Consider the following 72,089-nt stretch of genomic DNA (forward strand, 5'->3'; position numbering starts at 1 on the left):
TGATAAAACAAACTATAAGAGAAGCAGAGTATGAAGAAAGAAGAAGTTTCTCTTGCTGATATGACAAACTTGTAGGCATGTTCAACATGTACCAAAGGTAATGTTTAAATTGCCATACCAGTTTGTCTAGTAGCTTTGATTGTGATGCCAAATGTTAGTGTTTTGGCTTGAGTAATGAATGAACTAACTGTCTTCCTTGCAGGATGAAGTTGACTCCAACTCCAGTCTCAAATACAACTATAAGGAAACATGCATGTGACCAGGAGGATGATATTCCCCAAAGTCTGTCCTTTAAAAAACAAATAAAAATCAATGGATCTAAATAAAAAAGCAACAGTTCCCTACAAATTTCCCTTAAGCCACATTATCTTCACTATACAACTGCCACTAGGAAATGCAAATACTTCTTCCCCAAAAGTCCTATTAGTCTGACTACTTGTTAACTCAGTAGGGCAATGGAATGTCAAAAGGAGATTTTATAATCAAAATAGACAGTGTTTGAGATTTGTCCATATAATAAGTATCCATTCCTTTACTACTCTTTTGATGCAAATATATTCAACAATATCCACCTATATGGTATAATTAATTTCATCCTACTAAAATTAGCTGAAAATAGTCAATGGTATTGTGCCCTGGAAGCGTATATGCCTCTTTGATGAGAAAAGGGCCTCGATATTTGAATCAAAATTCAGATATCTGCAATATATATAGTAATCTAAAATTAGATTTAATAACCTCACTTTAATAATAATATTTCAGATCTAGTTTTCACTATTTCATGTAGGGATAGGAATTTGGAACTTCTAGCCAAAGTTGCATAAGCATTCAGATAGGACAAACAGTGCATACCCAAAATTAATTTCTGATATTTCATGCTATAAAGATCGTTCAATCAGCTGCACTGGAACAAGGCTACCTATTCAAGTTAAAAACCTCAGCATCTGCTGTAGTTTCAGGTGCATAGCACCTACATCTGTTATGCTGTGGCACCTAGATCTATTATCTTCTGCTGTGACAGTCACTGGATATACTCATCTTTCAGGTGAAAAAATTCTTACAATTTCCTTGTACATATCAAACAACTAGAAGAACAAAAAGGAAAGAAATTGCCCTAGGCTTGAAGTGAAGCTCTGACAGAGCTGCTGAAGTTTGCCATTCATGATGACACAGTAAAATTAGAGGGATAAATTTTCCATATTTATCAGGCAGCAAGGACATTGTGCGGCAATAGTCTGTCAGTAGGTATCAAGGAACTGTTTGTGAGACATGTTTATCATGGGAAGAAAAATTTGAACTGTCTGCAAAACATGAAGGACATGTTGCCTTTTTTCCCTTTTAGGAAATAGAAAACACTTGGTAGCCTTTTGATACCTCCCAGCACTCTTAGAGACATAGGAAGAACATAGAAACACTTCCATAGCAGTCTACCCAGGATCAAACAGTGACTTGGAGAATCTTGGTAGGTAAAAATCCTTTTATTGACATAGATGCTCTCCCATGCCTATGTTAGCTGAGCTATGTTAGCATTTCACATACTGGCATCCCAAATCTCTTCTAATAGTTCAACACTTTTCCTCTGCATTCCAAACAGAAAGGAGCTTCTGCAAGCCTCTTTATTTGTTTGAATGCTTGCTCAGTCCATGTTGTATCTGAGCTCAGGAAACAGCTGAACCATTTCTTCTGGCATGCAAAGGAAAAGACTACATTCTGCAATCCCCAGCTTCTGCAAATAGCAAGTATTTAGTTGTCCTTGTGGGCAAGCAGACAGGATTCCTCTCTTTTTCTAGGCATTGGAAAAAAATGAATAAAAGATAAATCTGCAATAAAAAGGTAGGAAACAAGCCAAAGGAGACAAATTATAATAACTTGGAGCCTAAATTAACTATAAAAATTTTACAAGAGTAATATCTGCCCCTCACCCCTTTAAGAATGGAAAGCATAGAGTTTTGGCATGAATTCTTTTCACATTAGAGTATAAGATTACAGTATAAACCATCCTCACATAAAATATATGTTTAGTAGATCTATGCTGGAATACTTCTGGTGAATAGGTTATAGGGGAGAGATTGTACAAATGCTTAAACAGGGCACTGGGAACTTGCTCTGGGACTTTCAAGAAATCAATCATGCCAATTATATATATATACATATATATATATGTAAACATCCAATCTTAATTCTGAAACTAAATTTCTGGAGCACAAGCATCCTTCATATTGAAAATTCTAATATGGAATAGGAAGAAAGAATTTATTTCACATTCCGTTTACATCAAAGATTATGTTATGGAAGCTCATTGTACTTAAGTATGATTTTATTATATTGTCTGATAAAATAAGTGCATAGTAATCTGCTCTTGATAAACCAGCAGCACTTTATTTTTACCCAAACCATCAATGTAAATTTATGCAAATTATAGAAATTACATTGTTCTGCATGAATTGGTTACATCACAGGCAGGTTTGGCATCAGAATAATAATCTGTTGACTTTAAAATTCTTAGAACCATGCTTATAGCTGACTCTGGGAACCCTTCCTGTGACCTAGGGCATCTTCTTCTGTTGGATCTCATCACTATCACTGTTTACAATTGTTTCAGCTGCTTTTGCATGATAACATTATGCAGAAAAAATAATTTGTCACCTTTCCTAGTGACTTCTGCTATAGCCTGCTTAAAATTTCTAATTTCAGCATGGTCTTCTGGAAAGTCAGAGGCAGAGTGCCTATTCTTAGCATTGTAGCAAGCCTACACTAGAAACCACTTTTGAGCTCTCTTTTTGGTTTTATCACTGACTTGAGTGAGGATGAGCAAGGTCAACATTCTCTGATTGAATAAATAGAATGTAATATACTCGTTCTCCTTTTCTCTTCCCCATCTGTCTCCCATTTTTAACTGATATCTACCATATATTAATAGAAAAATGTTTTGCTGGGGTTTGACTTGTGTGGGGTTTTTTTGTTTCTTTGTTTTTTGTTTTTAAATTTTATTTATTTATTATGGTTTTGTTTGTTTGTCTTCTATTTTATCTCTAGCATACTGGTCATTGCCAGGACAGAGTTAATTTTCTTCTAAACACCTCATATATTGCTATATTTCATATTTGTGCTGAAAAACTTTGATAACATACTGATATTTTAGTTATTGGTGAAAAGTGCTGACACAGCAACATGTCCTTTTCTGCTCCTCATGCTTCACTGCCAATGAGGAGCCTGGGAGTCCACAAAAAAATGGGAGGGGACACAGCCGGGACAACTGACCCTAGCTGACCAAAGGGGTTTCCCATACTGTACGATGTTGTGCTCGAGAATAAAAGCTGGGGGAAGAAGAAGGAAGGGGGAAGATTTCTAAGTGATGGTTTTTGTCTTCCCAAGTCACCATTATGCATCACGGAGTCTTCTTTTCCTGGACATGGCTGAACACCTGCCTACCCATGGGAAGTGGTGAGTGAATTCCTTTTCTTGCACACATGGCTTTTGCTTTACCTATTAAACTGGCTTTTGGAGTTTTCTCAATTTTAATTCTTCATCTGATTATTTTCCCCTTCACACTGAGGGAAGGGAAGGTCAGTGAATGAGTGACTGTGTGGGGCTTAGCTGCTGTTCAGGATTAAACAACAACATCTAAGAATAAGCTTAGGTGTTATTTATCTACTTCTACAGCAAAATTGTAAAAAATGTAATAGTTCAGTTGATATCTTTCAGTTCTGCATCAACAAGAGCAAAAAGATGGAAAAACGTTAAAAGTTCACAATAATTCTATAGTTACTGTAAAGAATAATCAATTGTTTTGATATCAGTAGCACCAGACCTGTGAAATTATAATGTGTTTTTTCCTATATATTGTAAATTAATCAAAATTATCATATGTTCTGAAATCCATAGTAATTTTAAAATATCAATGATATTAACGTAAAATTATCAGCTATGTTCTTAACATTTCTTCTATTCTGTGACTCTGGGCTATGAATTTTGTCTTTACTATTGCAACAGTGCCAAACTTATTCACCAAATTTCCACTCTAGACACCAGGTTGGCAGACTGCAAAATCACTTTCTCTGATTTACAGCTGATCTCACTAACCTACTAATTTCCTTAAAATTCTATACAATGGTTTCATTTGCATTTTCAAAGAGAAAACAAAAGAATCATAGGAATGTGTCTGAATGCTTTGACTAATTTTTTCTCTTCTATAGGAAGGGAGAGAGATGGTCACTGAAGCTTCAGCCTCAGAGTTAGATTTTGCACACCAATTTCACTTGTAAAATATGCGTGACTGTTTTTTGTTTTTAAATATACCTATAGCTTAAAAGGGATTCATGCTGCTCCATATGGTTATGGTCAGTTAAGGACTGATGAAGAAATCTGACAGATTAATCTACCTGCTCATTTGTTCTCGATTCCTAGTCTTTTGCAGAACTGCTGTAAATTCACACACTAAAAACATTAAGGGCTCTGTGTTCAGTACCTCAGTAGCTTCCCAGCTCCTTGAAGCTAAAAGCCAAGCTCAGACAATTGGGGTTGCAAATGAGCCAAGAAGTGCTTCTGTCTAGTTTGTAACTGAGCACTTAAGGCTGAACGTTCAGGCTGAATTTCCTATGTTAGGACCACAAGGGACGTGAGGAGAAGGTAGCTGCAGGGGAGAATGCAGTTTTTTGTTTTACAAGTGGTCCATTAAACGACTGAATCAGATAACACAGTTCCAACAGACAGCATGTCCTGAAATAGGAGGGAAATTGCAGTAGTATTGAGCAGGTTGCTCTTAAGTGCGGTACTACGGCATGTAGCAAGAGTACGCCCTCATCATATGAACTTTTCTAAACAACCTGTGCTGTGCCCTGACATAATATCTGAAAGCCTTCAATATAAAATCACAACATGTTCCATTTGAACCTATGAATTTGTTAGTATCTCCTTTTTTTTTAGTCTTATGACTCGGGCTTTGTTTCAATACACAAATCTAAGCAGAGCTTTCCCAAAACTCAGAGTTTTTCACTTGATCCCAAATCCATTAAAAGTCTATATCACTGAAGTTCAGTGATTAGGGGTTGTTCCTGCAAGGTGGTGAAAACTATGTCTGTGACTCACCAAAACACTTAAACTTGTACATACCTTTAAGCATGATTAATTACTTTGAAGATCTAGAGAAATTAGATATGTATTTAGGTAGTTTATTGAGTTATATGCATAATACTAAGATCTTGTAGAATCAAGCTCTATACTATATATATATGTACACATACACATATTAAAACATACATCATGCATTTAAAAAGTGAGAGAAAAAAATCTCATTTATTGAATTTAGAAAGATGGCACAAGTTGCAAAACAAAAGGAATAAAACGAAAAGGAAAAATTACAACATGTGTTGGGTGTCCTAGGCACGCAGGATTCCCAGGAACGCACCCTTCAATTCAAAAGTCCCCCTTTTTAAACATTCTTAAGGTTCAACCCCATTTACATCATAGAAGAGGCGTTCCCCTCTCCCTGGTTGGCTGTGTCGTGCTGGGAGGTGGAGTGTCCAGCAGCATGGCAGCTTCCAGGACCAGCCATGTGGTATAAGGGGTTTCCTTAGCAATATTCATTTACAGTTCCCTGTTCCCGTTCGCATGTTTCCCTGACACCGGTTCCAGGCTGAATCCGGCGTCTTACAACTCCGCGATACGCCCTATAGGTTAGTAAAGAAAAACTCTTATGTTAGTGATTTGCTAAATTCATTTGCTTGTAATAAAACCAATTCTTTATTTCTCACAAAAGTCAGTACCACAGTTTGATTTCAATTTACTTGTATGACATTCTTGGTATAATTGTACTGAGTGCAGAAATTACTGCTCTGCATTACACTAATGTTTGTGTATTTATAACAGAGTCCAGAAATGGTTACAGTAGTCTGCTGGCAGTTATTCACTTTTCATGAAATAACTCCAACTAAATCTACACAAAATGAATACTATATTTGAGAGACTGAATTCAATAAAATTTCCATTTCTGGATATAGGAAATGAAGTGAAATGACGTTTCTATCAAATCAAGACAATGTGTTGTACAAAGCAATCCTGAGAAACAGGTCAAACCTACTGAAAGAGGATGTGCATTATGCTGGCATCATACTAGACTACAGTTTACCTTTTGGCAATGACACACTGAGGTTTTGCAAGTATATCAAACACTACATTGCAATATTTATCTAAATCATTTTAGCTATGTATGTTTTCTGCTTCTGCAATCACAGCTTCACTGCTCAGATGCAATATTATTCAGCTTTTATAATGTCCCTTATGCCATTCATTGTTGTCTTTTTCTTACATGCTCAACCTGGCAAATGTGATTTATTTTAAAAAACCCCACAAGTGAAACAAAGTCATTTTCACCTTTCAAGGAGTTTTATATCTAATTTTATTTAACTAATTTTCTGTCTCCAACAGTCTTCCCTTTTGCTTGCAAAATCTTTCTGTTGTTGATTTATTGTCATTACTAATTGTCCATATTGATTTATATTTTAAAAAATCTACACATTCTTCTTAAACTAAAATGAACCCATCTAACATTTGACAGTGATATGAACTTTCTTGCTGTGGATATCTATTTATATATTAAACATTTCCAGAGCAACCAGATGGGGATTTAATGTGAGATTTATACGATTTTCAGTTAACTGAATTATTTGTTGTCAAATTATCCAACAAATTTAATCTGTTGTGTTCTTCTGAATTATTCATGGCCCATTCATAAGCATTTCTGTAAGCAGAATATAATTTTTATGAAATAATTTGTGCAAATAAATATTAGCTTTGCTATTATTGGATTGATTTCTCAAAGTTACTTTCACCTTAATCAAATGAGTATTCTGGAAAACGGGGGCAGAGTTAGTCCCTGAGAATCTACACCTGGTGGGGGCAGAGTATCCCTTGTTGGAGATTCTACTGGTCCTGGAGCATGGCACAGAGTGTCAAAAAACTCACATATCCTCAGAACGTAGGGTGCTCTGTCAGGGGTTTCAGGCAGAAGAACAGGCACCTCAGCATGAATCTATCTGGGCACAGGAAAGCTCACTGCTGATGCACACTGCTCTCCAATGAAAATGCCTTTATTTTCCACAGGGTATAAATAGAAAAAGAATTAGATATACATACAGGTCAGGAAGCATAAGCAAGAGTCATCTCCAAGACACATATAAAAAAAAGCTGAGAAGAGCAAATTTTTGCCCTCCAAAAATGAGATAACTATGTGTAGAGATTCTATGTCTAAAATTATTGTTTTAATGTTCCATTTTGAGACAGTCCTGGAAGAAAAGATTAGCTTTATTATCCTTAATACTTAAAATACAGTTGGAAATAAAATTGAATTTTTTGTTAAAAATAAACGTGTAGAGAAACAGAATAATGAAATAAAATTATGCTGGGAAACTTCCTAACACATCATCTTGCTACATGTAGATGTTTCAGTGCACCTAAAAATGGAATTGAACCTGAGCTTCAGTACAATGAACTTGATGGTAATTCACTTCTTCAAAAGAAACAGTAAATAGAGTGCTTTTAAAAATAATTTTTATTTTTAGCTATTTTTAAGAGCCTTTTTAGGAGTTGTTTGTTTGATTGTGTTTATTTGTTTATTTGTTTTTGTTGGGGGAGTGGGACTTTTTTTCAAGTTTCAATTTAGAGAGACTTCTATGAAAAGCTCCACCCATGGAAGACAAAAAAGCTGGCAACCTAGTTTAATAAATGACATTGCCTCCATTTATCTCAGTGAAAGTTTTTCACTACCCTTAAAGCAAACAGACCTCAAATATTAGAAAGACTTTATGGTTTAGGCAGACTTCTGTGGTGTAGCATAGATGCGTTAGACAGTTAAAATACCATCCTAATTATCTGAGAAACTATAAACATCTTTAATTTGATTCTTTGCCACTGTACATCAAACACATTTAATAGGGGAGTATCTGAAATCCATGAAATAATCTGACCTAATTTTTGAAAATAGTGTGAGTCAGTGTTAAAAGCAACTGGTCATCACAGTGTCTTTCTATTTTCTTCAATATCCCTAAGGAAGAGCTTTGTGAAAATATGTGTAGTAATCTATGAGTATACTCATGTTTGGCGAATGTGACTGTGAATAAGGCTAATCTTTTTACTTCTAAGGAACTGTACTTTGGAAAGAGTTTTTTCTTTCTGAAATGTGACAAGAAAGAGAAAGACTGTGTTTTGCAACTTTTCAAAGACTACAGAAAGGTGGGAGAAATTTTGAGGGAAAGTTTCTTTTTTTTTTTTTCTTACAACTTATTACAACCAAGCATGAGAACTAATTTGGTTCCAGTTATTTCTTTTCCTTTTTTTTTTTTTCCCTCTAAATGTATAACAAGAAAAAATATCATCTGAAACTGTTGCCTCAGAATGCAAAATTATCTGGACAAAGTTCTTTCTTTGCTTTTTATTTAGCAAATGAAATGGAGATGGATATATTAGAACACAACCATCCTATAAAACAGTGACTGCTGCTATGTGTCAGTGTGATTAACTAGTTTTAAGCTCAGTCATGTGTGATTTTGAAAACTTTTCCAGCCCTAAAGAAGACGTACGTACATTTTGCAAGCAAACAGGGAAGAATAAACATTTTGATGTTTGTGGTAAAGTGAAGTGGGAGGTCATGGTACTGATGGGCTGGGAGTAGAGTAGCAAAGGGAGTACTGGACTGCTGCTTTTTTCAACCCCACTTTTTTATGCAGTGTAAGATTGAAATTCTGTTCTATGGACCTGTTTTCTTTGAAGCCCTCTGCCTGTCTAGAACAGCAATAATGAGAATAGCCTCATTTAAAATTATAACCTATATTTTACATCATCATGTAAATCACCTCTCTATCCGTAGATTAAAAGGGGTTCCAAACTTATCTGCATATACAACATGCTCAGCTTATGACTTCTTGGTGGGATGAATTCTGCTTTAAATGGGTACTTAGGTCAGAGCTGCACACGCTGAAGCCAGAATTTCCAAGTGACCAGGGATGGATTTAGCTCCCAGGAGAACAAGGTGTTCAGCTAAAGTTATAATCTAGAAATACCTGATTCAATTCTCCATTACCTTAGTGGCAACCAAGATGTACAGTCTCTGCAACGAACATTCCAGTTCTAATATTACAGTCTCTGATCTTAACTGGTCTTTGGGATGCTATTGTAGCTATTATCTTTTCCTTATTGACTGAGCTTTGACTTTTTCACCTTGTTATTCCTAAATGTCCTTTGTTCCTGAGGAAGGGGTACTGCTGAGATGGTTCATGTCAACTCATTTTCATGTCTCAAAGCTTTCAAAGTTCTGTCTTGGAATAGTTTCACAAGATGTGTTCCTTGCCACATAGAAAGAACAACATATATTGGAAAAGAGTTTTAATTAAAATCTAGTTTAATGTTTCCATTACATTTCAGTAGCAGCCGGCATTATTTGTTACATTGACAGTGTGAGAGAAAGAGGTCAGAAAAAGAAAACTGATTTCTATTCCTTCTTAATTCGCCAGTTGAACTACTGAAAGTTTTAACATTATAAATCTCTGGCTTCTAAGTAAGAAGTAAATAAGTAGTAAACTGGGAATAGAATTGGTTTTCCACCATTGATATGGCCATTAGTGCCTATATCAAAAGCTATTCTCATAAAATGGTAGTAACTGAAACATAGGTTCTATGTGCTGAGATGTATTTATCTGGCAGCAGATTTCATAGCATCCTTTAGGACTGCTGCTTTAGAGATGTGACTGCAGAAATGAGGGACACTGCTGAGCACAGTGTAACTTGATCTAGCTGCTGTCCTTGATCTGGTTGCCTTACTACAATTTAAAAATAACCTTGGCTTTTTCAAGTAAAATATTTAAACTCTGTATGAGTTCCATATATATATATATTCCTATGAAATATATTGCTTCCATACCACCATCTTCAAAGTGCTAATCATATAGGGAGCGGATTAATCTCATTTAGTAGAAAGCACCTATTTTATGGACATCTACACCTGAGATAAGTATCTGAAGTTTTCTTCATAATTAGTAGAAAGGAGAGATCCCCTTAGAGTACTTCTCATCTGACCTCCTACCATGGGAGCAATAAGAATGAAGTATCTGAGTGCACCATGCAATGGCAGAGAGGACAATGCAAAAAGTCGGATGAGTCTTGGTATAGGCTATGGATTGGCAAGTAACAGGAGCAAAACACCTGAATCTGCTGAAAAGCTTTATCATAGTACCCTCATAGACTGATTTTATTGGCAGCCTGTGCCTATATACCCCTCCCTGCATCTTAGGAGAGACTGGGGCAAAGCAGTGTTACATGGATATCCAAGCATCATCCATAAAAAGACCCTAAGGTTAATTTTAAAAGCAAGAATCAGACATTCTGACTAGCATCTAAAAGAAATCTTATTATAAAATTTCCTGAAATGGATACATGCATCACAGTCAGACTCTCAGAGCCACATTGCTGCTGTGCGCTTATGAGGTGCCTAAAGAACAGTAAGAATCTCCTACAGGGAAAGAAGTTACCTCAGAAGCACTACAAAATATATGCAACATGATTGACTACTGATTACTGTATCAGTTTGGCCTGGCTCTCTTGCCAAGTCTAAGCTGTCCCCTTCCCCCTCCTGCTCTTTCAAGCGAGGAAAAAAAAAGAACCGCAGAAAAACTGAAAGAAGTCCGAATGAAACAGAATTATATCAAAAATATATATTTACATATATTTACAATTACATATACAATTTGAATATGTTGTACACACGATAGGGAGCTCCCGAGGGAAAAAAAGGAAAACAGAGGGGGAAACAGGGATTAAAAAAAACCACAAAAAACCCTAATATCCTCCAAATATACCCCGTTAATAGACACCTAGCAAATAAATACAAAAAACCAAATTAAATACTTCCCTGAACGAGACAGCAGAACTGTGCGAGGTACCAGCCAACTCCCCACACCTCCTGGAGGGACCGGAGATAACGGCAGGTCAGAGCAGGCGGGCCTTGGCCTTTACAAGCAAAGACCATCTGAGGAGAGACCTGTCACCTTCAGCCACCGGAAGAGAAAAGAGAGCGACCTCTCTTATCTCTGCCTTATTTATATGTTGTGTTACATTAAAGGATGATATGAAATACTTCCTTAGATTTCTGACACTGTTGCTAAGGAGGGCCTAAAAAATCCAAAAGCCAACCCACTACAATTACCTTTAAACTGCAAGGTAGGTTGGGACCCCTGGTGGCCTAGTGGTTAGCATGCAGGACTCTCACCTCTGCGACCCAGGTTCGATTCCTCGGTCCCCCCGGGCAGATGGAGCTCGTTAGCCCTGTGAGGCCATCCATCTATGAGAAGGTCACTCTAAACAAACCTACATCCTGAGGACCTCACTGCCATTGTCCAAGCTTGCTTGGCCCCGGCAGATGAACCTTAGGATTAAAGAGTGGGTTCAGTTCAGCGCATGCTGTGTCTCACCTAAAAAATCCATTGCGCAGGCTGGAAAGGTAAAAGACCTTTCCCAAAATCTTCGTTCGCGAAGACTGGCCAACAAAGGTGGGCATACAGATAAAATGGGGAAAAAGAGTGTACTATATAATGATGGCTGGGATTATACTGTCATTTCACCCTATTTACCAAAATGAAATGAAGTGATTGAAGAAATTAAGTTTTAATTGGGTTTTCTTTATACTTTGCAAAATGAAAGCAATAAAGGGGTATTAAGATTAACTGAAATGTTTTTTGTTGTATAACATGTATTTCAGTCATATTGTCTATCTAAACAAATATTTCAGGATGATATTGAATTCCCTTCTTGGAGAGGATCAGAGATGTCAAGCTGCTTCTTGTAGTTTAAATTCAAACTCCACTTGGATCAGAGGATATAATTTGGATCAGTTTGCAGTTTTTATAGCAGCTGAAAAAACTAAAAAGAAATCATCAAAGAGAATGCTAATTGCAATCAAATTAAATGACTGAGTGGATTACAATTAGGATGCAGAACTCTGGGAGAATATCTGCTCTGATGCATCCTGCTGGTGACATGTTTTATTTCTGTGTATTAAACAAACATTTCTTCAGTACTTTTTCATTATGATTAACAGCATGAGATTCACAGTGACCCAACTGTAGACTGAAAAAGAAAAAATAGTTCTTGCCAGTTGTTAAGGGAGTAGTTTAACCTAAAAATAAGACACATGAGTTTTGCAAAATCATGTGTGTGTGTGAATTCTGGAATATATGTATATTTATATATATCTCTCAAATCACCGAGTTCACCACTACTGGAATAAATGAAAAAAGAATTTTTTTTTTCTGGAGTAGTTTTATGAAGTGTATAGGAATTTTAAGTGTAGTCTTGGTACTGTCATGCAAATAAGAACTTCAAGGAATTTCTCTCAATGTATACTGGAAGCCAGACCTGTGGAATTATTTAGTTTCTTTTTCATGGTAGATTTTTCTATAAAAACTTTGAATGTTAATATAAGGAAGATTTTTCTTTCTTTAATTTACCCTTCTAATAAATTTTCATATACATCCACGTGAATATTATACTAAATGAAATGAAAAGAAACTTAACTCAAACCAGACTAGAAAACTGTTTCTGGACAGTTTCAGAGACAAACACATGCATATGCAAAAGGATTTCAGTAAATGTCAATAACAGGAAAAAAATTCTTTTCAATTGTGGACACCAAATAATGGTTTTCACCCTTTTAGTTTTTTTTCCAAGACTTGAGGCAATTATTCATGTCATTATCTTCAGACAACATTTAAATATATTTAGAAGCATAAGATGTTTATTAACATAAACCAAATATGTACACTATAGACCATATATAAACAGTATTCCTATCAAAATCTACAGACTAAATGACAAAATAAAGTTTTGACAGATAACATTTAGACTGACAATTTATTTGTAATTTTTTCTAAACATAGTCAAGAACTGAAGACATTATTAGTAAGTTGAAACATCAGCCATGGGGGGCTCTTTATTTCTCAATACAAGTCTACATTTACAACTAGCAGCTGTTTAATTTTATTATGACAATCTTATAAACTGAAATTCTTCTTCAATACTTCTCATATTAGATGCACAATTTCACTGAACAATGAACCCTCTGCTTTTTTCATAAATCAATCTTCTCATTAAAAATAGTTACACAAAATTTTATTTGTTTACACTTTCCATAAACTGGATTCAAAAGTGTTGCTTGGGGTAAGCACGAACTTGTATGATTGCTCATGAGTCTATCCTACCTTACATGTTTCAGTGAGTTTTGTAGCATCTTTTTATTTTAATTGATTTTAATATTACACAGGTCTGAAAAAAGTAAAGAAAAAAATTTGAAAAGTTACAATTTGCTATTCATATATAGTCCTTCACAAAGAGAAATCAGACTGCATTACTAGCAGCTCAAAAGTAATTTTTCGAAGGCCAGTTTTTATTGTGGTTTGTAACCTCACATAGGTACTATGTTGAAATACTTACTTCCTTATCAAACTTTATACATTAATTGCAAATATTTGCTGATTTATTCTTCTAAATTTTTTCTTAAAAAACATTGACTTGTCAGCATTGGTCTTTAAAGAAATAGATAAGCAAAGAAGCATGCCTCTCAAAGGGAGAAAAATGCAAAAAGAAAGTATTAATAATTACATAAACTTTGTGGACAGATATGAGAAAAGACTGGGGAAACAGCTCTATCAACCTTGAATGTCACCTTAATTTTATGACGATCTCCTGAAAGTTTATTGCTCATGGAAGTCTTCTTTTTGTCACATAGAGGTGAGATAGGAAAAGAAGTCAGAAATAATCCTTTATATTTGAAAAATAAATTCCCAGAAATATCTCCAAATAACCTAATTTTTTTTCAAGTCTTCACAGCTGGGGTGTCAGCAGACCTTTCCTATGTGTTTTAACTACCAGGACAAGAAGGTCAATACCCATCCAGGTATGCTTCCATCTCCCTATTTGTGTTTTTGTTTTATCATCACCTTATAATGAGGCTATAAATGATTTGGGGACAGGTTATAAATTTTTTTGTTTTTGTTTAATGCAAATTACAATTGTCATCTTGCTTTCAGGTTGCCATAGGCTGTTGAAAAAACCCCAAAACATTAAATCAGAGTAATGGAAAGGGATGTATATGAATGATGTTAAATCTGAAAGGAATTATACAACAGTGCTTATGTTGATAGATGACTACCATGGCTTCCAGCTTGCCACAGTCCGCGGGGGGAAGGGAATGGGACTGGGCACTGCAATAAGGGTTCTGACACAGTTGAGGTCTCGTGCAGCAATGCCGTTTATTTGGGGGAAACAAGGGTTTAAATAACGTAGGTTTGAGGGGTGGATTCTAAGCTGGGGAGGCGCAAGAGATTGACAACTCAGGGAAAAGTGTGATAGGGGGATACAGGAAAGGTGGGTGGAACTCCCGGGTCTGTGAGGGACTGGGCCAATGGTAGCTCTCCCTGCATGGTGGCAGGCTGTGACCAATAAGCAGCAGAGGAGCGGGAAAACTGGGGAGACAGGGTGACAAACAACTTTTGGAGGGAAAATCTGAGGGAGAAAGGGAGGCAATATGGAGATATGACAGAATTCATAAAATTTAACAATAAACTGAGGTGCATAAGAATTCATAAACACACAACAATAGACTGGGGAAAAACTGTCAGTCTGGTGGGTGAATTATCCAGTAAGTAACAGGTTCCTTTAGATCCCATTTATGCTTTTCCAGGCAACATATCTTTCCCAGTCTGCCTTCTTATCCAGCACACCAGCTCCCCTCCATTCTTGATTTTTATTCACTGTAGGATTGCATGGAGCACTGGAGACTCAGTAACAGTAAAAAGCATTATGCTTTTGATGGTTTAAAGGAGGTTGTGTTTTTGTGAGATCTCCAAAAAAGATATAATTGTGTTTTCATGTATTTTTCAGGTTACAAGAAGATGGGTGGTTGTTTTCAGCCTAACATCCTCTGAACTCTATTCAATAGTGATTTTTGTCCCATCTGTTAGTCCACCATAGATTACCTTTTAAGCACACTGCATACATATTTGAATGAAAAGCACTTCTGCATGTGCGGCTGTGATCAGTAAGAAGGATGTAGGCATATTTTTCTTTATAAATGAGTTAGCTGCTATGCTTACCTCTGAGAAAAGACCTGAACTCTGGCACACTCTTCCTTCCCGCCCTAAAAGGCTTTCCAGATACCAAATTTTCAGGGAACACTGAATTCTCTGTAAATTTTGGGAGAGAAGAGAGAATGGAAGTTTTGATTAAGTTTTATATCATGTACATTTTTATTGTGTTATTTTGCATTTATATATAAAGGTGAGGCAGTGAAGTATGGGATGGACAACTGCTTTAAATACATTTCAGTAAATCAATCAATATAACACTAAATTTTTCTTTGCTTATTATATTTTCCTAAATTTCTTAGAGAAAATTGTTTTTTCAGACTAGCCAAACTAAAAGAAAATAAATACACTATTTCAAAAAATTAATTTAATTCTCCATATATTCCTTTAGAGAATATTGTGCTGTAACAAGTTATGAAAAGCTCTGTCCATGTATATATACCACACCCTAGATATGATGACATAGTTAATAAATAATACGATATGCTTGATTATGGGGGACCACCAGCTCTCAGTGTATGTTATGGTTATGGATCTGTTCTGACCATTACACGGCAAATACACATCTGGAAACTTGGAGTTCGAAGATTATTTTTCTCATAAACCAGTATGATTCATAACAACTGGTGTTGACCTTCAATTTAACAAAGTCCTACTGATAATGTTGTATTATAAAATACAGTGTGTCCCCTTCTTTTATTTGGTTTGATTTTGATTTTGTTGAATGTTTTTATCAGCTACCATAGAGGAGGGCATTTGCAAATATCCCATCCTTGTGATTATAATGCAGAAACTTGTACAGACAGATTACTACTGTTTAATGCACCTGCGTATATTTTATCATAAAAAAGTAAAACCTTTTATGGTTGCTTAAGAAGGTCTGGCTTGTTAAATACTGCCTCCAAATTTTTTTTCCCCTTTGTCGTTGTTGTCTTTCACATTTGTCATGCTCCTCTTCGGGTGTACCACAGTTCCATCCATTCTGGGTTTATAGTGGCTGAAAGAAGACCCTATAGAAAAGTACAGTAACATAAATTAATTTTGTGTTCTAGATCACAAAATCTAGATGTCTGTGCTGTAAATAAAATTATTTCCTTAACGCTCTTGAACAGCTGTCCATTTTGTAGCTCTGGATATGTCTATCTACTCATACTACTACTTCTCTGACAAACAAATGTGGTGGGCGTTGAACACGTACCTCTATTCAATTCTCCAGGCAGCCACAAAGTTCTAGACAATATTACCCCTCCACGTACATGTGATAGGGACTGTATGCTCCCTAGGATGTGGTACAGCCCAGCAGCTATTAATATATATACATATACTGGCAGGTAATCCTGGAATGCCTAGATTCAAATACCGCCTGTTCATAAGTTTCCTCTTTTCCTCATCCTTCTGTTCAGCAGTAAATACTTGCCTGAAGTCTGACTTTAGTCGTACCATTACTCTCTTTTTTTTTAGTTTGTAGCCTTCCTAAGTGAGGAACCTGGGTAAGCAGACCTTCTCACTATTTAACAATGAGAATGGAAAATCAAGGAACATATCCATAATCACAAGACTAAGATAGAAAACTATTACTTACATAATGTCTGGTTTGAGCTAATAATGAGCTTAGGGATGACCAACTGGGAATGACCAATAAGCTTGGTTTCTCATTTTCATGTGCTCCCTTGCCTGCAGGTTGCAAATAAGCAGGAAATCCCATATTCAAGTGAGAATTATTTGGAAATGAGAACTATCATATACTCCATTTAATCCTCATTTTAATGAGGCATAGATATAATTGTGTTGACATTAGACCATTGCATTCGCTGCATGGAGAAATGATAAATCGCTAGGTCATGCTAAACTTATCCTCCTACCAAAAACAATTAAAATAAAAGGGAAAAAACAGAGGAGTTCACTAGTTAATATCTGTATTTGTTTCTTTTGAGTAGCAAGAGAGTTTTCTAAAAGTACTTTCAAAGAAAAAAATATTTTGAAATGTCAAAATGTTAAATATAAATCTACATGAGAAATGAAAACTGTTACTTTTTTTTAGGATCTGAACTTGAAATTACATTCAAAGAGCTGAACAGCATTAAGAAAAACAACCAAACCAATGTTAAAAAGTGCCTGTTGGACTGAAAGGTAGAATGACATGCTTTAACCTGTCTTTGACTTCTGTTTTACATTTTTGAAAGTCAGCTCCCTTGGAAAGAAGAGTTTAGAACTGTAGTGCTGACTTAACCTTCATTACATCTCTCTTATAACAGAAAGACAATCTCATTTAGTAAGTTTGACAGTATGATTTCAGTATGTTTTGAAACCTTTTTCTTTTGACATGTACTTTTCCTAGCTGAAAAGACATGCTATGATTAATGAACAACTGTATATTTTTTTTAAACATGTACCAGGTGTCTGTCACTTAACATTTGTCAGTCTTCCATCAGTATCTGTGAACAAATGTTCCTAATTAACTATAGCAGGAGGTGTAGGAATAACACAGGGGTGAGCTGTGTCTGGGACGCTGTCAGCTTCATTTGTGACAAAGCTAAATATCTGAGGTATTTAAGATCTGAAATTTGATATTCTTTCATGGTATCTTCTGATGGTAATCTTTTATGACCCAACCTTAGAAACTGTCATAACTAAGCACACAGGAATACTGCAGGTCTGCCATAGACATGGTAATTGTCTGAGTTATTCATGTTGGAAAGTCACATGGTAATAAACAAACATTTGTGGTGTCCTTCTTGTAAATTTATTCTTTCCCAGGTCAGCTGTGATTTAAATAGCCACTAACTATCCATTTGATTGTTTGTGTTGGAAAAAAAAAACTAGGTAGAGTCCTGTAATTCAGGGATATCCTGGTTCTGGCCAGGACAGGGTTCATTTCATTTTTGCAGTGGCCAGGAGGGACATGACCTGGACCCTGAGGTCACCACATGTCATTTTCTGGGGCTGGAGGGAATGGCTCTCTTCCAGTTGAGGGAGCCAGAGAGAGAGGTCGAGTAGTTCCCTCTGTTATTGATATTATAGCTGTTACCGTTCGTTTTCTTATTCCATTTATCTTTTAAGTAAATTGTTCTTATTGCAACACATGATCTTTACCCTTTGTGCCTCCAGTTCTCCTCTCTAGCCTGCCGCAGAGGGAGGAGGGAGTGAGCGAGCAGTGCATGGTTTAGTGTTTCAGTGGGAACACTAAATTTGGGAATACCATTCCAAAACCACAACAAGGGATTTTTAAGCATGGCAAAAGTACTGCTCCTAAAAGGTGCTAAAAATGTGGCTAAGAAAAATTATTTGTAGATATTTTATTGTAGGTGTCATTTTAGGTAGGCTTATGTTGGCAGTATTAGGGTCTGAAAGCATATGTGAAAATAGGAGTGGGAATCTACAGAATGGAAAAGACTGAAAAAAAATCACAATCTTTTACCTTACCCTAACCAAGAAATACAGCAAGAGCTGTTCATAAAATGAAAAAGAAGAATGGAAATTATGGTCCAGACCTTTCTTGGTTTATTTTTAATTTAACCCCTTTTTACCTTGGTTTGCAAGATGTTGATATTTGATACTATGTAAAAGTTTTATCTCTGTGTTAAAAAAAAGGATATCTAATGCCAAAACTATATTACTTATAAACTGTTTTCACTGTTAAGCAGATCTCTCTATGGGATCTGCTGCATATATTAATACCTTGATGTAAGCAAGTGTTAGATAACAGATTTTTTTTCCCATAATTTTGAAATATTTTCATTATGAATAAAGTAAAGACCACTTCATTTGTTATACCTCTGCAATCAAGATGCAGTCCATATTTTCCAAGCTTGAATTTTATCAGTTTAAACAACTGACTTCTCATTTACTGAATTTTCCTCAACCTTTGTCTCTCATGCTCAACCTTACTTATGAATTGATTGCTTTGTATGACTCTCAAATCATATAATCTTTTAATTTCTTTTCTTCTTCTTTGTTGTTGTTGTTGTTGTTGTTGTTGTTGTTGTTTTTAGTGCTTTTTTCCCGGGTGTCTACTTACTAATATGGAACATAAAACTTTTGAAACACAAAATATAAGGAATAGAACATCAAAGAAATTAAAGCAAATGACTTGTGGTTTCCAAGGGGAAAGAAAAATCTCTGCCGCAAGATATAGTTACAGACACACAACAAAGACAGAAAACACTTAAGAATTTGATGCTGCTCATTTTGGTTCCTTATCATCAAAATGGAAAATTCTGTCCTTGAGTGTTAGACTAGATTATCTCCAGACGTCCCTTCCAACCGTAACTATTCTGTGATTTTGTGATTTCTTCTCCTGAAGTTGATCTTAACGTGTGTGACTAATAGCAGAATTTAATTTATTGTTTTGATGCTAAACCAGTAACCCCTAAAAAACAAGTTAAATAATCATTGTTTTCCTAAATAACAAAATTTTAATGGCAGTAATTTTGAATCTTGCTTTTTTATATCATACTATTAAGGACTATATGAGATAAAGAATTGTTAAAGAAGACTTGAATGTTCCTTGAACATAAAAATTGTATTTAAGAACAAAATTAACTGGCATCTTCTATGATAAAAAGTTAAAGACATCCTTATTTCAAAAGCCAATAACTGTTTTTATGTTCACAAAATCTGTCTTTAGCATATCTAATACTGGAACCCTGATGTCAGACGGGGATAACTTTTGACAAGTGCGTGCCAAACTACAGGTGTTCCTTTTCATTATTGCCTCTGGTGAGGCAAAGAAACATTTTTTTTTCTGAGAAAGATTTTTGTGTTGGTTCTCATCCTTTGTGAGATCATCACACTATTTTTTGCAAAGTCAGTTAAATCTTGTCTTTTCAATCTTTCTACAAAACAAAACACTTATGTTCTAACCTGTGTTACCATTGACCCCTGTTTTTCTTGACAATCATTGTCAAATGCTTCCAGTGTGCTTACAGCATAAGTTTTAATATTATTCTGTTGTAGGGTTGTCAGTCTCTTGTCCTTGGACTAATTCACTCATCTGCTTGGTTTCTAGAGTGTTTCCCAAATTGACCTTTTAATCTATTTCAAGATCTTCAAAATACCTTGAGGATGCAAATGATAATGCTAATAAATAACTTCATTGTGAGATATTGAGGCTGATCTTTTCTTCAAATAAAAGAATTTACTAAGGTAAAAGCGTAATGACTTCTGTTCCCTAACTTAGATGTGACGTGAGAACTATATTTTTCTCAACTAAAGCATGTTCTAGGATATCTTTTAAAAGAAAATTTACCTACATTTGTTAAAAAATGTATCAAAATATCTTCATTGTCTGTCATCATATCTTTGATATTTACATTAACTTTTTGTTATTTAAATATTTCATATATATATAAATATCTAAAATATAATTTATCTTAGGTTTGTGGTTTGTTTTTCTTCCTCCTCTACCCCTTCAAAGGAAGGTGACTGTGAGTTGACCAAGTGTACATTTGCAAGACCTTTAAACCACTTACCAGTTTCAAGGAAATTTAAAGAAAAGCTGGAAGTGTCAGAGATTATTTGGTTTCCTCAATCTTTTGAAAAATCAGTGCAGAGTAAAAGCAAGTGAAGGGCTGAATTCAGTCATCAGGAATATTGCTCAACAACCTTTGGAGAGACAATCAGCAACTGAGTTTGGATAGTGCACACATAGCTCCAAATATCTGCACCATATAGTGTTTGCTATCTGCAGTTAAATCCCTGTGGGGATTGTGGTATTCACTGAGATTAGTTTATAACTACTCTGACATTGAGCTTTTCAAAACAGTTTGAATGTTTTCAAGAAAGTCTGTATAATTTTCTTCCCCAAGCTTGCAAACTTACTAGAAATCGTAAAGCTTGCAATCAAAAATAAGTAGAAAATGCTGCTATGAAGCCACCAAGTTATCAATCTTCTTTTAAAATCTAGGAGCTCCAAACCTGACAGGAAAGGCTGTTAAAAGATAAGAGGAAAAACATTGCTTCACGGCATGCAGTATGAGAAACTGAGGGAATGAGTAAGCAGACAAAGGATGAGTAATACAGATAAAGGAATATTATGATTAGGTAGATTTTTGTGTGTGTGTGTGTATACATATACACATTCTAATTTATTATTTTGTAGCCCACAAATACTGTCTTGGTGCTACAAACAGGGTAAAATATTTAACACCACAGAAAGTGGGAATATCAGAAACAAGAAGCTGATTTTTCAGGGTATGAGATTAATGTACGATATTTAATATATTGCCATTCTAGATATTGTGATGGATTGATTGAATTTGTTGAACTAGAAATATTGAATTCATTACACGCAATGCAAAATGTCTTTGAAAGTCACCTAGGAGTTCATGAACTACGACAAACTGCACTTCAGGGAACTAACAGGTGATTCTGTAAATAAAAAATCAGTTATTGTTTTAAACACTATGAGGAGACAACACTAGGATACTAAACAATATATTTAAAAAATTCAGGTACTGAGGATTTTTGGTATTTCTGCTCATTATTAGATTAATATGAGAGAGGGAGGAAAAAAAGCATACTGAAGTTGCCCACAATTGTCCACTCATTTTTGAGTGATAGAAAACGTGTTTATTCAGTTGGTTCTTCTGTTTTCTTATTAATATAAAATATAAGCAAGATGTTTGATTAGAACCAATATTTCCTAAAATTTTAAATGAATTTAACCTTATTTTTTATAAAATACTAGAATTCCAATGAAATTATACTGGATTTAAATGAGTAACCTGGCTTTGGGTGTTAACTTCTCTTTCTTTCCTTATTCTAATATTATCTTGAAATAACTTTTAAATCAATCCCATTTTTCCTATATTAGAGTTGCCTAGCTTTCCAGAGCTTCAACTGAAGCTTCCTTAAAGTATTAAAGCTTGAGTTTTTCTTTTAGATTGATATTTGAACCATACATTTTTTTCCAGTGCATTAGATGCTACCAGAAATCCAAGACACTATGTCATTACTTTTATTTTACAAAAAAACCCCAAGCATTTTAGAAATTTCTTAAGTAATAACATAGTGCAAACTTTTCACCATATATTTTTCAAAGCTTTAAAATTTATCAGTAAAAATCTCCTCAGATAAAACACAAAATTACACATCAATAATAACAATGAATATTGTCCTGACAGTTGGTTTTACATAAGTAATAATCCACAGAAGAAGGAGATAGTATTATGGAGCACATGCATTTTGCAGAAAGCACACACTGTGTGAGATATACAAGGAAAAACATAACTAGAAATTTTTAAGGCAATTCACTAAGAGAATACTGAATGCAAAACCTACATAAAATGCTATTAAGAACATGGCAACAGACTTAAAGAAGTTGGCCACTCTGTCTTAGTATGAGCTAGCTGGCCCTAGATATTGCTTCTTTTTTCCAAATATGTTGCTAAATATCAGCAGTGTAAAGAACTAACTCTAAAATTCTCATCCTGGGTTAGTGAATGTTTTCCCCATTTAGACTTGGACTATATGTAAAAATATGTATGTACAATTTAGAAAAAAGTGGAATTTAATGTACATAATCCATGATTTGGTCTTATTACGATGGAGAAACCAAGGTGTATTGAGGATTTAAATGAACATTTACCTCACTGTGAGAGAGGGTCAAACCTACCCACACTGCCTCTAAATTTCAGTTATCCTAAATTGTAAGAAAGTGTAGAACTCTATACATATTTGTAAGGAAACTCTTGTAATATAAATTATTCCTTCCATGCAGACAACATTTTAATACTATCTAGAGAATGGCTCAAGGACATTTATTTCCCATAATGAAGTAATAATATTTTTAAGCAAACATTTGAAATTTTTTCTATTTCTATGGATTCATAGATTTATGCTGTTTGTAGTTTCTGCGATTATTACTGGTTTCCATTAAAATGAATAGTATGAATTTATTTTCTAGTGGCATCTTATAATAGCTATGTTGAATTTCCTATGCTGTATTTTTTCCTAGGTTTTTTATTCCCTTTTGAAATTTCTATAAAAATACAGATAGCAAAAATTCACATCAGCACAAAACCTGAATGTTCCAAGGCCTTCAATAAAATGAGTGTTTCAGTTTTGACCTTGCATGTGAATCACAGATTCTTTAAGGACCTTTACAGAGAATTATTACAGTTACAGTTCTTGTGATGCATTATGAATTTTATGAACATTCTAAGGTGGTTTTGGTGACATTAGATGGTTTGTTTTGAATTAAAGCTAAGTTATTTTCATATTTTATAGGCGTTCTCAGATCATCTCTGTAATATCCTGGAGATTTGTTATTCAGATTTGCGTTGTTTTGAATTGGATCTTCTGGTTTTAGCTATTGATTTTCTCTTACATCTCAAAGAAATGACCCAATAAACACGCACATCCTGCTTAACTTCTTGGAAGACTTTATTACTTTATATTACTTAATAATTCCATTACATCTCTGGGAATTCACAGAGAGAAATACAAATGCCCCAAATTAGTTCCAGCCTTTTTCCCTTCCTTCCTTGGATTAAATGAGTCAGCATAACCAAGAACTTTCAAAAGACTTGTTGCTTTACAGTTCAATAAAATCCATTTCTACTTTTGATCATTACTCAACATCACTTCAAATTCACTGAGAAAAGAATGGAAACGTGACATGAGTTATGTCAGATATAAGAGAGATGACAGATCTCTTTTGAATGACTCACAGAAACATCACCTGTGATTGCCCATTGCTGTTCAATACCCAAAAAAGAGGGCCTGATCATAGCAAGAATTAATAGGAATTAGATCCTGACAAGAAACAAAGAACGTTTTACGTCACATTCATAGTTCTGATTATTAAGTGTGCCACTGAATCTAACCAGTACACTTTCCTAGATCTCTTTCATTTTTTCATGAATGTAGCAGTTCCCGTGAAAGGCTGGAATTTCCTCACGCTGTAAATAAAGGAACAGAACAATGACTTGATTTTGTACGTGTGTTTTTCAATTACTGTTTGTATACCTCTGGCATAAAGGCACCAAATACAGATGATAGTTTATTTAGTGAGGCATTTAGTACTTCGGTATCTATAAGTACATTCTTTATTTTTAAAGAACATACACACAATCTTGGAGACACAACACAAGATGAATCACTTTTCTAAAAGTTACCTCAAACACTAAAAGTAAAAACTTTTCCAAAGAGCAGTTGAAAACCTAGTTTTCATTTAAGGTTTAACAACCTCTAGAATGAACTTTCATCATATACTATAAGCCAGTCTGCATTACACATGGATTATGTGACCGAAATGCTTTCACATTTTGTCTTACTGTCATTGAGGTGCCATGCCTTGTATCTACTGTATTCCAAATTTATCTAAAAATGTCTATAGGAGGAGGTTACTCTGTATACAAGTCTTCACAATCTATAAAGCTTATTTTATGATGATTGCCTGTATTACTAGCTGAAGAAGAATAAATAGTTTGAATAAGTGTTCTACAGGACTGTTATTATACATGTATTTCTATTTAACACTTTAATAATAATCACAAACAAAAACTAACAAAAGTAAGGTAACAAAGAACAAAAAATGATATTTAAGTGAAACTTAGATGGAGAAAGAAGATACTACAACTTTGCTTAAAGTTTACTTTACAGAGAAATTCCTGCCTTTGATATTTTTTTTTCCTTTTTAAGGAAGGATGACTGTTCCTTAAGTACAATGGTATTGCTGGTGCAGCTGTAATGAGGAAAAACAGATGATCAAGTCTTGTGGCAGCTGTGCACTTCAGATAATATACTACAGCGGTGGATAAATTCACTCAGGATCATCGGTCCAGAGAGAAAAATATGTGCTCACCCTGGAGACATTTATGTCATAAACTTTTATAAAACAGGAAAGAGTCTAGACAGATAGTTATATGAAAGGGTCTCCTTTCAGAAAATTTACATGAAAGAAAACAAAGGCATATGATACTTTTCATGTAAATCTGGTTCATATCATGTTATTAACAGTAATAATGTTCTATATGTTGGACACACAGAGTATCATGCTTTTGCTGTGAATAGAATTTTGAGTGTGTGCCATAATCACCCAGGAAATTCACATCTGCTAGTGCTATATGAAATGCAGAAACCTATAAGATGTGCTAGTCTTTTTCTACATTCATGTTTTCAGAGCTATACAGATGATAGCATGCAGTTTGCTGTTCTTAAGACTCTCGAAAAAAGAGATATTAAATCTCCCATGTGGTAAAACTAATTGAATAAAACCAGGGAATATCAAGGGCACTATCTTCATTTTCTGAAAAGATCCTCCTTACAAAAGGTACATCAGATTTATTCCTCAAGGAAGTCCTTAATATTATAGTACATTTGATCTGTTGATTGGCCAGACAAGGAATAAACACACCCCATAAGCAAATGAAGTTGATTTACTGTGACATTTCTTCCATCTTAAAGAATAACTTCAGACATGGGTAAAACTGAAGCTCACAAGTCACTAATTGACTGCACGGATTAACTGCAGCTGCCATGGATTAACTACAGCTAATGTTTTATGTTTAGCTTTTTATTCTATTCAGAGTATATACGGTTTTACATTGTATTTGAAATTTTAAAAATAATCAGATATTTTATTTTTACAATAGAATCATAAACACATGTCAAAAAACCTCTGAAATTCTAAACTGAGCATAGTTAAACCCATGTTAAACACTTCGCATTTGCCAGCTCAAGGAATACAGTCTCTGCTAACTATAAGGTTGAAATTTGATTTCAAATGTAATAAATAATTAATATTTTAGAGCTAGAAAATACTCGGGGGATGATCTTTAGCAATACTGTGAATAGGGACATTTAATTTGTCCATTATTTTTCTCTGCATGGATGATAGAAATGAGACATAATTTTAATACTCTACATTTAATATTTCTTCCTACTAAAAATATAAATAAATAAATTCTAGCTTGGCCATTAAGCAGTTGAGAACTTAAAGGTTAATTGCAGCATGAGGTAATTTACTGTGACCTAATCTGTATTACATCTGTACCTGTTACTTTTTTCAGTCATCAACATTTGATGCTTTGCATAATTGCCATAAAAAAAAGACAAAACAACAAACCAACATAGCTCTAATCATTTTGCAGATTTTACCAGAAATGTGTGAATCAGGTTGTAAAGGCTATTTGGAATTCAGTATGTGGAGTTCATCAAGAAGAATTTCTTCTCCCGCTGTCTTAGCAAAAGAAAATCAATATACTATTTCTGTTTGAAATTTCTTGTTCAAATGATTGCAAATTTTCTGACAGAACATAGTCAGAAAACACAAATTCGGTAGCATGTTTTCAGAAACCCATTTGTTTGAACAAGTTTTTAGTCTACTAGTCCTACTGCTTCTACCAATGAACTTAGGTTCTCGGTGTCTGTAGGTATTAGATAACTTTTGTGATCTAATGGTTGTGATTCAATGGTGTATTGATTGTAGTGATTCATTGTTGTCTGATTGTCAAGTTTAGTCTACCAGAATTAAAATGAAAGCTTAGATGACTTTGGAACTCTGTATTTGTTGAAAAGTAACTGCATTCTACGGTCAAATCTGTGACAGTCTAACAATACAAGTATTTTTCTGAGATGAAGCATTGTTTCATGGAAATTGTATTTTTGTTACTTAGTAGTTCTTTTCTATCCATGGATTGAAGAGGATTATGCTATTCTACTGAGGCACTTCATAATTTGGCAGAGTGGGAATGGATTAATTCTGTAGTATCTTAAAATGAATATCCTAAAACTAGTTCAGCAAACTGAAATATTTTGTTTCAGGTACCTTTGCCTTGTTTTTTTCCCCTAGAGAATAAACATTTTCCTCAGAACTTGTAAACTTTTTAGAAAAATTCACAAGTAATTCGGATATTATAAAAAGTTACTTCCTCAAAAATATCTCAATTTTCACTGGTTGGTTGGTTGATTGATTAGTTGATTGGTTTTTGTTGGGTTTTTTTGACTATGATGGAGATAATTTCTAGAAGACATTTCACTGATGTCAATTGTCCAGTCTTAGGTTTGTACATAGAAGTGGTCTCAGTCTGTGGCAGTGACCAGAAATTCTTTCTTTTTCTGCTTTGCTGTTGTTGTTGCAATGTGCACTAACTTTACCATTTTATAGTTGAAGTGATGAGTTTGGACACTTCATCTCATAAACTATGCATACTCATCAGATACGTCTATACCATAAAGTGCAGCAATGAGTAGAACTCAGAAAGTATTCTCTCAGTGAGACAGCTGGCGGCTCTGTAACTCCATTAACACAGCATTATATTTAGGCTTTATGTTGTGAGCTGAAGTAAATAAATCCAGGTGGACCACTATATCACTGAAACCTATTCAGACTAAACATGGATACCTTTGTCTAGTTATGCACAGTCAGACAGCTATGTAGATTATTGGGAGTTGATGAACATGGAAATACCAAAAATAATTTGTCAAACTATGTATTTCAAATAGGGAGCTAGAATGTCTTTATGACAATATTTGTAGAACCTGGCACACTGAAGTAGGATGAAGGTAGCTAAAAATGTCACAACAAAGTTAACTAGATAGTTAACTAAGGAAAAAGTTACTGGTTTTGAGGACTTTAGTTAAGTTCACTGATGAATACTTGATGCTGGTTTTGGCCTGAACGATGGAGGGAAAATAAGGGTAGCAGAGTTAAGACAGGACTTTCTGGAGGACAAGATGTTGGCAAAGACAATATTACAGAATGTAAGTTGGCTTAATTTACCCTGACAAGATAAGGTTTTGAAACAGGAGGGTAAGCCCAAAAGAGTTAACTAAGAAACTTGGGCCTGCTAACAAGTTACTTACATTCAAAACGATTCGTTCTGTACTGCTAACTGGACCAAAGCTTAACAGAGTGCTAAAGGTACATGTAATGGGCCTAGAGGCAATAAATTAAGATTCAGTAAGCTAAAGTAGACATTTGAATAGGAGAAATAGGCCGGGAGCCAGGGCTTTCTCCAAGCTTGAGTGAGCGGGTCAAGAACAATGGAAAGGAAGAAAGGTCAGACTGAGGAAGATGAGAATACGCCCCCTTCCCATGGGATGAAGATGGGATCTCCCCCAAGAATTGGGGATAGAGAGAAGCGCCGCCCCAAGCTCCGCCTGAGCTCCACCTATACTCCGCCTGTTATCAATATGTATGAATAGATGTTGTAATCACTTGAATATGCATTTAATCACACCTGAAAATTGTATAAAACTGCTGATTTTGTGTGAAGCCTTTGAGCAAGTTTTTCCAGCAATAGCTGACTTGCTCCCAGCGCTGCTAATAAATACCTTTGCTGCTTAAAGATAAAAAGTCTCTGAGCAGCTTCTCAGACCGATTTTTCGGATTCAGTTTCAAGGAAGACAGACAATTAACTTTGTTTTAAAAACACAGTAAATTACCTTGCTCTGTCTTCAAAATAAATGCTACTATGGCATTAAGCAGGACTTCTGATCACAGACCATAAGTGTTCATATAAAGAAGCATATATGTCCATTCTTATTGAAGTCTGAGGTTAAATAAAATTCTGGTAGGCAGAATTTCATGATGATGAACCTACTGAAAGCTTTAGATGAACATGGAGTCTTATTGCCAGAATGTCAAAGGAATAGGACATGCCCTGAATGAGTATTTAAAAAAGATACAATAATTCTGAAACATGAAATATATGTTAGAAGTATTATGTTTGACTTTTATGCACTGGATTATTTTAGGTGTGTAACAGTGTATATATTTGTTCAATTATTGCTTAAAATAGTATAACCTGTCATGTTAAAAATAACTTTAATCCAAACTATGCATTATCTGTCTCAGCTGAACTTGTATTTAACTCAAAACCTTGGAAATGCAAACTTGACAAATAATTATGTGAAATATATGAAGACTGGGCATTTCAAAAAGTGAGTGAGAATGAATTGAATATATAATAAATGAATTGGCTTTGTACCAATTTGCAGTGCAATTTGCAGAGATCTCAATACATGAATGTTTGCTAAGATATTAAAACTCCCAGAGTACGTGGCTTCCTAAAAAAAAAAATGCATTAAATCTGAATTGTAGCTAACAAAAGTTTTGGGTTTTGTTTGGGTTCATTTTGGGGTTGTTTTTGTCTCTTTTTTTGGGAGTAGGTGGGAAGGGTGGGATTGTGGGTAGTTCTTTTTTACCCTGCAGCTCTTGGGATCAGCCTTCTAATAAAGTTGGAATTTAGATGCAATATAGATTGAAATTTAATTCAACTTGTGCAGGTTTTATGTAACAAAGGTTGATTGCTCAAACTGATCAGTAAGCAGAGGGAAGTAAAATGTCTGTTATTTTTTTAAATTAATATTAATTTGTCAGATAACACTACCCGTATGCTACCTTTCCTCAATCCAATCTTATTTGTACTTTTGGGAGAAACATTGTGAGAAGGAATTAATTAGATGATATTTTGGTACACTCAGCAAAATGTTTCAGAAATATAACTTTATTTTGTAACTTGTGAAGCTTAGCTGTGAATAGAGACCAATGTAATTGCTGAAAATAATGTTTATACTTGCACTCCATTTGACACTTCGCTAGATAACAGATCTGAGAGTCAGACTGATGCAATACTATTCAGCAAAAAAATTCTTTTCAATCTGTTTGTAAAACTGAATTTAAAGACTGATGCTTCAGTTGAGAAATTTACATGAAGAATGGTTAATTAGTATCTATTCTTACATTCTGAGAGTATTAGAATTTAGCTAATAGGACATGTGAGCAAAGTTGAGAACCTTCCTAAGTAAGTTTGAATTTAAAAACCTGAACTCTTCTGCAGTCAAATTCTACTTGATAAGGGAGACTTTCTTGTTTCCTGTCTACTTGTATTGATTTTGAACTGAGTTACTCAGTTTTAAGAGGAAACTCGGTCTTAATTCTTCTTAAGAAAGTTATATTAAAAATAAAATTAAAAAAGCTAATAAATGAGCCCATGGACTGTAATTGTTCTTTCTTTGATGTAAAGTGAAAAAAAAAAATTCTTTTGCTAGTGATACTCAAACAGAAAAGAACCAAGCTAAAATGAGGGAACATTGAGATGATCTTGGAACTGGTCCAACTAAAGAAGGAATAAGAGAAGACGACAACAAAACTGATTTCAGTTATACCTTCCAGCTATGCTTCCTTTCTGACTCAAATTTAAAAGTAGCATATAACAATTCAGTCAAAACCTAATAAACCTAAAAAACACCAGAGATTAAAATATTATTAAAAAAAAAAAAACAAAAACAACACCAAAGAGCCACTACAGTCCACTGTGTTTCCAAATACTTTATGATTTTACTGGAGTGTTTATAAAAACAGCATGCCACCTACATCATAAATGACCATAAACAATTTGTGCTTGGGTCAGGCACTGTGTCTCCAGAAAAGCTCCCTCTCTTAATATTAAAAAAGAAGAGACAGCTGTGACTGCTCAGTCTAAACTACCATGAAAAACAGAAACAGCACCATATAGAAAGAGACAGTTGATTGAATATCTTGCTGTAAATTATGTATATGGTTAGGTTAGTCCTTTATTCTCCTTGTGGCTTCTCTGTAAATAGATTGTGATTTCCTCTCATTTATTTTTCATTAGATTTCACTCTGTAAATATCATCAAAAAAGTCTTATTCAATGTATTTGCACAGATTGTTGCAAATGCAATCAATGTTGCTTCTATATTCTCCACACGACTCAAAGAGATTGTATTCCTTTCATTCTTGCTGTCTTCGTTTCAGGAATAACAACCGGTAGGTGATATAGCTTTCTATACAAGTCTTTCAATCTGTGGTTCCCTAAAAAGAAAGTTAGGTGGAAATATATTTCCTTTTTCAGTGAACTTAAGCTTACTGACCGTGGACTTGTTTTTCTTAGTTACTAAGGGAAGAAATCCACCAACCATCCAGAGATCCATGTATCATAGAATGCAAGTTACTGTTATTTTCCCCTTACTGTCTATGTTTGGTGGTCCTGCATGGCTGACCTTCATATTTATCCAGTTTCCCATTTCCTCCCTAGAGAGAAGGTAAATATTTCAAATCAAGAGGCCTTGAAACACTTGGTACCAAGTGTTTTAAAGAGTCAGCTAAGAATACATAAGACAGGTCATACTCATTTTTCTACGGTTCTGGGTGACTCCAAATTCTGCTGAACAAATATACAGCTTGTTCTTAAAGAAGCAGAATAGCTTGAGCTGGTATAAATCCCAGCCAATAAATGAAAAAGGTAATAAAATTTTCAGGTAAAAAAAAATTACGATATAGCACCATAAAGAAAAAAGTCCAACTGTGTGTGTGGTGTGTTTTTCTGGGGATCAACACTCCTTAATCATCAGTAAGACATATCCTCAGTGGATTAAGGGTGGCTTGCTGATTGATCTCAGGCGCACTTGTTGATGAAGCATTTTCATTTAACAGTACGTCTTATAGCTGTTTCCATGGAGAATTGTACTAGACTAATATTAAAATTTGCATCATTACTTGGAGTGCATATAACACTAGTCAAAAAGGGTGAGAAAAACCACTGAAAATGTAAGAACAGTATCAGGCATATATGCACAATGGTGTCAGTGGAACACAAACAAGGTAAGTAGGGATATACAAATGGAGACAAGACCATACACACCTGAATAGCCTAATGACTTTAGTCCAATCCCATAAAAGAATCTGAATTTCAAAAAAACTTTTCAGATAGTATTGGCTTTGTAAGCCTTTCCATTTTTTGGAGAAAGTCACACCAAAATCGAGAGGTAGAAATAAAGATAAATAAGGAATAATAATAAGTGCAAATAAATCTGTGCAGGACAGATATGTAATATTGGATGTAATACAATGGGAATTAAGGCAAAGATTTCCAGTAATTTCAAAGGCTTCTGAAACTGTTACTTAGAGACATAAATGGATAACTACATATCTCTGATATACCCGGATTGTATTTGCATTTATTTGAACCTGAGCAGTTTTTGGTCCAAACTGAAAAGTCTTGTTCTGTATCAACAAGTACTTTGTTTTGCAGAGCTGCGAGGGAACAGAGGTGTTCACTAAGTAATGGTGATGAATACAATTTGTGGCAATAGTTACTCTGAAGTTTAATGACTCTTGTAAAGTAAGGAACAATACCAATGTCATGTGGCACACTTTAAAAATTGACTGCCTAATAGCATTTTGATGGGAATTTAGTTCCCAAGAGGATCCTTGATTGCATTTTAGTGAGTGAGGGACATACCTCCAAAGACTTACATGTTCATTTCGTCTTAGATATGTATGAAATACATGTCTAAAGAAAAGTTAAAAGGCATTTTGAAAATCCAGTTTTATATGTAACGTTATTACATCATTTTTGCTTTAAAAAGTTATTTGCCTGTACTAAATGCAAAACTAGATAATTTTAATGAACATATTTACTTTACGTGGTTCAACTATCACTCTATTTCAGTGTTTTGTTTGAAGAACAAAAATGGAGGTGTAAAAAAAAAAGAGAAACAAGAAGATTAAGCTTATAATTTTTAGCTATAGTAGAGATATTTTTCTTATATTTTTAAATAGTATTGAGTTTTGTTTGCTTGTTTAAAGTCATTACACAATTTAAGACACTTTCATGAGAAATGAATATTTCAGTAATTTCAATGTAATACAGTCATCAAACTGTACGGAAAGCATTCATTTAACACATCTTCTTTCTCTCATTTTTCTTCTTTTCACGTGCCACAATTTGTCTAATACATTAACTTTTCTTATCAGATAAACACCTTACTCCTGAAAATTCTCATCTTATCAGATCTTTCATACCCGCATAATTCAATGCTATTCTTGACAAAAGAGTGGGAGATTATGAACATGCGTTTACTTACTTGTGTAATAGGCAACTGGAATATCATTAAAATGAAACTCCACAGAAGAGGTCTATTTTCTGAAAGGTTACATAATTTTACAATGTAATGCAAGTCATGCAGAGGAAAAAGGAAACAAAAACAAGACCAAAAAACCTACACTTTCTGATTTTTTTTTCATCAAGTAATATTAATTAAACAAGTTTGAAAACTGGTGATAAAAATACTGAACTGCTACAATTTTAGCTCATTAAATTTACTATCTTGGTGGCAACACATTATACCATGATGCCTAGAGTTCTGTATTTGAAATCAATCATAAGTTGCCTCTTCAAAAATATAGTAAAAGCCAAACAGAACTCGGAAATGACCCCAGGGTACCAGTGGAAGGAGAGGAAGGAGGAAAAAGTTTTATATGTCGTCCCTTGTAGTGGTCCTTGAGGAAACTGCCTCTTAAGCCTGTAGTGAGGGGAAATAGCTACTACCAACAGTGCTGGATGTTTGGATAGGATCACTCTGAGGGAAATCTACAGGTTTTAAGTAGCCATAAAGAATTGTTGTTCTCATTAGAAATAGATGTGAAAATACAGAAATGATTCATTGCTACCAGGATACAATAGGTAAGGTTCACCAGTAAATTTTTTGGAAATAGCAGAATCTTCTACACAGATTCTGGACTCCAATATGAAACAGAATTTTTCTGCATCCTGTTTAAAATGTCAAAGTTCTATTTGTTTATTTTTCCCTCTTCCCATGAAATTTCTTTCATGATTTAGTTATGAATTTTGGCATACAGTAAGAACTACTGTGAATTTGTTGATGATTGAAGATTTAGTGGGTTATTTTGCCAAGGGTTTTTTCTTGTCTTCCAAGGGCTGTTGTTTGAAAAGCAGAAGTGGAAATAAATTGAAATAATATGGAATCTATTCAAACTGTAAACTGTAGGTGTTGAGAGAAATAGCTGTAAAGTCATTAAGCAGTTCATAGAAGTTTCTTATGGCTTTTTTTGAATATCATTATTTATCTAGAAAACAGGTCATGTATTCAGACAACATTGGCAAACCTTTCATGCTGGGATGATGAGTTTTTATCTACCTTACTTTTTGTAGGAAAAGTGAAATGCAGTATATTTGAAGATGTAAGATCAAAACCAATAAATGCCTGAAGGGAAAAGTGTTATATTGTCAGCAATCATTAATAAAGCACTTGAATATCCTAATTCAAAATTATTTATGATATAACCAAATGTTGCTAAGAAATGCTCACCCTTTTTCAAAGTGATTCATAAAATCATAACGTATATGGGTTTGCGGGAAAAAAAGGAGGAAAACCACCACACAACCTAAATGAATTGTATTTTAAAACTTCAAAATGATACTTTCAGTGCCTCTATTTCAATGAGCTGTTTCTAGGAAGAGAGAGAAAAATGTATTTTTCTGTTATTTAGGTGCCTGGTACACTCCTAAAATATAAATTTGTATTTGCTTCTCAACTAGTAATTATTTAATAATTCATGCCTTACTATGAATAGAATCAAGATTATATTACCCACGATGCATTCAGCTGGATAATAGAATTTTTCAAAGTAGGTGTGTAAAGCTAGGTTTCCAAATGTTTTTTTAGACATTGACATATGGGCTTTAATACTTAGAAGTACCAAGAATTCAGCAACCGCCTGCAGGAACTTACGGATGCTGGTCAAAGCTCCGTATTTTGGAAAATTTGGCTTAAAAACTGCATGTGTAAATTTAGTTCTGGAGCTTGTTTTAAGCCAGTAATTAAAGAAAAGAAAAGGTCTTGACTGATATGTTGCATTGCATAGATATGTATTTCATCCCCTATTTCCCCAAACTAATTTTTTTCAGGTTTTTCATTTTTCTTTCCTGATGTTGTTGTGAAGAGAAGCTTCACTGCTACCCTTATAGTTTGAAATATTTGAAAGGAAAGCAAAAAATATGGGGAGCTTCCAACCGGAGAATGACTATTCATTTTTAAAGGAATTTCACATGCCAGATTTCTGGTCACATTCCATCTTACCATCATACTCTATATCATTGGCTTCATGGTTTAAAAACTAACAACTTGCAGAAGGTCTTAAGGAGTTTTTTCTCTTGTGATATCAATAGGACTTTGCATAAGGAAGACTGTTTTTTGAACATATTTTAAGCATGAAAGATGTATCTAGGTATTTCAACAGAAGTTTTGTGCTTTACTTAAAATTTTAAGATTTTGGCTTGATTATTTTCCTGAAAAGTGTGAAGTGTGCCTAAATCATATGCACAATTCATGCTGGAGTGCCTTTTAATATGCCAGGGCACTGGGCCACAGCCCATGAAGATTTATGAATTGTTATTCAGCTTGATTTTGGGAAAAAACCCCTAACATTTGAGTGCTATATTTCTAAAGAAAATCTTGAGGAAAAATGGCAAGAAATTACACTGAGCAGTGCACTGGGACATGAGGAAGAGGCAAAGAGCGAGCTTCATATGCTGGAAACATCAAAGCCAATAATACATTTCAGAGCTGCTGAACCTGAACTGGATGGAAAGCACTCTCATTCTTAGCAAGATATTGCCATCTACCTGTAGGATTGATGGCACTAGTACCTTAAATATGAAAATTACTTCAAGAGTTAGCTTCCTGTTGACTGGTGACATGAAAGCAGCAGTTCTAGAGAAGCCTAACGCTACCTGAACTGGCACCAGGACTGAGCCTTTGGGACTGACTCAGCAAGGACTGGTTACACCTTTCTCTTTTAAATAACATCAAACCCCAAACTTTTAACACAGTTATATTAGTCTTGTTATAATGGGACTAATAAGGTTATTAGTCTTGTGATAATAACCTTAAGGAGCATCAAAGAGGAAGGAATATGTCTTCATTAGAGTGGGAATTCTTTTTGCACCTATCACAGACTAGGCCATCTTCGTAGCCATGAAAGTGAAGAAAGAACCTTTCATATCTGAATTCAAATCTCCCTTTATGTCCCTGTGTATTCAGTTTAAAATACTAACTTTATGATTAGCAATTCTTGTTAAATATGAAAAAAAATGACTTTAAAAGGGACTCCTATGCCAGGGCTGTAGTACATTATTGTCAGTGGTGCTACATTTGCACAAGGATTTCTTAGTGCATGAGAAGGCTCCAAGGCAAAGTTTCAGCATGGTTTTGAAGCAAATTTCCAGACCATCTCCATTTACTGCTCTTTGGTTTGAACTTGTGAGTACCAAGTGCTCCAGAGCAGACAGACAAAGCAGGAAACTCGACACAGAAATCACCTGTCTCCTTAGCAGGACTGACAAAAAAATACCAACAAAAAGGGTGGTAACAAAAAAATGTTTTCTTTTCATTTTATTCATGTCTTGTAAATAGTCTCTTCCAAAGACACCAGAATCTTGAAGGGGCAGATAAGAAGGTCCTAACACATCTTAAAAAAAACTGGACCAAAAGTAGAATTGGGAAGCCTACTCTGAACAATGCAACTTCAAGAGGAAAGACACTTTCAAATCAATCATGAAAGAGTATCTAAAAATTCAATGAGTTTTTTTTTATGTTTTTATATATTTTTTGTATGTTTTTATATTATTAGTAATAGATTTACTGAATAAAAGTATGCTTCACTGAGTTCTCCAGTTATTGTTAAGGAAGTCACAAGGAGTTACTGCTGCTAGGGTGAAAAAAAACAGAAAAAAATAGCTTGGATAATATGACTGAGCACAGTAAGATCTAACTTTTTTTTCTCTCAATAGGAATGAAATATAGCCTACACAGGTTTGTGAAGAGGCTAGGTGCTGTGTCTCAAATTCTATAAGTATATTGAAAAATATGGAAGATTTCTCCAGTCCTTTGGTTCCTCAGGAAATTAATTGGCCAATTTCCAAGTGCTTTTTCATGTATTTAAAACTATGTAGCAATGGGCTGCTCTTTTGGCACACTGGCACAGTTCATGAGCATTGATTCAGGATCAGATGACATTGTTGATTCAGCTCCTTTCAGATAACCACATGTTTTGTAAATGTTTTAAAAAGGTACAAGAGACATTTACTGACAACTGGGTGTTAAAGCAGGGTGCAAGTGACATAACTGGAGTTTAATATCTTATTTTTAAACATTGTAAACCTGGAAAAAATAAATGTAGGATAATGTAGATCAATCTTGGCAAAACAGTTTTCTATCAATGTAGTGGAGAGGATTTTTGATTCTTAACAGTTTATAGCACAAGTTGCAACAATGGGGGTCATGATTTTGTAATTTTTCTTGCAAAAATTGAAATTATTATCTTGGATATATTCTTGTTACAACACAAAAGGGAATTATGTTTCAATGTACATGTTTTTTCCAGAATAAAATATCCTGTGCAGAGGGAATGAGAGAAATTTTCTCATAAAATGAGACTCTTACCATGCATGTTTAACACTGCACCATGTTGATCTGCTAGTCATTTGAAGTATTTTGATTGCCTTTATTTACTATTTACATATAATAAATTTACTAATGTTCCTAACTTGAATTGTTCCCTTGAACAGTGTGATTTTTACCCTTTGACATTTTTTCCATTAAATTATCTGAAAAAAATTGGAAATGGTGAAATTCATCTTTTCATGCTCAAAAAATGATTACCTCCTATTTATCTTTTTTTCTAAACCATTTTATATCTTATGTAAATTCTTTTTATTTTAGAAATTAGCAGGAAGGTTCTTGATGCTAAATACAGTGTTACTGAAGACAATAAGATTGTAATTTCTTTTTTTTTATTATATGATTTCTTTCTGAGAAAATTTCAGACAGAATGTTTTCTCTCAGAAAAGACAGATTTGCCAGAACAAAAACATGTCAAATCTCTTAGGTTTCATAAGAAGAAGAGTTTCCTAGAGCAAAATCACAGACAGGCAAATTTCATGAACTTTCAGAGTAGATTTAATGGTCACAACAGTCATAGGTGATGTAGGAGACTCAGATTCAAATCTCTGTTTTGTGTCTGGTTCAGATCAGAGAATTAAAAAGAATTTTACTTCTCGTCTATTAACTTCCTATAATTTCCTTTTATTTCCCATGTTAAAATTCAATTCAGACTCTAACATTTATGTTAAAGAATATATGGATGTGCTGTGAAAAAAAGTTACGTGGTATTATCCCTAGATGATTGCATTATAATTTTTTTGTTGGATCAATTAATACTAAAAATCTGGTAAGACTTCTCTGACTGGAGTGAAATAAGATGTCAGATGAAATGTTCAATGACAAAGAAAGGAAATGAACACTTGAAATGTTATTTTTCTGAAATATGACCATGTGTTTAATATGTGAATAAACAGAAACAGCTACTGATCTTAAAAACACATGCTTTTCAGAACAAGTTATGATAATGCTAAGTATTGTCCACTCCAGTTGTACAGAATAATTTTCACTGATTTCAGTAGTCTGTCAGATCAGTTCACTCAGCACTGTATTTCACAACTTTAAAAAAAAATGAAAAATCAGATAATATTCTAGATTTCTCAAAAAATAACTCTTTGAATCTTCTTAGGAAGGGAGAGGCAAAATTCAAGGATTTGTAATGACTAGCAATTAATTAGATTAAAATATTCGTTCATCTTCAACAACTGTGTGATGGACCATGTGCAAGTATCCTGAAAGAAGGAAGAGCAAAATTGATAAAGGACTTGGAGCATGTCTTATGAGGAACAGCTGAAGTAACTGAGATTGTTTAGCCTGGAGAAAAGAAGGCTCAGGTGAGACCTTCTCGCTCTCTACAACTACCTGAAAGGTCTGAAGACAGACTTGAGAGAGTTGGGATTGCTCAGACTGGAGAAGAGGAGACCTTGTTGTAGCCTTTTAATATGTAAAAGGAACTTTTAGGAAAGATGGAGACAGTCTTTTTACCAACTCCTGAAATGACAGAACAAGGGATGTTGGTTTTAAACCAAAAGAGGGTAGATTTAAATTGGAAGAAATTCTTCACTCTGAGGGCAGTGAGGCACTTGGACAGGTTTCCCAAAGAACCTGTGGATGCTCAATCCATGGAAGCATTCAAGATCGAATTGGATCTAGTGGATCAAACCGATCAAGTGAAAGACATCCCTGCTGATGGCAGGAGTGCTAGGCTAGGTGATCTTTAGAGGTCCCTTGTAACCCAGCTCATTCTATGGTTCTGTGGTAAGAGCTGTAATTTTTCCCCTAATGGGTGTAGTACATATATCACATATTTCACCTACAGACTGTCAAAGACCAACAGTCCTAGCTTGTAGGTTAAGCTGGTTACACTCCTCTGTTGCTCACACAGTACAGCTTCTCAGTTGTATGGTACGGCCCATTTTGAAGCTGGTAGGTCAGCAAAACTAGTTCATATTGGATTATGCAGGGTGGCCCTTTAATGTTCCTCTGACACTGATACTACCTCTCTGAATTTCCATAATCCTCTTTCCATTTTGTGTTTTAAAGAAGAGAGTACAAGAAAATTGCAAAAAGGAGCAGATGAAGGAATAAAATTTGACAGACTAGTATAATGTTGCTTCATGGATAACACTGAAATTGCAAACCAGAACCTTAACTACAGATGCTTCAATACTGCAAGTATGTGCTAGCATAAGATCTTGCATACTGAATTACATTTGCAGAGTCTCATATTTCATTTCACAGAAAATGGGTAAGACTCTTAAAAATAACCATTAAAATATCTGCAATGTCAGAATACTTCTAAGGTGTTTTTGGTTTTTTTAGTTTTTTGTTTGTTTGTTTTGGTTTGGGTTGGTGGGGTTTTTTTGCTTGAGAGTTCTCCACAGGTTTGATTTTTGGGTTTGATTTTTTTTTATTTTGTTTTTGTTTGAGTTTTTTTCCTTCTTTTTTTCCTTTTTTTTTTTTTTAATGAAAGCTCGGTTTCTCATATCACCAGTATCTCTTGTGATCTTGATCTCAGGTCTCCTCTAACCCATAAAATTTGCTAAGATTTGCAATAAAATAACAAGTGTTAGTAACTCCCCTGGGAAAATATTTTTGCTGGTGCTGGGGTCCATATGTACTGGTCACTTTTCAAACATCACCTCCTAAAGACACAGGAGCAGGCAATTCCCAAATGTTGTAAGTCAAGAAGGTGAGGCTGAAGGCCGGCTTGGCTAAGCAGGGATCTTCTCTGGGAAATAAGGAAAAAAAGATGGTGTTATGCCCAGTGGGAGAAAATTAATGTGGCCAAAACTCAGCTGGAATGTAAGCTGGCCAGAACTGTGAGACACAATAAAAGGAGGTTTTTCAAGCATATTAATGACAATAGGCAGTACAGCAGTACAGAAATATCATTGACCCGTTACAGGATGATGATGGTCACATCACAAACAGGGAAAGAGACAAGGCAGAGGTTTTTTAATTCTTTCTTTGCCTCTGTCTTCAATACAAATGACAGACCAAGGCCGTCTCAGTGCCCTGAGCTGGAGAACCATGACTGAGAGAATGAGAAGTCTCAGTTGACTTGATCCAAGAATCCAAGAATCCTCAAAGACCTGGCTGATTGTCATTGTAAAACCTCTCTTGATGATTGCAGTCTTGGGACTTTGGAGACATCCTAGCTGACTGGGAAGCTGATTTTCAAGAAGGGCAAGAAGGAAGGTCCTGGAAACTGCAGGCCTGCCAGTCTCACTTCGATGCCTGGTAAAGTTATGGAAAAGATTATTCTGGGAAGTATTGAAAAACACCTGAAAGACAACATAGTCATTGGTCACAGCCATCATGGTTTCATGAGAGGAAAGTCCTGCTTATCCAGCCTGATATCCTTTTATGTCAAGGTAACCAACCCCCCTGGCTGATCAAGGGAAACCAGTTGAGGTAATCTTTTTGGATTTCAGTAAAGTTTTTGACACTGTCTCTCATAGGATCCTTCTGGACAAAATATCCAGAACACAGTTGGACAAACACATCATGTGGTGGGTGAACAATAGGCACGTCCTCCCCTCACTGGTGAAGTGAGATGAATAATGGGAGTTATGATCAGTTCATCACAGGTTGTTCCTGCCACTGCTCAGTGAGAACAGTCCTTCCCCTGCTCCAGTGTGGGGTCCTTCCCATGGGAGACCGTCCTCCATGAACTTCTCAAACCTGGATCCATCTCACAAGCAACAGTTCTCCATAAACTGCTGCAGCATTGGTCAGTCTTCCATGGGGTGCAATCCTTCAGGCATAGCCTGCTCCAACATGAGTCCTCCACAGTGTCACAAGTCCTACCAGGAAACCTGCTCCAGCATGGGCTCCTCTGTGTATGGGTCTGCAGGTCCCTACTAGGATCCTGCTCCAGCACAGGCTCCTCATGGGATCACAACCTCCTTTCATGCATCCACCTGCTCTGATGTGGGTCACCTCCAAGGTGGATCTCTGCATACCAATTGACCTCCATGGCTTGCAGGGGCACAGCTACTTCACCATGGTCTTCACCACAGGCTGCAGGGGAACCTCTGCTCTGTTGCCTGGAGCTTCTCTTCCTCCTCCTTTGGCACTGACCTTGGTGTCTGCAGAGCTGTTCCTCTGCTCTTCTCTGGCCGCAATTACATCTGCACAATATTTTTTTTCCCTTCTTAAATATGTTATCACAGAGGTGTTACTATCATTCCTGATTGGCTAGGCCTTGGCCAGCAGTGGGCCTGCCCTGGAGCCAGCTGGCACTGACTCTGTCAGACATGGGGGAAGCTTCTGGCAGCTTCTCACAGAAGCCACCCCTGTAGCTCCCCTGCTACCAAAACCTGGCCACACAAACGCAATACAAGCTCTTACCAGCAGCTCTGCTTTTTGGTTGTCAGTTCCTAGTACAAATGTGCAGGATTTTCCATCATAGTTTCTGAATTTGAACTCTGTTGTAAGACAAATCAGAAGGGTTTTGTTGGCTGCAGTCCTCAAATTTTTTGAATTCCCTCTGGATTGAAACTGTGCCAACAACTCTCCTCAGTTTATAGTCATCTACAAATTTGCTTGTGGGTGCACTCTATGCCATTACCCAAGTGGCTGATGAAGATGTTGAATACATATGGACCAGAAAATTGGCCTCTGGAACCCTCTGATTGCTGCAGACTGTCAGCCAAAATCAAGTCAATAGTCACTACTATTTGTGCCTGGTGGGCCAGCCAATTTTCTATTCATCTAGCAGTTCATTTTTCCAAGGTAAGGCCTGTTTTCTCACTTTCCAAATGGAAATGCTGTTAAAGTTTTACTAATAACAAGGTAGAGTATGTCCACCAGTGTCTCCTCACCAACATAACAATTTGTTTCATAGCAGGAAGTTTTTGTGTTTGTCAAGCCCTTTGTAAATCTGTGTCAGCAACTCCAGATACACTTATCCTTCATTTGTTTGGAACAGAACCATATAGTAAATGCTTTGTGATCTTTCTAGGGGCTAAGCTGATGCTGATCACTTTATTCCTTGGACCCACATGGGCTACTTTGCCTTCTCTGAAGGCAAAATTGTCATAGCATTAGTCTTTTTTTTATAGTTTTTACTAGAACCCATCATCGCCATAGTTGTTTGAAGATGACAGACAGTTGAATTCAAAAATCACAGTAGCAAGCTCTTTCAGCCCTCTTGAATGAAATCCATCTTTGTTGCTTCTCTACAAACATGGATTGTTAATAATCTCAAAATCCTGAAAAGCTACTATTTCACTTCTTCCTTCTGTGAAGCCCGCATGGCTTTTGAGACTCCTGAATCAGAGAATATCAGGCAAAAGTCTCTAAAGAGAGTTCTCTTAAATCAAAGCAAATATATTAGACCCATTACTTCCTGCTACAGTCACAATTTCTGCTAGTCTCTTCAAAAAAGGAAACTGTAGATCTCCAGTGTGGTATAGGCAAGGGACAGAGAAACAGAAAGGTGACAAAATCCCTTTTCCTAGGGTAACAGCTGGTTTTCATCCAAGGAATTTTGTAGTGGTGCACAGGGGAATGGAGTATCTCAATATACAAGAAAAGTAAGTCAGCAGTTGTTTTGATATGAGATGGACTTCTCTTACCTTCAGAAAGTATTAGCATTTGGACTAGTTTTAGTTTAAAATTAATGTAATTATTTCAAGTTTAGTACCTGCCCTAGGGTGAAAAGTGTTTTCCCCTGGAGTTAGAAAGTGGTAACCCCCAAGGGGGTGATGTTCTTGGTGCAGAGCCAATCATAAGCTACATTTCGCTCCTTTGAAATCAACATATTATAACAGACTGGAAAAGAAGAGATGACGTAGTTGGAAGAGAGGCAGCCATGGTCTGAGCCACGAGGAGGTAGGGGCCAGCGAGGCCCCTGGCACCCAGCCCCCAGCCAGGACTATGGGAGACCCGGTGTAGTGTTAAAACTGGACCAGGTGCCATCATCAAAGGCTGGGGGAGTTTCTCCACTGTGAGCAGCAGTAGAAGACACTGAAAGCAGCGGCAGAGCAGCAATGAACAGAGAACTGTGGCTGACAGCCAAAAGAGATAGCAAGCAGCGAGATGGCACATAGCCGGCTGAGAAATGCAGAGATGTTCCTGCAGGAGGGGGAACTGGCAACAAAGCAGAGAAAACTCAGCAGAGACTGTTTTGGGGGTAAGACTAAATTACTTTCCCAAAACCCTGAGACCTCCTAGAGAGGAGGGGTGGACTTCCAAACTCTTAGGGAGTCCCAAAATGCAGCAGCAGCTAGAGAGAGAGAGAGAAGAGCTGAGAGCTCGGAGATGTCCTGAGAGCTGGACCAGGACAGAATGCAGAGGAGGTGGCCTTGCCCCCCCACTGCTGCTGCCACGCTGGCAATTGAGACAGAGCAAAGGAGCTCTGGTAGAACGCTTGGGGCAAAGACTGAACTGAGAGCTGCCCTAAACGTTCTGACTCAGGAGGAACTTGAATCTCCTGAGGAAGGGACTTTCACGGGATGCCCTGCACTTCATGATATGACCGTGGTGAAGCGAGTTTTGTCCCTGCTTTGCAGCCCACGGGAAAGAGACCTTCGCTTGGAGCCGAAGGGCTGAGAGGGTTGAGAGAAGACCCCTTATATTGTAATGGAGAGAGAAATCTTCCAGCTACAACAAATCCAGCTACAATTGCTGCATTGAAGAGGAGAGACGCTGCTGCCCTGAAAGTGGAAAGGATCTTTCCTTCTTCCCTTCTGAACTTTTATTGGAGGGAGAGGAGGGACTTGGTCTAATATAAATATTACTTTACCATAGGAGAGATAGTTAGGATTGTGTATATAATGTATTATAGTATTTATTTAAGTAATAATTGTAATATAATTCCCTTTCCCCCATATTGAGTCTTGTGTTATGTCTGGAAAACCCTCTCACACTGAAGCAAATTGTGGGAGGGGGGCTTGGACTTGGAAATTGGATTTTTGGGGGTCTCAAACCACGACAGTACCAATGAAATTTCATGGAGGGGAAAAAAAAAAGCTCTGTAAAGGCTTGAACCTGCATCAGTGATTAGAAAGACGTGAGTAATAAAGAAAAATAGAAACGGTCTTTTTTTGAAGATGAGACTGTTGTCATTAGCAATTTCTAATAGGCATAGAAATTTTAAATGCATCTCAGATACTTACTGTAAGCATACAGTAAATGTGTTTTGGTTTTCTACTGTAGGTATGCATATGAGCACATGGAAGGCACTTTCTATTACAGTTTTTAAGAGGGATGTATATTTGCTGAATCAATGTGCCAAGTTGTATGGAATGTTGTGCATTGTCAGCATTAGTGATTATTTTGCATAAATATTGAAAATCAGAAAATTATATTTCCATTTCTTTTCATATTTAAAATCACCATTAGAGTTGTTAATTTTAATTCAGAAAATAGACCAGATAGTTTCAAGAAATAAAATGCTCATTATTAAGTTCTCCTTATAGTTATGTCAGATGTCTTTCTGTCTTTGATAACTCAGCCTCATTCAAGTATATGACAAAGAAGAAAATGATTGTAAAATGTGAATTCAGCAAATGGGAAATACTGTCAATGAAAATAGAAAGCAGTACAATAACACTGTGCCAAATTAGAAATTAACAGTTCAGTGGCTGTTTTCTGATCCTCATATAAAAATTCATGGCTTTTACTAAAAAATTGGATTATTCTCTACCCAAATCTCTTCCCTCTCCTTCCTACCCAACACATGTACAGAAAACAGAGTTTAATTTAATGTCTTTTTTAAGAGGTGAAGATCAGTTTTATAAATTAAACTGAGGGGTAATTTGGCTTCAGCCTAGAGAATATGTATCAGAAAAGTATACTTACTGGATTTTGTTTTCTATAACTTCTCATAAATACCAAGCTTTCATTTTAAATGCTGAAAATTTACCCAAAATAAGTTGAAAGGCAACTTACAGGCAGCTGAGTAATTTAAATAATCTACTTACTTCTGAAAGATCATGATTTCCTCCAACTTACAAAAAGCTGATTATAGAAGGAATTTTTATCATATTTATCGTTTAATTCTTAAATTTTAGACCTGATATTTAAAACACAGTAATTCAGTTTCAGATCACCGTTAACAAAAGATTGGTAAGGTCATAAAAGACATTAAATATTTAAACTGCTCAAATCTTGTGAAGAAAAAAAATCACTAAATGTGATTTGCTAAAAGTAGATAGATGCAGAAACAGAAATGCTCCTCTTAAATTTTTTACTCACTGCAAAATTTTCAATGACATGAAATAGTGATAGTTGCACATCTTGCATTGTTGTACCATTTGATATTATTACTAGGAGGAGACCTTGCACTAGTCATTGTAGCACCAAATCTTTTACAGAGTGAAGAAATTTGATGAGAGGTATCAGAAAAACCATATCAGAAAATTTTATAAACTGCTACAGGTTTATCTTTCTAGGTCACATGGGCCTTGCCAAAGGCAATGTTGATGAAAAAAATAGGTTTCTATAGCATTTATTGGCTGAGAACAGAGTTTAAATGTAACATGTCAGAGTACTGTGAAGTAATTGTGTGCGCTTGCCTGGTTGTAGTTGTGAAGGATGCAGACTCGTGTCTGACTTGCTTAATTGCCTCTGTGTCAAGAGTCTGAGGGACTTGGGATTCTTACTACCCCATACATTGTCTTATTTCACTGAATGTGAGCCATCAAGTGTGCAAACTTAATATTCATTTTCTAGGAGTATCAGTGCAACTGTTCATCCAGCCCTGGAAATTATTGAGCTTACTTTTTAATGATAGGTGTTTGGAGTAGAGAGAACATACTTTTTGTTTTCTTGGGGAATAAGTCAATTTCAGTTCACAGATGAATGTTAATACAATAATTTCATTACTGTGCTTCCTAGATGAAATAGTAATTTGTTAGAGGATTAAAAAAGATTTAACATATGGCATGGAATGTGTCTGTATAAACGCAATGACAGGAACTGAATCATAGGGTTGTGCAATGTAAGCCTTGTGTGCTAGCAATGAAGTGAGATTAGTTTAAATATAATGATTCAAACTGAGAACATGTCTATGCTATGCTGCCGCGGTCCGCGGGGGGAAGGGAATGGGACCGGGCACTGCAATAAGGGTTCTGACACAGTTGAGGTCTCGTGCAGCAATGCCGTTTATTTGGGGGAAACAAGGTGTCCTGGTTAGAACGGCTGGGACCAATTCATCACTGGATGGGTGCAACCCAAAACTGTGTATTCTATAGCCGTCCATGCCATTTCTCAGAAACTGTTGTCAGTAGAGACCTGCAAGGTGGGAAGATGTTCCTATACCCTTTTATGGAATTCCCCGCTCTGATACCCTTTTATGGAATTCCCCGCTCTGATACCCTTTTATGGAGGAGGGACTGAGCATCCGCATGCCCTTTTATGGAATTCCCTACTCTGAGGGAGGGACTGAGCACTCCCGCCTGAACTGGAGAGTATATAACTGGGAGTTTCAGAACCTTGCCACCTCTCGTGGGATCCAGAGAAATACTGCAGACCACTGCCTTCAACTAGACTGGAGACCACCGCGTTCAACCAGACTGAGACCACCACCCTCGACTGGACTGCAATCACCACTTCTGACCAGACTGCAGCAGCTCTCCCACCAGCAGGTTTATCCCCTCTCCCTTTGCTTTGGACTCGGGGGTGGGCCAAGGTACACCACTCTTGTTCATACCCTAGGGTGCTGGGTTATACATTTGGGTTTTGTGGGTTAAAACCAATTGTCTGTCTGTATAATTGTACTTATTGCATTATTTTAATAAATTGTTATTCTGACTTATAAATCTCTCTTTTGAATTGAGTTCATTTTCCCTTGCTGGTTAACTTTTAAACCAGCACACAAGGGTTTAAATAACGTAGGTTTGAGGGGTGGATTCTAACCTGGGGAGGTGCAAGAGATTGACAACTCAGGGAAAAGTGTGATAGGGGGATACAGGAAAGGTGGGTGGAACTCCCGGGTCTGTGAGGGACTGGGCCAATGGTAGCTCTCCCTGCATGGTGGCAGGCTGTGACCAATAAGCAGCAGAGGAGCGGGAAAACTGGGGAGACAGGGTGACAAACAACTTTTGGAGGGAAAATCTGAGGGAGAAAGGGAGGCAATATGGAGATATGACAGAATTCATAAAATTTAGCAATAAACTGAGGTGCATAAGAATTCATAAACACACAACAATAGACTGGGGAAAAACTGTCAGTCTGGTGGGTGAATTATCCAGTAAGTAACAGGTTCCTTTAGATCCCATTTATGCTTTTCCAGGCAACATATCTTTCCCAGTCTGTCTTCTTATCCAGCACACTATGCCACATTCATGTACATTGTAAGCAGTAGTTCAGAGGCATATTTGTCACAAACGTACGTTGTTTTTAGTGACCTAAGTCTAGGTATATATGAAATGAGGTTTGGTTTAGTTCAAATCAGTACTTTCAAAAGTGGTTTTGAAATGTATCAATTGGAGATCCTTTCTGCATTAGAAAAGTTATACACTTTGGACTGGAGTAAAGGAATGTTGATGAAATGATAAATTGGCAAGTATGACTTTACAGTCTGTATAGACAAAGGAGAGTTTGTGTTGACACACAGCTTATAAGAACATGGCCATATTAGAACATACCAAAGATTTATCTAGTCCAATATTCAATCTTAGAAAAAAAGTAACTATAGTGAATACATTCAGTATAATCCCCTAGTGATACTTCACCAAATAAACCTTTAGAGAAATCTACAGTTTTAATATTTTCTGAACTACCTTTGTGTTTAACTGAATTTGATGAAATTTTCTTCCATGAATATTCCTAATCCTTCCTAAATCTATGTTTTGGCATTTACAATATCCTATGAAAAAGACTTCTATAGTTTTATTATATCTTGTACTTCCTTTTTTGTTTTAAAAACTGTTATTTAATAATGGTCAGCCTAATTTATATTCACAGAAGATAATGATGAGTATCAAGTCATCCAATCCAAATTACTTTTTAGTCAAGAACAGTGAATAGCTGTTGCATTAATTTTGTGGTAACTTACCTTTATATCAAGTGTCAATTTCTGACAAGATAAAATGATGCTCTTTGTTGCTGAAAATTGTTCTTTATGTGGTTTCCATTTTTTAAACATTTCATTGAAACTCTTAGAAGAATAAGGGCAGGGGAGCATCTGTCCTTTAAAATCTCCAAACAGCGGAACCCAAATATTTTGACCAAAAAAAAGTCCATCCTTTTTAAGGGTAACACTTTCTCAATCTAGCTTGTAAGATATTTTGGTATTTCCATTGACATTGGAAACACTTTCAGAGCAAGAGAATGCATCATACCTCTTTGTGATGATAAGGAATTTGAGGAATGCACTAATAAAACTATGTTCAGATGGTTCAATAGGTTGTTTCTCAGCAGATACCACCTGCTGTCAAACATTATTTAATGTTTAAGAACCCAATAATGGTCCCTCAATTAGAGTTCATTTCAAGGTGATAGTGGTGTCACACCCTGTTGGGGCCATGTCTTAGTTATCAAGCATCAAATTAAAAAAAAAAAAAAAGAACTAAATTATCAGCTCAGTAGTGACTGAATACTGAAATTTCATATTCTTCTTCAGAATCCTGAACAGTACTCTCTGGTGCAACTATGACTGAGTATACTCTGAAAAAGGAGAGGCACCTTACCAAGCAGCTTTACTGTAGCTGAGAAAAACATCTTCATAAGGTTAGAATATGTAAAAAAAGCAGAAATTGAGCTTTATAGACAAGAAGACTTCCAAAGAAACAAACTTGGAGATTTCATGCCTGCTAGTCTTTCTATTTATACATATTATCCCAAGCATCTTGAAAGGAAAGAAAAAGAAAAGCTAAACCAAATAATTATTTGAGAGGGAATCAAAATGTTTCTATAGCACTGAAGAACCATTTTTCACTGAGTTGCAGGGAGGTCCTTCTTTCTTGTACCTTTCTCTGTTGTAAAACAGAGGCTTTGTATTTGTAAAAATCATTAGAGACTAAGTTAATTATCAGATTTCACAGAATTGCAGAAGGGCTAAGGTTGGAAGGGACCACAGTGTGTCATCTGGTCCAACCTCCCTGTTCAAGCAGGTTCATCCCTGAGCACATGGCACAGGATTGTGTCCAGATGCTTTTTGAATATCTCTAGTGTGAGAAATTCCCCAATCTCTCTGGGTAACCTGTTCCAGTGCATAATCAGCCATACAGTGAAGAAGTTCTTCTTTATTTCTAGGTCTCATGTATCAGTTTCTGCCCATTGCCTCTTATGTTATTGCTTGGCATGACTGAGAGAAGCCTGGTTGATCCCTAGAAGAGCCTGGCTCCAGCAGTTTTTAGAATAGGAGCATATGAACATCAAGATATTAATCAACACTCAGCAGCCAGTGTAGGATAGGACATGCAGGACACCCAGAGGCACGGCACAAGGGACCATGTGGGACTATTGGAGCTGGTGCTACAATTGTAAAGGTATATCAGGGAGTGTGGTTCCCAACAGATCATGCAGTGACATCTCTTCCACACCTCCCACCCCCATGATGACATGGCTTTGACCAAGGCACAATTCCTGAGGAAGGACAAGGTTGCCCAGGTATTAGGTCAGCAGGAGTGCCTCTGCTTTCTCCTGCCCCAGTGCTGACAACTGTGGGTTGTACACCCTAGCAGAGACACAGGGCTGTCAAGTGAAAAAGCTGCGGGAGAAGGTGAGTATATGGTGTAATATCAAGGATGATAGGAAAAACACAGAAAATATCTTGGCAGAAATCTTGGAGGTGTAAAAAACAATAAAATCCATATTTCATGGAAGGACAGATGGTCTGAGGTTATTTTTAAATGACTGGTTATAGATTTTCAAGTTGATGGAGACTGGCCTTAAATGAAGATTCAGAAGGAGAGAGTACACAAAGTACAAGGAAGTGGAAGAATGGGGTAGAACATAGGAGGCCCTCAGGGACAGCCTGATATGCAAGGTTTCCCGAAAAAAAGCTATGTATCTGGGTACTTGTCCCAAGTGCCTGTTCAGGACATATTGTATCATTGAAACCAAAAAATTAGAGGTCCTTTTGCATTCAGAAATATATAATCTCAATGAGACTGCAGAGAGATAGGAGTACACTGGGCTTTTTAGGAAAGACACATCAGGAAGACAGGATGGAGATTTTGGAGAAGCATATAAAGTTTTGCTCTCAGTGGAGTGGCAAGATGGTCAGAATCTGACAGGTTAAAGAATGGAAACCAACAAGAGAGAAACTCTGAGTGATCTCTACAGAGGACCTCAAAAAGAGGAGTAAACACATGAAGACTTATAAAGATTATAGAGGAAGAAGCCTCATGGTTAAAGGCCATGGTACTCATGAGAAATTTTGTTTTGATATCTGCTTAACATTCAGGCCACAAGCAAGGACACAGGAGTTTGGCAAGCTAGCTAGGGTAGCTAGCTACCTACGTGCTCGGTAGGACCTGCTCTTCATAAACAAGGAAGAAACAGTCAGAGTTTTGAAGACTGATGTAAACCTCCATTATGTTTATGATTCTAGATTTTAAAATCCTGAGAGACAGGTGTAAAGACTGGACGGAGTCCTAGGCAACCTATCCTAGCTGACTGTGCTTCAGAAGAAGAGATTAGACTTGACGATGTCAAGACATCCATGCTAAAATCAAATTGTCTGTGATTCTGTGAAGATGAATATCAGGATTGAAGCATTTTCTTCAGGAAAGCTGACCTATGCTTTTTTGTGGAAGTACTAGCAGACTCTTCTGGGAGGTAGTGCTGAAGAACAAAAAGGCCCAGCAGAGTTGGCTGGTCCTCAAGAATCATCTCTTCAGGACAGAAAAATTTTCCATCTTTCTGTACAGGAAGGCAATCAAACATGGCAGAAGGCCAGCATGGATGAAGAGAGAATTCTAGACTGAAGCAATATAAAAATATTTTTGGATGTACACAGTTAGACAGTTATAGGACAATAGGACCCCAATGGGACAATAGAGCAAGCCAAGGCTTCTAAAGAGGTTGCCTTATGTTACTAGAGGTGTTCTTCATGGGAAAATGATGAGTTGATGCTATATAATGTCTTTCACTAACACTTAGAACGACTAGATGAAGAGCACCTTCAATAAGTTTATGGATGACACCAAATGGGGAGCAGTACTTGATATGCTGGAGGGAAAGGTGACCATCCAAAGGGATTTTCGTGTGCTGGAAAAAATGGACTAGCAGATACCTCATAAAATTTAACAATAATGGGAGTAGAATAAAACAATAAACCCTTGCAAGAGAACAGGCCTAACTGGCTCGAAAGTGGCTTTGAGGGAAAGGCCTTAGAAGTCATGATGGCCAGCAAGTAGATTCTGAGTCAGCAGTCCACTCTTGCGGTTATGAAGGCTAACTACATACTGAGGAGCATCAATAAAACATAGACAATAAGATGAGAGAAGTGATTATCCCCATCTATTTGGTGTCTGAAACTACATTTTGACTGCTGCATTGAAATTTAGGCTCCTCAGTACAAGAAAGGCATTTGCAAACTGGAGAGAATCCAGTGGAGAGCTACCAGAGGGCTAGAGAATAGAATCATAGAAACATTTATATTGGAAAAGACCCTTAAGATCATTGAGTTCAACCATTAACCCAGCAGTGCTAAGTCCACCACTAAACCACATGCCTCTGTGCCACATCTACTTATACGTTAAATACCTCCAGGAACAGTGACTCAACCACTTCCCTGGGCAGCCTGTTCCAATGCCTGAGAACTCTTTCAGTGACAAAATTTGTCCTAATATCAGGTCTAAACCTTCCCTGGTGCAACTTGAGGCTGTTTGCTCTCATCCTATCACTTGTTACCTGGGAAAAAAGACTGATACCCACCTCGCTACCTCTGTCCAGGTAGTAACAGACTGCAATTTACTAATTTTGGTGGCTAATATGTCTTCTGAGAAGAGTCTAAGAAAATAGGTGGATTTTTTTTTTCAATCTGAGAAGGAAGTGTTAGTGAAGTCTTGCTGCTGCATTCCACTACCTAATGGGTTGTTATAAAGAAGATGAAGGCATTTTCCTCTCAGAAGTACACAGATAAAATACAAGAGCCAGCAAGATCCTGAGCAATCTGATCAAACATTAAACTTAGTCCTGATTTCAGCAGGGGCTTGGATCAGATGGACTCTAAGGATACCTTTCAATCTAATTTATTTAGTGATTTTAAATTATAGAAAACAATATACGTTGAACAGATCTTAAGTTTCAATGACTCCTGTTAGTGCAATGAGGGCAGAAAAGTTAACATTTAAGAACTCCAAGTATGTTGGGAACCTTTTCTGTCTTTACTTATGTTTTTGCTTCTAGACTTTTCCAGCTGTGGCTTTATGTTCTCATCTAGGAGTTTCAGTTCTCTTAAACCATCCTATGTATAAAATTACAAGAGTTAAATTTCTCTTTCATAAAGGAAATTGTGTTTCTTGGAGTGTCAGTTCTACTGAGTATCTCTAAACTCACATAAAATACATTTCTGCAAGGTGGAGCTTTTTAAAGCTTTAGATCTGTATGTATTGTCCAGCTGCACTGGGCACAGCTTACACCTCATAAAGCCATAACAGTGTTATTTCATTTTTTCCTATGCAGTATGTGTGAATGTGTTTTATTTCTGTTTTTCCATTTCGCTCCATGGGACATGACTGTGGAACAAATATTAGTTTAAATCTACAATGTAAAGGAGAAAATGATAAAAACAGACCAGCAATAAGGTATAATAAACACTGTAATGTGTTTTATGCTTTCACATTGCTTCTGGTTTATCAGCCAGTGAAGTTACGGATAGAATAATATCTGCTGTTTTCAGTGTTGTACTCTATCTGCAGGTACTGCTCAGATGAAGAATATACACTGAAGAATAGACAGCTAATAGAATGAGGAGCCACACATAAAAGTATCTCAGAATACCTATTGCCATTTAACCAAATAACCATTAACAAATTAATCAATATTCAGAATATTGGTAAAAATCAAGGCTAACCTGAACACTTTCTTTTTCCCAGTGAACATTGAAAGTGTGTTAGCAAATAAGTGTAACAGAACTAAAAGCACACGTTAAATATTCTTTGTAATGACAGCATATATAATTATACCAAAGAAGACTTCAATTCTCGGGCATGTGATTGCCTAAAGCCTATTTTGAGCTATGTAAGCTTGAGAAAGACAGGTATGGCAAGAGAAAAATCTTCGTATCTTTCATGTTGTTCAGCTATCTCTGAGTGATGCTTCTACACACAGACTTAGAACTTCAAGGTAACGATTATTTTTCACGTTTGACATGAAAACAAAAACATTTATTTGTTTCTTTCACATTTCTTTCTTCTTACATTTACATCTGACTTCTGCCCTTTATGTTCATTTCCCTTCCCCCTTTTTACCTGGTGTCAGATTATCTGGTTCAAGAGTTTTTTTAAGAGCAAAACATACAATAAGACGTACTTTAATTCCTTTAATCTCTATTGGACTGAGAGAAAGGGAGGGGGGGGAAGTGACTGATGTGTTAACATTCATTTAGTATCCAGGTCATTACTACTAAATGAGCTTTAAAAAGACGAAACCCAAGAGCTTAAGCATTTAGGAATTAAAATTAAGAAAATATACATAATAATAAATACCACTGTCATCTAAAAAAAATAAATCTAGTTTAAGATGGTTTATATATTGTCCTCACAAAAATGGAGACAGAATTTTATTCAATACTTTTGCAAGCCCAACATATGCAAATGTTATTATATTTAGATCTTGCTAAAAGGTAATAGCTAAAATTATACAGTATAAATTTCACCTTGATTCAGAAAACACCTTAATAAGATACATTTCACATGACACACTGATCATATTCTAAGATCTAAATAGCAACCCTGAGCAGTAAGAGTTTGGTGCTTAGTAGACAGGAACACAATACTCATTAGGATTCTGTCAGATGTATCTGTGATCACTTCATTGTGCATTGTTTGGAAAAGAAATCTCATAATTTATGAACTTATTCATCCAGAAAATTGATTTCAGGGCTTTTGTTCTGGCTGTTTTAATTATTGGAATAAATTCCATGTCAATATTTTCACAGCCTGGATGTGCTTTAATTTTCACTATACTAAACTTCATAAGATTGCATTGACCAAAAATGTATTTTGCATCCACACCCCCAGAATTAGTGAAAAAGCAACCCTTGGAGTCTTTCTGCTTGTAGTTTTCCACAAAAACAAAAACTAAGATGGGAACATATGCTGGGGATAAGAAAAATGAAATGAGATATGACAGAGGAGTACAATACAGTTAAAGTGAGGAAAGATTGTGGGGGTGGGGGAAAGCAGCATTCAGCTGAAGTGAAAGGTGATATAATTTATAATATATAATTAACCTCTGGAATTCCTTCAAGAGGAATGGCACAGCCTATTAGTGAGGTTGAGAACGCAACTGACTTTAAATGAATCAGATATTTACATGAGCCATGGGACTGTCCAAAAAATTAACCATAGGCTATTCTTTTCTTTTTATTATTATTCTGACAAAGAGAGTTTCAGTGATTCTGAGCATAAGCAGTCACCCAAGAGTGGGAGTTAAAAAATGCATTACTTTTGAGGAAAAGTTCTTCTTTTTCTTCAATTTTTCTTAGACTTCCCCTAAAGCATGTAGTAGTGGCCACTTGCAGAGAGAGGATATTGGAATTTTCAGACTCACAGAATTTCTGTTTTCATAGTTTTTCTATTTACATGACATATTTTCCAAAAATCACCCAGGAACAGTTTATTTTTGCATGATGAAAACACCGTGCAACGCAGTCACTGTGCAACCATGGTCAGCTCAGTCATTGCATTTGCAAAAACAGTCTGCATATCTAATAGCTAAAAAGAACTCTGCACAACTAATAGTTCCCATACCAATATTCTGGGGACAAACTTAGCTATGAGTAGTTCTTTAAGGCTAAAAGTCACATTGTGCAGGGTGAAACAGTCAGTTAGATCTGGAAATAACTGGAAAGAAAAAGAAAGAAAGAAAAAGAAAGAAAGGAGATTTTTTTCTATTAGATTGGGTTCCTACCTTATGCTCACATGTAGAGGAATTTAAATTAGGTTCAACCAAAACCTAACATCTAGGATCAATCTCTTTATTATATTAAGAATCCTTATATTTTGTAACTCTATCAAAGATCTAAGAAGTAATTTAACATTCAAGATATTTAACTTTTGACTTATCACTTTTATATTTTGTTCCTGCAATCACCTAAGTGTCTCAGATTCTCATCTTAAATAAATAAGTGCAAGTCTGAATTTTCTCAGATATGCTTGGGAATTTATTATAGGCTTTTAACTAAAGTACTCAATGTTAACATTTCTTTCACTTCAACAGAGGGTCTCAGTTTTGCTTTGATACCTTTCCTACTTGGTCAAGGGAGTTTGGTTGAATTCAGGTCATTATAACGTCAAAGCTGTTGCTTAAATACTGATATACAGCTGAAAGGAAATGTTTTTACTTTTTCTTACATCTATGTCTCTAAAAGTTTTAGCACTTTAATTTTCTTATAGTGTATTGAATGCTATGGAACAAATTACTATGGTGACTTTTTTTCTATTTTTACCCTACTCAACTGAATGGGAAGTAAGCTTCCTAGACCAAAAAAAAATATGTATAAAACCCACAGCCTCTATTTCGCCTTCATTTCCTTTCTATGACATACATTTAAAAACCTAGGCAATATTGTAGCTTAAGATAACACTTATTAAACCATTTTTATGGAAGTTAGTTTTGCTACTTGTTTAAAACTTTCAAACATTAATCTATGCCTGAGTGATCAAACTTGGGTAGCATAGTTTTAGATTTCAGTTCTGAGTTTGGGGGTTTGGGGTTAATTTAAGCAGATTTCAGAAGGGGCCAAACCATACTGAAAGGGAAGACAAATTGATCCCAAAGGGGGACCCACCCATCCCAGAGGTGGAAGGGCAAACTGACCTGATAGTGGGCCCAAAGAAGGACCAATGAGATAACCTATAAGATAACCAATAAGATAGCAAACTCTTGCCTCAGAGGTGATCCATGCAAAAGTCAAGCTAGTCACGTGACCCTAATGGGAGCCCAAGGTCTCACACAGCAGTTGTGCAGGATTCAGCCTGCATGGGAAAGGAAGAGTATGAGAGAGAGAGGCTCCATTTTGGAAAAAAATTAAGTCCATCTTATAACATGAATACACAAGAAGACATAAGACATCCTACTTTGAGCAGCCTACTTTGTTGCTGTTAATTCCTGTTTTTCACCTGTAACAATCAATAGGTGATGCTTTTCCCTGTACTTTCAAATCTATTCTATTTTCCTAGACGTTTTTTCCAACAATAAGTTGCCATTACAGTGCCTTGTGTTTGCACTTCTCAGTGGTATCTCAGGATGTCTCTGGTTTCTAGGTACCCTGGGTGCACTTCAGAGGCCAGCTGAAAGCATCAAAGGTGCTTCTGGCTCCAGGGCCTGGTTCTCAGGCTCACAGTTCCCAGGGTGGCAACCAGTGTCTCCGTAAATACTTTCAGAAGATATTTTCTTCTACTTGGTAATTTTCCCCTTCTTTACAGGTCACCCTTACAGCTGCCCATGTCAGTGTTCTCCATGGGCAGCAGTATCTTCAGGGTATGCACTGCCCTGTCATGGAGAACTTCCTTCACTTCCTGCCTTGCCATTCCTCTTTTCCAGCATTTACCAGCTTTTTTCAACCACTCTGTGGTGAGTGCATTGGAGCTGTCTGAAACCAACTGTGATCAACCCAGGGCAGCCCCCAGCTCCAAGGCACCTACATACATACGTACATACACATATACATATACATATATACTCAGTGCCTTGATCTATCAGCTTTTGATTACTGAAACTGCTAAAGAAACTGCATTTCTATAGAACATGAGGATCTAATTCAGTGTATTTACAACAGGAAAACTAGTTTATTACCAATATCATTGAAAAAATAGAAACCTACACCCATATACCAATCAAGACAGTTTTGTCTACTTCGTGGTTGGTTCTGGCAAGATATTCTGGTCAGGTTTTCCTTACCACATAATGCAATGTAAAAATTCCAATCCTTGGAACAATTTTTCTTTTAATTTGTGCTATGCATTTTACAGGTTTTGGGTTTTTTTAGCTTCTTAGCCTATCGCCAGAAAAGGGTACTTTCATTATATTTTTTAAAAGCAGTTTGGTTTACAATGAAATCCAGAAGTAAAATCTAGACAAAAAAACCTGTTAAATTACGAATGACACTGACATACCCTATTAATATATTATCACTTTAAAAATGTGTTCATTTGAACAAGACTTGACATTACATTGCTGACTTCATAGTGTATCAAATCCCATTTTTAATATTATTCTACTGATAATTGTATACTTCCAAACTATGTTCCTCTGACGTTGTGACCCCATTTTAGAGTAAAGGTTTCATAGCTATTTTTTAAGAAAGTAAAGGTCCTTTTCTAAAAGTGACATCATTGAACAAAAAGTTTCATATAGTGAGAACTACTTAATGTCACATGTAGTTCAATCAAATTCAGTATAAACAGAGATGTCCTTTTCAAGTGATGCAGTCTTTTGTTGCAGAAAGCCGAGAGATTAAACAGTTCGCTGTTTTGCTGTCTTCCATTTCTACCTTTGCATTCCCATTTTTTGTAAATAGGTAAATGTAGCTGTAAATAGTTTTCTGTTTAAATGTAAACTGCCCTTTCTAACTGTAATCTATCTCTTAGAAAAAAAAATAAAAAATCTGCTAACAGTGGTTTAGTGTGGGAAATGCATGAGAAATCAGTTAGAGCTGAACCATTTGTTATTTACTCAAGCATACGTACTTTCAAGGGTTTTTTTTAAGTATTTTTCTTTATTTTTGTTGAACAAAATAAGATTTATAATAATTAAATCCTATGAAGTATTAAAAATCTCAACGGATAGATATATCCTGCACAGAAAAATAAGAAATTTTACTGCTAATTGACTCTAATTACAATGTAGACACTTCACAGTTATTTAGAAATAATCATATGTTCCCTTTCATAATATAGTATAATTATGCTGTGCAGGTCAACTGACAGTCTGTTGCTGTAGTCAAGGAATAAGATAAGCTGAAAGAAAAGGATGCATTACAAGTCAAAGTAAGGCAAAAGTCCCGTGTTTTTGTCTGCTGTTAACTGTCTCAGACTGACTTAAAATATGATCTGTATTTTATATAGCTATGACCAAGCTCTGTCTAAGCAACTAATTCCATACATGCTCTGAATGTCCTGTTGTCTAGACCATTCCTGAAAGTGATTTAAATTTCTCTGTTTTATTTTGCTGTAAAATGTCTAGTTTCTTGAGACAGTTACAATATCCCCACGATGTTAACCATCATTGCCAGCTGAACACAAGAAGTCACACTCCCCACTGCTTACACAGTGGACTTACCTCTCCCTTGATTCTTTGGGTATCTCAGATTCAGGGATGGAAAGAGAAGGAAAAGGTGTCTTGTCTCCCATCACTTTCTCACATTTTTATGTTGTCTATGTGTAAGTGGCCCAGTGTGACGGTTTTCATTAAACTGGGATATGTTTTCTCCAAAGTGAAATTAGGGAGCACCAAGAACAAGGCAACCCTTATTGGATGAATAATTATTTCAAAGATAAAGTTTGGTTGGCCAAGGGATCATATGAAAAGCATCAACAACTTTTACACAACCAAAAGAGTAGATGTATAATGCATTCACACCAACAGGGCATCTAAATCTTCTTAAATTCTCCTATTCTCACACAGCAGTAAGGATTATCTATTAAGAAAAGAAACACTCTTTACTAAAATCTAGTAATCTAATCATACACAAAAATACACAAATGCACAATACAATTGCTCACTACCCATTGACCCAGTCCACACATGAGCAGCGATTGGCCCCTCCCACTTCTACACTGAACGTGAAGTTCTGTGGTCTTGAATACCCCTTTGCCAATTTGGGCATTGTCCTGGCCATGCTCCCTCCCAGCTTGTTGTGCACCTCATCACTGACAGAGCATGGGAAACTGAAAAGAGTAAGCACTAGTGAGTAACAACTCAAACATACAACAATGATTGGACTGGATAATCTTTTCCAACCTAAACAATTCTATGATCAGTGTGTTATTAACATTATTCCCATATTAAACCCAAACCACAGCACTATACCAGCAACTAGAAAGAAAATTAACTCTATCCCAACCAAAGCCTGCTATCTCTTAATTCCTGCTGCAGTGGCTTTATGAAAAGACCAAATATGTTGTTATATATATATGAGGGCTGGGAATATAGCCAGTTGGCAACTTTGAAGACACACATTGACAAAAGAAATGATAAGAAAATGCATTCTTAAAATAGTTCACACTTAATTTTTGGCAGAAGATAGACTCAAGACTGTTGCAAGGCTGACTCCTTAATCACCGGGCAATAGTGAAAGCAGAAGTTAAAAGTGATGGCAACTTTACAAAACTAATGGAGGACTAATTAGGCAGTAGATAGGCAAACTAGAAGTAAGGAATCTAGATTAGACCAACAATCTTCATGTCGTGGTCTTGCATTACTTCAGTTTGCTCCAGCTGATGTCACAGGGACCTGTGAAGTCCCTGTTCCCAGTAGACACTGGACAGCCCATAACATCAGCCTTATTGCAATCAGCCTTGCTTCACCCAACATACACTTCCCTTTCAGATTAAATACAACAAAAATGATGTGTGGCAGATGAGATATACTCTCCTGCCTAAGTTTCTTCCTTCTTCCTCCTCCTCCACTTTCACTTTATTTGGACCTTTTCTGCACAGCGAGTTATAATGATATAACAATGTAATTTTTCAATACAAATTTTCAGGCATCAGCTAAACAACGATAGCTCAGTTTTACAGCAGTATGACAGAGTATAGCCACAGAATATTGGAGGGAAAGATAAGACTTTAGACAGTAAGGTCTCTAGAGCAAAGACAATTTCTCATACTGAGAATGTACAGAACCTCGAAAAACTAGGTCTTGAATATATCATTGTTTCTAGATGGTATTGTAATAGAAATAAAAGCGATACTGACAATCAAAATCATACACAGGAAAAAGAGACCACTCAGTCACTGGGTTTTTTCCATGCCATTTTACTTGAAGACAGTTGTTAGGGGGTTGGGTTTTTTTTGTTTTGTTTTGTTTTTTGGTTTTTTGGGGTTTTTTGTTGTGTTGCTTGTTTGTTTGTTTGTTTGTTTTTTGTTTGTTTGTTTGTGTTTTTTGACAATCAAAATTTCAAAGATGAAAACTTTGGGAAAGCATTTACCTTCCCTTCCCAAACCTTCCCAAACCTTCCCAAACCTTGCCTTCCCAAACCTTTCCAAACCTTCCCTTCCCTTTCTTTTTTGTTGTTTGGTGGGTTTTTTTATAAGAATGTCCCTGCTTTTTGTATTGACTAGATTAAAAAATAGAAATTTCCACTGAAAAAAGTCAGAGCACAAGCTGTTAGATCACAACAGTACAACTTCTTTTTTAATTAAGAAACACCAAAAAAAAAGTATGAAAGGCAGTTAAGTTGTATGAGACAACATTAACTACCCAGACCTTCTTACTCAAGAGTGAAAAGAGCCATACCATGAAGGATACTTGCTTCATGTGAAGCTACTTTTAAATACATCTCCCATATGCTGTCTTCAAAAATACCTGAGAAAATGGTTTGGTTTAGTTGGAGGAAAGATGAGATAGACACTAGCATGTAAAAGAACTAACTTCAATCTCAGTTTAGTTGGAATTAGTGTCTTCACTACAAATACTATTCTATGCAGAATTTTTTCTTTTAAAAATCTCTAAAATGCATACATATAATTACTTTACTATGCCTTCTATCTTTTTCCAGCTCTTACTGTATACTTTTATGTAGCCTTTTATCTGTCATTCCTCCCATTATCTCATTCTTTCCTTAGAAAAGCAAAAATCCAATCACTCAAGCCTAAGCTGACATTTCAAGACCAGGATTTTCAAGTGGGTTAAAAATTTAAAATTAATTTGTCTATCTATGTCTAGAAGAAGCACTTTTCATTATTCCATTAGTTATTTTCCTTCACTCCCAAATTTATTCTATTTTCAAGTCATGTAGTAGTTCCTAACAGGAATTAGAATCTAGCTAACACTGACTGGATGTTTGAGTGAATCAACAACAAACCTTGTCTTTACCCTAAAAAACCTTTAATAACAATTTGGCCAAATTTCCACTTGGATGAAAAGTTTTAATGTGATTATAAAAGATTGTAGTTTTGTCTGAAATAAATCTTGTAATTCCAAAATTTTTGTTTTGTTGTATAATTTTTTCATTTAGGATCCTTTCAATCTGCATGATTCTCTCTGATTTAAATGAGACAGTGAATTATATTGACTGAATCAAATACTTCAGTGTTTTGGGTCTTCTTTGCATCATAATACACTAATTGGTTGATTTTACTCTTCCTGAAGATGAAATGCTATGAGCTGGTAGAAGAACCAGGGGAAAGATTATTCTCCATTTCTATGCCCTATCTTTTCTTGTTTCCTTTTAACATGTCTGAGACAGCGCTATCTACTCCAGGTATGAAAATTCCCTCCCACTCCCAGGCTACAAGGAGCTGTTTTCAGGTTCAGTTAGGCTATATAACTGCCTTGAAACTGCCATGACCTATTCAGTGATTGGCTGTAGAGTTGAATGACTGGAGAGACAGCAGAAGTAAGCTTATCAAGTTTTTTTAGTTGGGATTAGGCAGAGTCAGCCACACAGAAAATCTTTTCAGAAGTGCTCAGCTTCCCTTTCTGCCTGGTATAGTGCCCCAGATATTACCCCTTCCCCAGTCTTGAAAAAATCCATACTTGAAAAAATAGTACCATCGATATACTTTTCACGAGCGTTAAGAGACATGGGACTACTTCTTATTTCAGTGCATTGTAATGGAAACTACTTGGTCCCAGAGGGCACCAAAAGGCCATGTGTGTGCTGAACAACCTCACTTGGGACCTGCCTGTGGATTTGTGGGCTCCATTTAAATGAAGTCTTGACACCCCCACCTTCCCAAGTGATGCTGTAAGTACGCATGTTCTGCTGCCTCCTGTTCTGCCCTCCTGGTTGGACTTGTTGAATGGGGCTTGGACTCAGTGTATGTGTAGCCTTATCTCTGTTCCTGCCTCTAGCCCAGTCTCCTGCCCCTTTTGACTGATCTTCCTGGATGGGCTGACTCGTTGCCTTGTCTTGGCTGGATTGGTCAATTGGACCTGTTGATACCACCACGTCGGATCAGGTACCATGGGGCTGCAGCCTGTGGGAGCATCACTCCCCAGCCTGGAGTGCTGAGGTAGTCATGGTTTCTGGCTCATCTCCATCTAAGAGCACCCCCACTCCTGCTGTTTCCTGACAGCTGGGATAGTTTTTCTGAAAAATTATTTTAAAATTAAACATGTATAAATTAAATACACAAGCATACTTTGTTTTTTTTATAATCTGTTAATGCTAGTAGGAGTTTCACTGGAATATTTAGGATAAGAAGTGCTTAGGTATTAAAAGAACTAATTAGTGGTTATGTATCATGGGATTTCAGTTTTTTATGTTATTGAAATACTCTAACTGATGGCAATGGAACTAAAAGGAGCTGTTTTAACTATGAACTTTTTCTTTATCTGTAATGAAGCTTTAAAGCAGCCAGCCAGACTGCTTGTGTAAATGTTTTGAATAAAATCATCAGTACCTGCTAGGATGAGCCTCAGATTAAGTTTCTCCTAACATCTGGCCAAGAAACAGTATAACATCATTTAGAAAGAAAGTGCTAATCTAGTGCTATATTTACTTTCACATGGCATGTGATGCATAGTTCTGTCATCAAGAAAAATGGCATTAAAATATCAGAATTCAGATACAACTCAGTCTGGTTTCTTTAAATTTCAGGTCGATTAACATGTGAATGTGAAAACGGGATATGCAAAGTGACTGATACAGTGGGTTCCCTGAAAAATTCGACAACTTTTTCCCCAGGAGACACATTATTTTCCAATAGCTGGAAGAATATAATCCTTAATAAGAAAGGTGAATAAAGTTTCGATATTCTTCAGTTTAACTTTCAGGGGAACTGAGATGAAACTGAGACTGGGTCTCATTTCCGTCATGATTAGCTGTTAGTTACAGATTCACCAACTCAGATGCCCTACTGTCTGTATCAGACCAAATTGTTTGATTGCCATCTAAATCTACTATCTAGGTTAGAAATGAGTATTTTACATATTATGTGACTGAGAAAACAAAGTGTCACATGATCTGGGGCAAGAGTGACTGGGATACCCACGTTAAGAACAGAATTTTACTGGTATGTCAGATTAACAGGTAAGTATTTGAACATCTAGTTTATATTTACTGCTTGCCACGGTCTTGTTTTTGACTCCCCCTTCCCTTCCTCCTTATTTTCCAACTTAAACTGTCTCCACTTGGCTAGAATGGGAAGCAGAAGTGCTGAAATATCTAACCTTGTAAATCTTCTAGCCCAGCTGTGGAGAATCAAGTGGCTTTAGACAGTTGGAATATGGTTCAAAAGAGCATCCACAGTTTTTGGTGTTTTTCCAAGTGTTGAGAAATTTTGTGGTTTACCCATCACTCTTTGTAACGTATTAGAGAGTAAACACACTCCGTCAATGCATAAAATTTATATGAAAGTAAATATACTCCTGACCTGCTGTCCACTTATAGGCATGACTCCGACTAGCTTCAATGGGAGTTTCACGGGACTGCCTTCATGATTAGACATCTGCAATGCAAATGACAGAATATGTATGTTTTTTCTCTGGAATCAATTACAAGTGAGAAAAGAAAACTGTGAATATAACAACTTTCCCATGGACTGAAATTATACAGCTACTTCGTTCATCTATGCAGTGTAATTCTACACAAAAGTATAGCAGAAGAAATGCAAAATTAAAAGGTATGGACAAATGAAGTTTGCCCTTTGACATATGATATTTGAAACCAGTGGAAGGGACAAGGGGTACAAAAAGCTGCTACTTCCTTCAGTCGCAGAACCTGTTAGAGAATCTGAGAACAATACTCTTAGACTGCCCTAGAAACAACCTTTAAGAATAACTATTGAGTTTGTGAATAACAGTGAGGTAGACCTTCCCCGTCTGGTGCAGATTCACATATGGAACCATATTTTTTTTCCTTAAGCATAAAGTAGAATTCTAGAAATAGTATTTTCTTGCTATTAAATTTAGTTCTCCTTCTTTTCAAAATATATTCCTAACTGCTAGATTTCTCATCCATGAGGAGATTGAAAAACACTTTTCCTTTACTAGAGCTGAAATGTGATTGGGGTCAGAATTTAAATTCAGATAACACAGCTCTTCGTAGCAGTTTATATTGAAACTTTACTCCAGTAACTTAAGTCTTTGCAGTAGCAAAGAACACTTACTTCTCCTTAAAACAAAATCATATATGCACACTAGGTAGCTGATACTTGGATCAAAGGGTGTAAAAATGGTTAATACTGTTCACAATATTACCTCAGTGTTATGAATGCAAAGTTAGATGTTATTTCATTTTCTTTATCCTCAGGTACTTAGATTAGAGCCTACTTCTAAAGACATGTCAGTAGGTAAAAAGTAATACAAAATATGTTTTACAAAGATGCTTGGGTTGCCAAGTTACTGAATTGAAACAGGATCATAAAACGGATCAGGAGCTAAGCCTGTAGGAAGGGAGAGATGTTGGCGCAGAATGTTATTTTAATTTAATTCTGTTGAAATATTTATATCAAAACTGCAAGTGACATTTATAATCAATGACAAATTTATAGACTGAAAGTGGCATTTTTGAATGTATTGATTAACTTTTATTGGACTGTATATGAAGTATTAATAGTTTGGACATGATCTGTTAACCTGGAATATTGGTTAAAGTGATGAGACACTTTAAACTGACTAATCTTATTTACATAGTTGATAGATTTATAGAATATCATGACATAAAGATGATTTGGCTGGCCTGTGGTTGGTGCTTTGATGTAGTTAACCAGCTGTAGAGGACAATATTGTTCAGTGATGACACTGACGATGACACTTCTTTTTGGCTATTAGGAGTCAATTTTGTTGCTCTTGTGCTACTCTTCATCCAGATCAGCTTGACACTTCTGCCTTGCATAACCTAAAACATGTTTAAATCTGAAAGTGTAGTTGATTTCATGTAACATTCTTATTTTTAACTCCTCCTACGTATTTCCAGAAAAGACTACAAACACTGAAATTTTTTCCTGTTCTGCTCCCTGTGTGTATGACTGTCAATATGATTGCTTACCTTAGATTCACTGAAGAAGAAGCATCAAGAACTGTTAACTTCAGCTATGGCTTTATAATCCTTAATTAGATAAATTAGAGTGATATTTTAAAGGAAACTAGAGGAACTAGCCTGCGTAATTGAGTTTCACACTGTTTATTTTTTATCTTCTTGTGTATCATTTCATATTTTACATTAATTTAATGTTTATCATTTATATATATATGAATATATAAGACAGGATGGATATCTTCAAACTTATTTTAAAAGAGATTTAGAATACAAAGGCATATCTTCAAATTCCATTATGCTATTTTAAAGATGTTTGTCAGGTCAGAATGGAGCTTTTAGACCCGAATGTATTTAAATTACCTAGATTAAAGCTCACTGCAAAAGCTAAGCTAATATTCTAATAAAGTGAGAACATGCTTATTTTTAAAGCAATCAATTTTGCAATGTATTTTGTTAATTTTTATGATTACAGCTGGATGTTTCTTACAATGAACAGCAACAAATAGCTAAGAAAGGCAGTCTATGAACTTCTCATAATTGTAGTGTCTAGTAGTCACAGTTTTTGTCTCAAAATAGCCTATGAAATAGACTCATATTCTTTTTATCTGAGAAGAAGATTAAGGTACATCAATTACAATCTGGCACAAAATGACATTAATTCCTGTGATGATAAACTAAATATTCTTTAATCTAAAATAAAAATAAAATCAAATACCTTTCCATTTGCGTATGATATAGAATTGTTTGACCAGTTCTTCAAAACACTTCTTATGGACTTGGAAGTGAATGTATCAAGGTGCAGAAATACTACTAGTCATATATTTTTTAGGAACCAGCTGAAAATACAGAACGATACAAATATGTGTGGAGGTGAATAACTTGCAGGTCACTTCCCAGAAGAAATAAATTCAGATAGTTGGTACTCTTCTATGAAAATTATCAGTCCATCAATATTGAACGATTACCTGGAAACATAGCTGTCATGTTTATACTTTCACTTACAACAGGTTCCAGTGTGGAGGAGACACCATAGGACAGCCAGTAATTGACTGCTCAGGATGCCGTCTGGAGACATGAAGGGAAATATTTTCAACCTACATCTCTTGCCCTCTGCATGTTCTTGCAACTCCTACATTCTCCCATGATTGTTGTAATTCTAGGATGAACTTTTATGAATACCTCTTGTTGATGCATTTTTGTTGACATTAATAGTTCAGTGTTCAGTAGAACTGAGTGATTTTGATTGACTTTGGGTTGGGGTACTGAGTATTCTGTTATATTAATGCAGAATGCAAAAAAAAAATAAATTATAAGGCTCGGGAATATTGTGCCTGACGGGGAGATGATTTCTCGCATAGATTCAGAACTAGAGATATTTAAAATGATAAATAATTTATTAAAGTTTCTTTGTGTAATTTATTAAATTGTCTTTATGTATATATATATGAACTTAAGAACAGATAAGGTAGCAGTATTTCTCATATAAGAGAAATACCGCTGTGCATAATTTACCATACCTTAACAGAATACCTGGGTTTTTTGCCTCCTGACCTTTTCTTTACCTCTGGATTTCTCTACACTGTTTTTTCTTTTCCACCTGAGTGAACATTTAGCTTTTTCTGCCTTTAAAGCATTTCTCTCAAACTTGCAAAGCAGGGCGTTAATCTCAGAGTGAGCTGTTTTCAGCTTCTTTACACAAAGTAAGATTCAGTTCTTTTTAACAGTCTTACAGGATTAGAAGCGTGCAACTTTAGAAACTGCTCAGAAAGTGAGTTAAATGAGAAAACAGCACAAGGTAACTCAGTGGATTTGTCTAAACAGCTTTCCTCCTTTGAAAGGATTTGATTTTACTTTAAGCAGAAATGAGAAGTGTTTGAGACATCTAAGGTCCCAGGGGAGCAGAAAAACTAAAGACTAAAACTAATATATCTTTTCAAACTGTTGGCAATGACTTCAAGAACAGTGCCAGGAATGATTATTTGGAAACTGAATCAACCTTTCACCACAGAAGAGGCTTGCAGTTTGTTGGTATTATGCTTCTAGGGAGTCACAGCTAAAAACTATAACACCATGTCATACTTAGCCAAGGAATGAAGTAAAGACAATCAGTCTATTTTGTTTCACTTGTTTTCATTTAAAACAAATGTCATTCATTAAAATTCAATTAATAAATTAGGTGACGGATTACTACCATACTTAATTATTTTCATTTCAAAGCAAGACAGGTACCCCTTACCCTACTCTTAAGTGTAAGAACCATGTTGTATAATAAACCAATTTTGGTCTATTTTTTCAAGTAGATTAATGAAGCTGCCACTACATCCTCCCCCAGACAAGACTTACTGATTTGCTTTTTATAGTCTAATTTTCTTATCATCACAAACTAATTTAAGAAAGGTCTCTATCAGAGGAAGCATCTGAAAACATTCATATCTCTTGCTGTGAATTCTATCACACAGATTGTACATGCCTTAGGAAGCCCAAACTCAAGAATATGATAGCATGTTTCTATAACTCACGTTTTTGATATGGTATTATCAGTGTCCATAGTAAGCAGTCCCCCAGCAGTCCACTTTTCAATAGGAAATGCAGAGCACTCTAATGTAGGGATAAGACACAGAAGTGTTCATGCTTTCTAATTTGAAATTATTTTCTTTTGGAAGCCTGTGAAATAAGAGGCATAGTTTTATCTTTTGTTACAGTCAAAATCTTCTAATTATCAGTTTGAAGTTTTTAGTGGTGTCTTTCATCCTTCTTACATGCAATAGAATGAGCATCTCATAGAGCTCTGTTTTCATCCCCACAAACAAAATTTTATTCATAATTCATTGCGTAGATCTACTTTTTTTCCCCCCCTGGAAATTTATCATCTATAGAAAAGTTATAAATCACAGATTCTGACAGGGAAATTGAATTACAAATTTCTAGGACCATAGAATAATACCTGACTGTCCAGAAATATTTTACCCAAGTGCAAATGCAGACAAATATCCAAATAATTTAGGAAGTGTATTTCTAAATTATTTTTCTAGTAGTGGGATCCATGCAATCCAGACTAAGACCTATGACACAAGGTTGTAATTTTATTTTTGTGATGACAGAAGATATATATATTAGTTAGACAAAACAATTTAAAATTATTCAGCTGAATAACCAAAGATTCAGTCTAGACCTATGACACAAGGGTGTAATTTTATTTTTGTGATGACAGAAGACATATATATTAGTTAGACAAAACAATTTAAGATTATTCAGGTGAATAACGAAAGATTCAGTCTAACTTAAGACTTACAAATTCAAACAAGCAGCACTTTGGAGTTTTTATCTTCAAAAGGCTAGACTTCAAGGAAATAAGGAAAGTTGTTTTTACTAACTCAGATGAATCAATTGGGTTGAGAATATTAGAGAATTAAATTAAGCTAGGAATTTATTTAAAACGTTAGTGATAAAAGGACAATTAGAATTGGTATCTCAGACAAAGGGGACATACTGTAGGACAGGACTTCCGGCTCAGTTGGATAAACAGCTGCTTCAGAAAGTATGTAAGCAACCAGCAGAGTCTTAGAGGTCAGGAAATTTAGAGGTAAAATGAAAATATCCAGAACTCAAGTTGAGTCAGACTCTGCAAAAGAAATTAAAAGAAAAGCCTCTTTAGGTGTAAAAATTGATAAAAGAGCAAGGAAAACCAAAGCGAAACAGAAGTGCATGACAGAAGATGTGGATGTAGCTGATAATCTGTCAGTACCCCTAGAAATAGATGAATACTTTGCAAAAGATTTGTATAGATATGTAAATCATTATTGCAGGCAAAAGTGAAGAATTGAGAGCTACACTTAACCATGAAAACTCAAAGAGAATAGTGCACTCAGGCTAGTAAATTCAAGTAATCTATATCATAGAATTTCCAAAAACTGTGAGAGAAAGTTAAAAATGTAGAATATCTGGAAAATACAACTTAACAGTCTTGTTCTCTGACTATGGAAGAGAAAAGATGGGGAAAGTGGGTTGAAAGGAACAGATTTGTCTGATCTCAGTATGACACAATATTCCTTAATAACGAAAAAAATAGTAAGTAAATTGAAATAAAGATGCAAGTTCTCTGCAGATAAATTGCATTGTATTAGCCAAGATCTTACTGCTCTTCTTATGGATGGTTAGTTCCCGCCACTTCAATATGTAGGTGAGATGATGTCCAGCATAGCATTTTATGATTTTCTATATCCTTATTCCATAACATATCTTTCTTCCGTTATGTCAGAGTCATTTCTCATTAAACATACCTGTTCTTCTCATAAGTGCACTTGTCCTAGTTTATAAAATCCCTAGGCATTTTTACAAAACTTATTGGACTAAATACTCAGTGAAGAAAAGACAAATGGAGAAGCCACACATAGCTGTTTTGTGTCTGACATACTGGATCCAAGTCTAACTAGAATAGTATGTAAATGATCAACATAGATGAATGTTTTAAACTAGCTAATTACTCACGTGAAAATTTAGAGTTGATATTGAAATTTCACCTTTATCCAACTGCGATAAACAGATAGTAATCTATAAGCTTTACATTACAAACTAATAAAGATTTACTGCAGTTTTCATTTGCTTAAGTGATCAGTAACTGGTTCATGTAAAAGAACAATTGTGTTACCAAGAAGCTTAATTTGTGTATTTATTTGCACCTGCATTAGAGATGTGGAATGGAAACAAATAATTACAAATTCTCCATCAGCAAGTGAGAAGTTCACTAACTATAACACACATAATTATAGTAAGTTTTATTGCAGAAAACCACAAGTGTTAACTTTTGCAGGGCAAGTTTTGTTATTTACTTTCCCTACATAAAACTGTAGTGAGGCCTCTTTCTTGTCTTATGTGAAGTTTTAGAAAGATGCATGAGTTCTTTTCATGCTTACTTGACTGTCACAACAGAAACCTGCAAAACAGAAATGTTTTCTATGAAAGCATTCAAACAATAACTGTCTGAAGCTGACAGCTTGTAAAACTGCTTCCTAAAAAATAATATCAAAAGTATAAAGTTTAGAATCATTGCTCTTACCAACATGTTCTTTAGATGAAAGTGTCTTGGTAAATACTCATGAATGTTAGTTATGTAGCATTTAAATAGTGTTTTGCAAAGAATTCTAAACAAATAAAGAGTAAGCATTATTTTATTAAAAAGGAGATCATTTATGAATGAGAAAATATGGAAGAGAATTGCAGTGACTTAATTTGGATGTATTTGGTGTTCAGAGCTTTTCCTCCTCCACAGTAAGAGGGTTTTGACATAAACTTTTGGTTAAATGGTCAACAGAGAACTCTTATCCAGATGACTTGTGGTTCTTAGGGATATATGAAACTATTTTAACTTTACATTGAGTTTTAGTAGTATTAGTATAGCAAACACCTTTCACTTTCTGCTCAATAAACTTTATGAAATCACCCAGGTAGGAGACACATAATTTCTGAAATTTAATTGGCATTTTGATTGATCTTTGGCTTTTGCTGATTTTTGTTCAACAATTTTTTAATAAATTTTTGATAAAATTCACCAGAACATGTAAACTAAAATCACAGAATCACAGAATGTTAAAGTTTGGGAGAGACCACTGGTAGGGTCATCTGCTTAAGCAGGGTCATCCTGGAGCTCATTACACAGGTTGTCCTCTGGACAGTTCTTGAATATCTCTAGTAAGGGAGACTCCATAACCTCACTGGACAATCTGTTCCAGTGCTCGGTCACCTGCACTGTAAAGAAGTTCTTCCTCAGGTTCCGGTGGAACTTCCTGTACATCCATTTCTGCCTGTTGCCTCTTGTTCTGTTGCTTCACTCCACCAAAAAGAGCCTGGATCCATCTCTTGACACTCTCCCTTTAGATACTTGCATATGTTTTGATAAGACACAATGCTTTTAATCAATAATACTGTGAAATAATTCTTTCATATTTTCATTGAGTAGAGCGACTTTATGGCCTTATCACTCTCTACAACTACCTTAAAGGAGGTTGTAGCTAAGTGGGGGTCAGTCTTTTCTCCCAGACAACCAACGATAGGACAATAGGACATAGTCTTAAACTGTGCCAGGGGAGATTCAGGTTGGACATTAGGAAGAATTTTTTCAGAAGGGGTGATTGGGCATTGGAATGGGTTGCCCAGGGAAGTTCCTGGAGGTGTTTAAGGAAAGACTGGATATGGCATTAAGTGCCATAGTCTAGCTGACAAGGTGGTGTTAGGTCATAGATTGGACTCAATAATCTCAATAATCTCAGAGGTATTTTCAAACTAATTGATTCTCTGATTCTATGATTTAGCTGTTCCACAGACAGAGGCTGGGAGGTGGTAAAAGATCACTGCAAATATACTATACTGAATAGCTTCAGACTGGTCCAGTTATGTCTTGCACAATATGTCTGACAGTTCTGGTCTGTCAGACTGAACCCTTACCTGGAAAGGTTTCTCATCTCT

At 35.8% G+C, this 72,089-nt stretch overlaps 1 long non-coding RNA gene across 1 annotated transcript; it reads left to right on the top strand.

Annotated features, from left to right (window-relative positions):
* Nucleotides 1–18,105: 18,105 nt before the first annotated feature.
* LOC113966218 lies at nt 18,106–43,640 on the top strand. The gene is made up of 3 exons (XR_003533745.1): nt 18,106–18,116; nt 18,574–18,577; nt 43,457–43,640. It is a non-coding gene; the product is annotated as an uncharacterized LOC113966218 (long non-coding RNA).
* The last annotated feature ends 28,449 nt before the right edge of the window (nt 43,641–72,089 follow it).

This window comes from Neopelma chrysocephalum, unplaced genomic scaffold (assembly GCF_003984885.1).
Source record: "Neopelma chrysocephalum unplaced genomic scaffold, ASM398488v2 Primary Assembly neopelma1_59, whole genome shotgun sequence".
Lineage (NCBI taxonomy): Eukaryota > Metazoa > Chordata > Aves > Passeriformes > Pipridae > Neopelma > Neopelma chrysocephalum.